The sequence below is a fragment of the Drosophila willistoni genome, chromosome 3R (genome assembly GCF_018902025.1).
Source record: "Drosophila willistoni isolate 14030-0811.24 chromosome 3R, UCI_dwil_1.1, whole genome shotgun sequence".
Classification (NCBI taxonomy): domain Eukaryota; kingdom Metazoa; phylum Arthropoda; class Insecta; order Diptera; family Drosophilidae; genus Drosophila; species Drosophila willistoni.
Window position 1 is genome coordinate 5,767,921 of NC_061086.1, and position 69,393 is coordinate 5,837,313.

Sequence of the window (69,393 nt, forward strand, 5' to 3'; positions counted from 1 at the left end):
CTGATTCTTCTTCTTCCAACTCAATACAATTAACTTCAGTGTCTTCATCATCCTGGGAATCATATTCCTCTTCTTGGCTTTCTGTTGAAACAGCATTCTTTCCAAGTGTCTTAGAAGATTCGTAAGAATGTTCCTCTAAAAGTTCAAGAACTTCTGCGGGTATTTTCTTCTTCCTATTTTAAATTAATTAATTAGCTCGTGCTTTTAAATTAAGGCTTGAAATAAGTGGGTCAGATGAGTCAAGTGCTCTGTTGAATACATCACTTATATTTTCCAACCGGCTGCACTTTCTAGCATGTGATATTCGATCGTTTTTATAAATTTTATTTCGAGCTTCAGAAGCGTTTTCTCCCAAAACTCCAACCGGAAGTATACAGGTGTCCATTATTTGATGACCATGCACCAAAATTTTGTGTATAGTTGGAGGCATTGGATACCAAAAATATTTGCCTAAATACATGTTAAATGTCTTCTCACATAGATCCTTAAACTTTCTGGAGTTCACTTTATACTCGCAAGAGATAGCAATTAATATTATATAAAAGTTTTTAAGAATTTCCTTATCAAAACTTAAAATGCTTGAGAAAGTATTAACATTTTCAAAAGCTCTTCGTGCTGTATTGCCATCATTTGTATTCCCACTTCCATTTTGTTTGGGACTGTCCACATTAAGACCCATTTCATTCCAAAGCCTTTTTGGATGTACTGTTTTCGTTGATTTATTTCTTCCTTTTCAGATCCCTTAACACGCCATTTTTTTATTTCTAGTCTGAATGATATTTTCAATACAAACTCCAGAAATCTAATCCATGCATGTAGAGGGCTAATTCCATATTGCAGACTTTTGGAATTAACAACAAATATTCCTGATTTGAAGTCAAAGGTCTTTAGCACTTGACTTGGCTTTGCTCCACATAATGGGCATACTTGGCATGAATTCGTACCAGTTAACACGTTTAAAACTTTTCCGCCAATTAACGTCATGTGGGGTTTATAATCAACGAGGATCCTTTTTTCTTTGAAAATATACAAATGACTTTGAAGATTTTTTATCTGTTCATCCAAATTAGATTTTTCTTGTAGTATGAGTTCGGTTGTTTCCTTAATAAACTGAAGTTTTAATGGCCGACAAAATCTTACAGATTGTGGAGTAGAATTACGCCAAATGACTTGATTGAACTCATCAACCAATTGTAATGGGATCATCGTTGTAACAAATAGTGAATGGTCTAATCCGATAAGGTCATTTTCCTGAAATTTCTGTTTGTAAATGCCTTGTCCAGTAGAACCATCGAAGCCGTAGCTTAACATCAATGTACAACGTGAAGAATTGGATATTTCAAGAACGTCTTGCTGCATCTCCAGAATACGATCCACTGTGTGGTTTAATAAATTTTGAAACGGGACTTCCACTTTAGTTTCGGAGTACATGATTTCTTCAGGTCTACATTTCAGCTTACTTTCTCTCACTTTTGCGTAAGGTGCATAAATGACACATCCTTGCTGTTTGTTAAGGGCCTTGATGCTCAGGGGTAAAATTCCCAAAATTTTGGCATAAATTAAAAAAAATTTTTTTGGAAAATCTTTTTTTTTTTATTTGTTTCTAATTAAAAACATTCCAATAAGTGTAAAAATTATTTTTAAAAATTTTTAGGGAGTGCCCTTAATGTTTTACGCTTATTCAAAGTCAGCTGTTTTAGGGTTGCATTGGTTATCGAAAAAAACGCGGGAAAGCTTCTTTGACTTTCAAAGTAAACAAAACAAAAGTCGCGAAGAAAACGCTGTTCAAAACTATATTGTGCAGCAAATAGGTCAGGAAAATCTATCGATGGATCAACAAAATGTAATTAAGCTTAAAGTAAAACAATTCGTCAAATTCATCAAATTTAATTTGCCAAAATGCAATCGGGTGGTGGAACGCTTTAAAACAAAGCACAAACGTTGGCTGGAGTCAAGTATCAAAGTTACTTCGAGTGATAGAACACTTGAAAGAGCAGGTCGAAAGCATTTAAACTATAACGATGCAGGTCCTCGTTTAAAACGGAAATTAGCATCTGAACTTGCTTCACAGAACGACAACTCGACTCCTCTTTTAATACATGCCGCATTGCTTTCGTCAAAAAAATTAAAAGAGACAGATACATCCTTTGTTCTGAAAAAAGCCATGAGCAACGAGAACTTAAGTGAGATTAAAAAAAAACTGGAGAAACGTGACGTGGAGGAAAATGACCTTATCGGATTAGACCATTCACTATTTGTTACAACGATGATCCCATTACAATTGGTTGATGAGTTCAATCAAGTCATTTAGCGTAATTCTACTCCACAATCTGTAAGATTTTGTCGACCATTAAAACTTCAGTTTATTAAGGAAACAACCGAACTCATACTACAAGAAAAATCTAATTTGGATGAACAGATAAAAAATCTTCAAAGTCATTTGTATATTTTCAAAGAAAAAAGGATCCTCGTTGATTATAAACCCCACATGACGTTAATTGGCGGAAAAGTTTTAAACGTGTTAACTGGTACGAATTCATGCCAAGTATGCCCATTATGTGGAGCAAAGCCAAGTCAAGTGCTAAAGACCTTTGACTTCAAATCAGGAATATTTGTTGTTAATTCCAAAAGTCTGCAATATGGAATTAGCCCTCTACATGCATGGATTAGATTTCTGGAGTTTGTATTGAAAATATCATTCAGACTAGAAATAAAAAAATGGCGTGTTAAGGGATCTGAAAAGGAAGAAATAAATCAACGAAAACAGTACATCCAAAAAAGGCTTTGGAATGAAATGGGTCTTAATGTGGACAGTCCCAAACAAAATGGAAGTGGGAATACAAATGATGGCAATACAGCACGAAGAGCTTTTGAAAATGTTAATACTTTCTCAAGCATTTTAAGTTTTGATAAGGAAATTCTTAAAAACTTTTATATAATATTAATTGCTATCTCTTGCGAGTATAAAGTGAACTCCAGAAAGTTTAAGGATCTATGTGAGAAGACATTTAACATGTATTTAGGCAAATATTTTTGGTATCCAATGCCTCCAACTATACACAAAATTTTGGTGCATGGTCATCAAATAATGGACACCTGTATACTTCCGGTTGGAGTTTTGTGAGAAAACACTTCTGAAGCTCGAAATAAAATTTATAAAAACGATCGAATATCACATGCTAGAAAGTGCAGCCGGTTGGAAAATATAAGTGATGTATTTAACAGAGCACTTGACTCATCTGACCCACTTATTTCAAGCCTTAATTTAAAAGCACGAGCTAATTAATTAATTTAAAATAGGAAGAAGAAAATACCCGCAGAAGTTCTTGAACTTTTAGAGGAACATTCTTACGAATCTTCTAAGACACTTGGAAAGAATGCTGTTTCAACAGAAAGCCAAGAAGAGGAATATGATTCCCAGGATGATGAAGACACTGAAGTTAATTGTATTGAGTTGGAAGAAGAAGAATCAGAAGAAGAAGATGATGAATAAATTGAAGCATTTGCCCAGGTAAGAAAAGCAAATTGAAAAAATATTTGATTGACCTATGCTAATCTATTTTGTTTTTTCTAGCAATCTAAATGAATCAAAACTAGCCTTAATGTAGACATCTAAGTACATAAATATATTTAATGTTTAATAAAATATATATATAATATATATATAGGTTATAATATAATTAACATAGCATATACACAACGAATATGTAAGCAACAATATTAATTTTAATATTAAAATATATTTTTAAAAAAGGGCGGGGGTGTGGGCGTGGCCAATTTCAAAATCCGAAATTACTAAAAACTCATACTAATATACATAAAAAATTTCAGGCTTCTATCTCTTCAGGGACAATTAATGCCAAAAATTCGGCCTTTTTACCCATAGTGCATTGGAGAAAGTCCTAAAATTAGGTTTAAAAATTACCTATGACTTTTTTCAAAATGAGCAATAACATCATGAATCAGAATTATTTATCATATAAAAGTATATATAAATTCTGGTTCCTCCATATAGCGTGTCATCTTGCTTCCTGATAATTCTTCTCTCATTATATTCCAGTTGGAAAATTGCGAGTCAGTGCCTAGTTAGAGATCAAGTTTTAAACTTCACAGCCGGAATAGTTCGTTTTATTCTATATATATTTAACACCGTTAGACCATTAAAAAAAATATCTCAAATGTTATCAGCCCATGGTAATCCATACAGCATTGACACGTGCCACTTGTTTTCGTTTAAGGACATCTGTCCCTGTGTGCTAATAAATAAGATAGAGTGTTAATGTTACCCAGCATCACGACAGCTCTATTTTGGGCCTTTCCCTTTTAACAATTTTGGTTATCAAATTGTATGTTATGGTAGCACTTGAACATTCAACTTCTTGAAAAATTTAAATAAAAATACAATGCCAACACAAAGTTAGTTTACTATAAAAGAAAGCTGAAGTCATTCTTTGGTCGACTAACGCAATACTGTGATACTGTAAATCGGAAAAGCAATACTCGGTGAAACATTTAATCTAAAAAAACTCGTATAAAGTCTACCTACATGCACACATAAATTGATAAATTTCTTGTATTGTCACATGTTTTGCTTTAAAGGTTTATCAAAGGCAATCAACGATAAGAAATAAAGTAATTGAGGCTATCAGCAAAAATGTATATTTAATGTGTCTTAGCTTTATCAAAGCGGATTGATTAATAAACATTTAATTTCATTTCTGTGCGCTTCCGTATTTGACGTGAAACCGAGAGCGCGTTTCGCGGTAGCTCGGTTAAAAAAAAATAAATCTAATTATAAAAATAAACAATATTAAGTGTAATATAAATCAAATGGTTTAGTTTAATGAATGAAATGAAAAATGCCAATGCCACTGAAGATTCAGGTCAGTAGAGCATTTTATAAGAAAATTTATGTGATTTATTTATTTAAAATTGTTATTGGAAACAAACAAAAAAAGAGAATTTGTGTTTTCGTAAAGAACTTGGTTAAAGTTGTCCTTTAGCTGCTGCATGATGTTGTCTGGATTCTGGCGGTCTTGTGCTTTTTTTTTTAGGATTCTATTAATTTGCCAAGAACTGATTGATCGTTCATCAATGTTCAGCAGCTTTCTACCTACTAAGTAAACCAGAAAAAATAAGACAATATGGTTAAAATTTTTTTTTATTTTTTATATGTATTTAAATTAAATTTTGTTTATGGCCTTTGTACCGTATATTGAATCGTCATTCTGGTCTAATCTTTATTGCAGATTCTTCCAACGAAGTCCCCTACGTGATAGGCGGCGCCGTTTTTGGGATTTTTATAGTCATTATATTGATAGTAGTAGTTGCTCTTGCAGTGATGTAAGTATGATATTTAAAATATGTATGTATGTACATACATACATATATAAACTAATGAGAAAAGTGAATGGCTTCTAAAGATGGCTAGAATTTAGAAGCTTAAACACTTGTGAATGCCGAGAAAGTTGTAAAAATGTCTTTAAGAATATAAAAATAAACTCAAATTCTTTTAAAAAGAATTTGCTGCTCTCCTCCCAATAAAACCTAAAAAGAAAGTAAACATACATATATGTACGACTGATTTTTTGCAATTTTTTATGCAATTAATAACTCAATCGTTTGAATATATGTATGTACGTATTTTGAGTTTAAGTTTTTAACCTCTTTTCGCACCCAATCTTTGATTCAAAATATTTGTTTATTGCCAATACACTTTATCTCAAACAATTTAAGTTGGCATGGAAACAGGTAACAGACTGTCTCGAGATATAATATTAGAATTAAATTTGCAAGTATTTGCGAGTATGCAAAAACAAAATTGCGGGCAAAAGACATCAAGTCTAATAGCGCTGAGGCGTCTGAGTGTATAACAGTTTCATTTCTCAATTGGTCAGTCTACGAATACATCCAAACTGAATTCTCTACACAAACAAGAACACTTGTATATGTATGCACGTATGTTTGCGTGTTTGTTTGTATCTATGATGGCGATGCAGACGTACATGCATAGGTAATAGAGTGAGAGAGGGAGAAGAGCGAATTCGCACCCGAATCACCTTCCTTCTCAAAAATAGAATATCATTTATTTATACACACGTGTAGCATGATGTATGTAGAAATGTATACATATGTGTACATCTATTGTTTTGCAACGAGATACTTACATACATACATACATATTTGACGTCAGCATGTCTGCAATGTAAGGGTGTTAGTGTAGATACATTTATGTACATATGTATAGGTTTCTTTATACTCAACAACAACAGTGCTTATGAGTGAGCTAGAGCTAGCGATTGTGGGAAAGAGAAAGAGTGATCTCTGTTTCTGTTAACCAAGTTTAACATTACGGTTAATATAACAAAATGTTGTTATCGATGCGCCTCCAGCTCGGTATGAGTTCGCATCCTTTCGCTCGATGTTGAATTCGAATTTTGTAAGACCGCGCAAAGGAGTTTGACCGTGGGGTGGTCTGATTTTTTGAAGCATTTAGCACTTATTATTTGTTTTATTTATTATTATTGTTATTAATTAGTATTATCATTTAGTCAAGAATACAAGTGTAGAACTATCAACATAACCATTTTTTACAACATAGGAGACAACTACATCCCATACTAGGATTTTATAGGTTAACAAAGTCGGACTTAGCCGTTACATTTCCATGTTTCCAAAGTTGCGCCAAATCTAGTGATGTGCAATTCATAATATTAACGCTATCGATAGTAAACAAAAACCATCGATAGTGCCATCGACAGTTTTACAGCTCTAATATTTAGCCTTTGTTCAGATACAGATACATTTGTCAGATACAGATACACTCAATCGTTCAACCCGAGGTGATCGCGTTGCGAGAATAGTATTCTCAAACACATATATACTATATATACAGATGTATATATGTATATTTTAAACTGTGAAAGTTATTAACAGTGACATTGAATATATAAAGAAAGAACAGTTTAATTAATTTCAACCAATAAATTGATACGATAGGCAGAATAAAGATACTAAACCAAATGTACTATCTTGTGGCGTACAGTTAACTAATTTTGCAGCCGAAAGGCTGCTATTACGACACCAAAACGGACGGTACATACATAAAAGACGTGCATACATATGTACATACATACATAGTTACATATCAAAAATAGGGCTATATGGAGGCAAGCCAAAAACCAACAACAACAACAAAAACGACAACGACAACGGCCACATTCATTCAACCCACCCAAAATGCCAACCCAAGTACAGAAAATCGATATTCTAGTCAAATTTTAACTGCTTGGTGCTGCTTACCTGAAACGCTAGCGTGTTTTTAGTATATTGAAGACCTTTTCACCACTCGCACTCGGGTCGAAAATTGTTCACATTTTGTATTTGGTGTGCTTTGTGAGATCCAGAAACATACATACCTACTAAATATCATATTAAGAGATGGTCAACGGTAACACTGGAACACTAACCATGCGTCTTGTCCGTAGTAAACTGCGTAAGCGCGAGGAGACGCTAAGTGCTGCCACCACAAATGCAACAACCACCATTGAAATCCATGAGGAGAATGCCAACACGGAGCAGCCAAGTATGGAACATCAGCAGCAGTGTCAATCCAATCCAGAGTCCAATAACAATAGCAAAGCAGCAATAGTTAAGAATAATAAAAATGGCCAACAAGTTACTTTTGTACGAACCCAAGGAACGGGGACCAATGACCATGTAAACGTTATTGATAATTCTGAGTGGACGTTTCCTCCAAAAGCGCCAACACCACACATCTACCATTGCATTAACCCGGTAAGTATATAATAAAACCTATGTAAACACATCCCCTCACATACATACATATGCGTATTTATAGATACAAGAGCCCTTCAGAAAGGAAACAATTTATATATAACGTTCTGTTTTCGCCAACATTGTTCATAAAATTGTAATGTATTTGAGGAAATAGTTTTGTAACACGCAATAGAAAACGGCGACATTTCTTTTGGGATTCGAAATATTGGATTTTGTTGCACAAATGAGTAGAGAGGGCATTAAGAATTTGACATATCGACAACTGAGGCTTTAATACGACTTGCGGATTTAACTTGTCCCCCTATAATGACGAATGAAATTATGATTAGATATTCTTTGAATTATGGGAACACCAGAAAGCTTGTTTTCCCTGTTATAAATTATTTCTGTTGACGCAAGCAAAGTATAAATTTATATACAAAATATTTGTGTATTATAAATATATTTACCTTCATCACGCTTTGGTTATTGAATGTAGCGCGCTGTTAATACAAGATGATCGCAGCGTGGACTGATGGATGACAAATATTGCGGATACATTCGCGAATAATTAAAACGAAACAAATCGGACTAAAGTCCAGCGAGTATATTAAAAGAAAGAAAAAAAACCTGTAGTCGTTACATTTCCGGTGTTGAAACTTCTTTTCTTTCAAAAGCCACGCTTTCTCCATATACATGAGTTCCTCAAAGATACTTCCGTACTTAAATTTGCTCAGTATCTACATGCTTTTGCTCATTGAATAATAATGGGTAGTATATATGTACATCGTTCATACACAATGATGTACACATGTGTCTATTTTTCCTTTTTTAAATTTTCAAAATATTTTGATTTTGTATCTTCACATTTTGAAAAAAACAATTCTGTTTGTATGTACAGTTGCAAAAATATATATTTATATATTTATACATACATGTGTATGTATGAGCGGATATTGTATTAGTAACGAAAAATGTGAGAGAGTTAAGCCACAAACGATACTATACATTTGTGAAAAAATATACATAGATACATACATATACACACACACACATTTGACTGCTCTCAGTTTTATGTACGACACGCGCTCAAATACAATTAGTATTGTATTGTAGTATATGTATGTACATATATATGTGGGTGTTTACATATATACATACGCACAGATACACGTTAAAATATACATATATGTATGTATTTAGGCAGTCGGACGTGGTTAACAACAGCAACGTTTCGTACAGATTTTTACACAAAAACAAAATACAAAAAAAGATCCCCACCACAGTTGACGAATAAATATGACTTTTTAATATACCTACTCGTGTGCATATACTAAATATTTAAATAATTTTGAAAGCGATATTAAGTTAAGTGGGAAATACATTATTTTCTGTTAATCATTAAAATAGAAGGTTGTTGTAATTGACATTTATATATATGTATATATTCCCAATCATTGAATCACCAGCTAAAATTAAAGCGGAATAAAACAAATCTTGTCTGTTTTAAATACTCTTGGGAACTATTATCGTTTGACATCATAGAAACAAACATCTCTGTCTATGTATGCATGTATTTATATGTTTCAAGCGTGTGTGTGTGTGTGTGTGCGTCAAAATAATCATTAACAACCAAGCCGTTTGTTTCTATGCGACCAAATTACCAAGTTTTGTAAGCTATAGTATAGTATAGAATATCAACCGACCGGAAGGAAATGCTCATTTCATGTGTGTGTTATATTTTGAATTTGTAGTAATTTGTTTTTTATGTTTTTCGTTTAATTTCAATATCTTTGCAGGAGTTATTGGTAGACAAAAGTAGCTTTAAAGGATTCCGTAAACAATTCAGTGGACGATTCAAACGATTGGTAGCTCGAAAACCGGAACCTGCGCCAGTGATACCTCCCGAATTAAAGCCACAATTAAAAACAATATACGTTTATTAAACTTAAAGTTGAAGAAAGTTTATTTAATACGTATGCACAAAAGTGGACATAGTTGGATATTATACTACTTTATTAAGCTAACCACTGCTTTGTATTATTATTTGCAAGACTTTTTAGTAATGATAATACACAAAAACATAAAAAACGACAAAAAACAACCTGCATATACAAAATTAAACAAAATACTAGCTTAAATTCTTTTTAAGCTTAATTAACTATGTACATTTAAGCAAATATTGTATTATTAGTTTACGAAAATACAAGAAAAGAAAAAAACCATTAGTATCGAGAAATTTTTTGTTCATGTTTATAAATTTCCTACTTATTAAAAAGGTTAACGGAGGTCAGATCACCATGTGTTAAAATAGAAGCATGTAGAAATACACTTTGTAATACTTCAATTGCATCGTAAGCTACAACACGATAACACAAAAAAATCTAGAAACTCCTCATGGTTGAACTTTCACAAATATACTTATGTATATACTTTGAGCGTCGTCATACTAGTAAAAGGCGCTCAGCAGCTGCAAAATGCCTCTGATTACAAGTACACATCATAATATACACAATCTGTGAAAGTAATTTGGAATGTGATAGTATTGTATACTATTTCTTTTTATTTTTTGTTTCTAACTGCTCAGTTTTCTTAAAGAAACGCTTTACAGTAATCACAAATATTATAAGTATGACCAATCCCACGGTTAATAATGGCGCCAGGTTGGCAGATTTAATATAGCCTTGTAGGCGTTCAAACACCAAATCGTTGCTGAAATGAACAGACGTTAATATATTGTTACAATATAACTAAATCACTTACATGAAGCTCGCCTCTGGTGGCACCTTTTCTGGGTGAGTTTGCTTTTGGAATCCGCTTTGAGCAAATTGGACAAAGGCTTCTGGAGTATAATCCTTCGAGTTATAACGATAGATTTTTCCCTGTCGTAGTCTGCATTAAAAAAATATATTATACGATGGACTTAAATTAAAATTCTTTAAACAAAAATGCTTACAAAATGAATTCAGGTGATGCAAAGACTTTTAGTCTTTTCGCAGTCGAGACTCCAGCCTCTAGCCTGTTGATCCTGGCGACATTCAATCTATGTTTTAGCTTGCCTCCGACAGATTCCCAAACGGCATACAAGCGTTGACAAAATACACAGTCTGCGGAATAACTGTAAATAAAATAGAATTTAATTATGTTTCTAATTGTTCATTACAATTTTCCGGAAACTTACAAGAAAATGAACCAATCCCCAGTAGTTGCTCCAGTTGAAGCTTGTGTTAAATGCTCAAAGTTCTCATCAGATAGCTCTTTGACAACTGGCTCTTGATTCTCATTAAAGAACTCGACGATTTGGTCTTCCTTGACAGGCCCATGGTAAAGGATGGGAATTCCTTGTCGGAAATATATCAATGCTGGCTCTTTAGTAGGATCATAGATGGTAACTAGATTACTATCTTGGGCCAAAACAATTTCAGCTTTTAAAGTTTCCTTGAGTTCATTCTGAATGTTGGAGACAACAATTTCATATTCCACGCAAGTCGGGCAGTTGTTCTTAGCTAAAGAAAAAAGACAAAATACATTAATTAACAAACAATATGCCATATAGGGCTATGTTATCGGCTGGTGACATCACAAAAGTGTATGAAGATGAACTATTCTTCATACTTAAAAATTAAAGTTTTATAACAAATGACATCATCGTGGGAAATCAGCATCATATTTTTGCTGCTTAAAGGCCAATGTGTATATCCATTTCCACTGGATTTTCATATTTATGACCAATAGCAAAGACAAACCGGTTCAACACCCATGCAAAAAGTTTTGTGAATCACTGTGCAACAACAATAGTTTTACTTACTAAATAGAGCGATGACATTTCCTTTGCCGGTTAACAAATGAATCAAATCCGTGTCATCTACACGATCTATGTCGGAGGTGTATATTCCATTTATGAATAAACATAAAGTTATAAAACAAACTCCAATTAATTTACTAACAAACATTTTTTTAACAAACTTTCCGCGAAATAACCACCAAAACAAGTTACGAACAGTGCTGCCAGTTTAGCTATTTTCCCACTATTTGCTGGCGAATTAATAGCCAAATTCATTGGCTATTTTAACAGAAATCGTCTTGATGAGTCTTTTTTGAGTCCCCTTAACTATTAAAAAACGACTAATCTCATAAATGACCCTTCCATATGCTCAAAGTATGATTGGTTTGAAATACAAAAACGAAATGCAAAACAATCGCCAAATGAGCATGCAGATGATTAAAATATGATCATTGCTTGGTTTTGCTTTCTTACTATGCACTCATAATCTGCTTGCTTGGCTGATCCAAAAGCGATTCTTATCTAAGCACATGCCGAAACATGCAGTTGAAGTGGAAGTGCAAAGTGCAAACAATATATACATATATATCTATTTACTCTTTTTTGTTGTTATTTTTTAAGATCACATATGTATAATAAATAAAAATTATATTAAAAAACAAATTATTTTCGTTGCAAATTATTGAAAATTTTATTCGAATATGAGTCAGAAATGATTAAAAGATGACTCGTGGAAGACTCTTTTATGATTAAAAAAAGAGTCGTAATCTTGATGAGTCGCGGCTAGGGTACCATTTTCTCCCGACGAATGGGTCATTTATGATCAGAAAATGAGCGCAAATATGAATATTTTCAATCGTCGCGCGACTCTATGCTCTGTCAACTTCAAAAATGCTTGCTGGGTAGTGGGAAAATAGCTAAATTACCAGCATCACTGGCTACGCAACAGATGAGCCCAACTCCAACTTTACTCGCGAACTCCAACATGTTCAAGCGGTTTACTCAGGCGTTTTTTTAAAACGCGCTCGTTTTACTCACGCGTTTTTAACAGCTCGACCAGATCATTCAACCCAGCAAACATAAAACCTCTGGCATACGCAACACTGTAAAAATGTGGCAATATTTTAACCAACGTTTTTTCAAATTATATCTACAAATTGCGGTTAGACTTAATACCTGCCAAATCAAAGACCACAGTGCGTGTTGGAATACCATATAACCTTTAGATCCGCAAAAGTACATTTTTTGGCCACGCTTGTGATAATAGAAAAACATTTTTATGCCTCTCTAAAAAGCCAGCCCAACAACGAGATTGAGGTGAAGATTTAAATTTCAGATAATTTTGATAGTGATGAATCATTGGCTCTAATTTGCATAAATAATATTACATAATGCATCTGATTTAGAAAGTTGGAATTGTTTGTTTTGTTTATTTTATATTTAGGTATATGTAATTGTGAATAGTGCACATAAATAAATTGAAATAAATAAATGCTTTATGGCTTTGATCTTAGTTCAATATTAATATGTAGTTGTTGTGTGTTTAAATAAAACACAAATTTTAACTTAATTCAATGGAACACCATATGACGTATGCTCATTGAATGATGTTGGTAAAACAGGGGATACGTGGGAGGTTTGGCTACCTGTGGAACCACTTTCACCTGTACCTGACCTAATATCGATCAAGCCACTGCCATCGAAAATCTGGTTATCTGATGCTGTGTTTATTTCATTTAGGTTCGGGGTTTCGATTGGTTGGCCCTTGTTTTCGTCGCGTGCCTTGTATTTAATGAAATACACTTCGGGCTTGCTAGTTTTAAACGTACTCTCTTGGATACTTTGAATTTCCTCCAAAGTAGGCTCATCCGGCTTCTTCACCAAGACATAGATGAGCGTCTTTTCCTCGGATTGTTGAGCCGCCTGAATTTGTTTTTTATAACTTGAAGTTGCAGGAGTTGGGGCTTTGATGAATACAATTTTATAATGTTTCTTTGGCGGTAATTGCGGCCCATATACCAATTGCTGATGCTTGCTGCTGCTCTCTTCGAAATCCTCGGGAGGAACATGAACGTAGATGTGCTTTTCTGCTGATGGATCCAGTGGAGTGCTGGCAAATGTTTGCTGTATAACTTGGCCGAGTTGTTGATTTTGCTGAAGTTTCTGTCCCAACTGAGTTGCAAAATGAGCATTTTGTTGATACTGATGCGAAGGACCAACGTTTGGGGCTGTGTTCGCGTATCTTACGGGATACGCCGGCACCTGAGCAGCTACAGGAATGGGGCCTCCGTTGCCGAATGACTGCCCGTTGTTTGATACTGTGTAATGATGATGTAAATGAGATGATTGGAAATTCTGGTTTTGAGGCACCGGCACAGCTGCTGGACGGAACAATTGTGGACCCGTCTGTGAAGTTGCTGAGCCGCTGGAGTATGAAGAATGTTGGGTTTGAATGGTGCTTTGTGAGTTTTGCTGGAACTGAGGTGCTTGGATTCCATTAGGCACAACTCCAGGTGGTTCGATTCCATTAGGCAAAACTCCTGGCAAAGGAGCTGCATGATTATTTCCATATACATAAGGGCCCCTGTTTGGTGGAGGATTACCACTCACATAAACGGAATTAGGAACAGGATTGCTAGCTGCTGTCTCGAAATTGTGTTCCACATTTTTATGATTTTGATGGTTTACAATTCTACCAATCGATTGTGCTTGTATTAGAGAAGCTGCATGATGCTGATCCGAGCATGGTGATATGGGTATAAATCCACCACGTTGTCCATTGCCATGAACGTGTCCTTGTGGAGCACCGAAAACTATGCCGAAATATCCAATAAATAATGCGTACCTTAACATTGTTAAGGGAGCGAGATTTGACTTTAACGAGATGTGTTCATCAACTGACTTTTTTAGCGAAATGTAATGAATTATATATACATATATTGAGACCCAAAGAAAGAAAAAGAAAAACAAAAAATACAAAAACAACTTTACAAATGCAAAATAATAGCAGCCACAAGAGATGGAGGTGGAGGAGGTAGGTGGCCAAAAAACCAGAAAAGACTGTAAAAGAGAAAGAGAAATTTATTAATTGTTATTAGCATAAAAATCGCTTATGCAATCATTTGTTTTGAAATTAACATAATTTGAAAATAATGCCCCAGTGGACTCATACTTCTGAAGGGGAACTATAAGGTCACGCATACTTACCTAAATCAAATGAAAACACACATTAATGGTCGCTCTGATCATCGTGGACAGGGACAAGTTCCTGACATTGATGTTCTTCTACTTGTATGGTAAGCAGACACAGCGAAGTTTCCAAATTACCCTGAGAAATATTTAAGCATGGAACGCCAGCGGGTTGAAGCATCGAAAGATCACCTGCTTCAAACACATCCATTCCGTTGGCATATATTCTTGAAAAGTCATTGGTATAAGAATGGATCGGACAAGCCAACCGTTCCAATTGATTATTCTAGAAATAAATACTAAATAGTCTAGTTCAAACTTCTGTAAAGTCTTCAATAATACCTCCTCCTCCAATACTACAAAATATTGAGTAAGCGGTTGATAGTTAACAAATTCATAGGTATCGCCAAGCGACCGCAAAAAAAATCCTTGTACACAGTATCGATAGCCTTCGGGAATTTGCTGAAGTCCTCCTTTGGGTGAGTCCATCATTCTATATACGATTTGCGCATTAGTCAAGCCATCAAGAAATTCTTTAGCCTCAGATGAATACTTGTCATTCGTGGATTCACTTGACTTTTCGATGGCTGGCAAAATTGATTTGGATTCGTTTTGACTCTCAATAAGCTAGAAAAATCAAAATGTTAAATATTTTAAACTATAAATAATAAAGGAGCACACCATTTTAGTTAATGATTTCTTGCTTTCCTCTAATACTTTTAAAATATAGTCTGTAGTTTCTTCGTCATCGTCCGTGTCATCTTTATTTAGTCTTGGTTCATGGTGGGTGTCAATAACTTTAAATAAATGATCTGGTATATCATAATTTTGTTCACTTCCAGCAGACATTCGTAATTTTGAAGTCGATCTTCTCTATTTAATAATAGGATACATATAATATTTGAAATGACATTAATTCCGTTGACTACTTACTTTGTTTGATTCAGAGTCGCTGCTGCATTCAGGATTGCAATACCATTCGGTACTAGCGATCATAAGATCCTCTTTTCTGGGTAAAAAACATTTACACCAAAATAGAAAAGGAAAAATAACGAAAAAGAAAATGTTAACGAAAAATTTTCTTGCAGAAGAATCGCAATCATATATCCTTCCAGGCTGAACCGTTTCATAACCACAACGATTAATTGAATCGAAGCAGAGTCCAAGAATAGCCTTTAATAGACCTGTTGATAATGAATAATGTGGCTTATATATTTTTAGTTTTGTATACAAATTCCTTACTTACCTAATAATAACAATATTACTAAGAATATAATAGTAAATCTTATAATCCTACAATAGACATCACATTCTTCATTCTCGTTATCATTTTCGTCCATAAGGCATACGTCATATTTTTCATTACCAGGTGGGCAGTTTAGGAGCAATCCCGCTTCTCGTTCATTTGAATACCCCAATCTATTACATACATTGAAATTTATATGAGTTTCTAGTTTCTCGATACAATGGCATTGACATCGCCATATACAAAAGCATCTTCCCTGAGTTTGAATCTCCATAGATCTTTTTGCTACTATAGATTTGCTGGAAGCATTTGCTTTGACAATCACTGTAAAAATGAAGTACATTAATTATTTGAATGAACTACTTCTTCTCTTATAAGTTATCCCCTTTCAAAACTCACCATCGCATTTAAATTTGGAGTTTCTCTTTGACCTCTTTGTAAAGGGTAACAAGAACGTGATCGTCTCGCCAATATGGGGCAGAAGCATTATCGTAACTTTGCTTTTGCTTGATGAACACTCCGACAGCGGACAATTGCTGAGGTATATAAAGAACTCTTTAGCTTCCAGGCCTTTATTGATAACATCCACTAGAATTTGAAGTGCATCTTTTGTAGTGGCATCCGTAACGATTCTAGAAATTTTTGCCTTGTAAATATTTTTCACTATTACCGCGTTTTCACGGAATGGCATTTTAATTTTAATACTAAATGCTATTAAAAAAAATAACTGGGTAAGATGAAGTAGGTATTGCACTTGTAATTTTAATTTACCTGGCACTTTGTCATCTAAGACATTTAGGCATAACCTTTGATCGTTATTCGGGCATTTCTGTAATGGATTTAAAGAGGTGGGAAAGTATCCCAAGTCAGCAATACTTTTGACTGTCATTTTATTCATATTCGATTTCTTTTTGCGTTTTTGAAGAGTATCTTTAATTACATACTCGTTTATATCATTTTCCGAACAATCAAAGAGAAAAGCATTATCCAGTGTATAACCAAGTTCATTTAAATTACAATTTTTGACGCTCGGCTTTTGCTTTGGTACCACAAGTTTATGATTTTGAAGATATAATGATTTATCCATTTCCAAAATATCGACATGCGATGATAACAAAATTGACAAGTTTCCGTTTGCAAATATTCCCGATAGACTATTTAAACTACCAAAAAGATCAAATATATAGAAATAAAATAAATAAAATATATATTTACTTACGTTATTGAAGGCGTAATACGCCACCAAGTTTTATGACGCTTTCTAAATATTCGCACGTTTGTGGCCAAAAATGGAAGCGGAATACTCATGTTATATATCGAATAACTTGAACTTTTTTTACTATAAAAGATAGAAAAATATATATTTTTATTCAAAAGATGCTAGTTTTAGTAGATTTTATTACCATGATTGGGTTAAGGCGCGAGTTGCCTTTGTCGATTCACATTTGCAAAATTCGGAATTCGTTAAACAGATGCACGAGTGTGGACCAGGTTTTGCATTATAATTCTTGACATTGTCATCGCAACAATTGCAAGGATTGACATTATTGCATTCATGTATTTCTTGCATATCTATTGCACTTCGATGCGGCAAAGACTTTCCTCCGGGTTTTTTGGTCTTTCCCCCGCATGTATCACAAGGAATGGCATCATTTTCTCTACTTTGAAAATTCTCAAAATTATTGTCATTGCTTTTTGCAGGATTTAGGGGACCAAGGACATAACCAGGTTTCCCATCTGTCTTTTTATTTTTTCCGCCACATGTATCACAAGGAATGCCATCACTATCTTTAGTTTGAAAAATCTCCAAGTTATTGTCATTATTTTTTAAATGATTTAAGGGACTTAGATCATAGCTAGGTTTCCCTTCTGTCTTCTTATTTTTTCCTCCACAGGTACCACATGGAACAGCATCGCTATTTTGAAAATTTTCTATAGAACTTAATTGGAAAGCAGGTTTTCCATCAGTTTTTTTATTTTTGCCTCCGCAAGTATCGCAGGGACTTTCGTCATTTTCCTTCATATATGGATTTCCATCTAAATTGGAAATGTCGTAATCAAGTGTATCTAAAATAAGGAATTTGAAACCAATTATGTTTTCTACTACTAGAATTTATATTTACTTCGCTTTCTTCGTTTTGGCGGATTAATATATTGATAGTGATATCGATTTGATGGCATTGCACTGTATTGCCGTTTCAGAAAACTGCTGGAATATGGCCTAGAATATGGATCGTCACTATATTTGGTATTTGAGTATTTATATTCCCCAAAAGGTTGATTTTCTTCTAAAAATTCAGCTTCCTCAGGGTTTTTAATATTATCTGAAATATATATATACATTATCTAAACTCTTGATAAGTTTAGGAAATTATGGAATTGCTTACATTCGTCGCCTTCGTTAATATCAAAAGAATCAAATTGTTTATTTTTAAAATACGGTTGAAATTTGAGACTATTATGGGTGGAATACATATTGTTTTTTGAGGATTCATACAGGGGAACCCTATACTTTGCTGTCCTACTTTCTCCAGATCTGAAGTCATTGACGTTGAGTTGATCTTTGTCTCTAAAAGTTTCAAATCAAATACAGTCATTAGTTAAATAATATTAACTCCTACTTACGCAGATAAAAAAGAATCCATTCCCCTAGATAACCATTTCTGATCTGTTGATGACCCCAACGGATTATTAGATGGGTCATAATATTTGGTCATCCATTCCTTCTCTCTACCAGTTTTTAATTTCTAAACAATCAAATATTGTAATTAATAATTTAATTGAATGAATATTACCTTATTCTTTGCTGTAACAGGTTTCCCAAATACTTTCGGATAATTAAAATCGTTTACTGGCTTCCCATATGAACTCGGTTCATTAAAGTTATCAACTGGTTTCGTATGTGCATTATCATTTAAAGGATCAGTATTATAATAATCTGAATTAGTTTTAAATTTCTATCAAAAAATAATTATAATTATACGCAATTAATAAAATTTCAAATAATTAATACCAAATTTATATCTGCCACTTCTGATGAATCAATATCACCCTTTCTATAATCTTTTCGATTTAGATGTTCTTTTGACTCAAAGGGATTTTGAATTCCTTTTTCCATATTTTTGACTTCTTCAGGTTCATCCACTTGTGTCTTCTGTCCAACATCTCCAAAGTCTCTTAGTTCTGGTATTATAGTTGAGGTAGTAGCTGGATCTGTGTAAAATGTAAGCAGTGAGCGATTTTTATAATTCAAAGATATGTATAAAATGTACCATTTGGAGGCGTTTCGAGAATACGAATGAGTCCCATTTTTGAAAGAACATTCTCTGTTAATTCCTTAGTTAATCTGACATCATCATCTACATTTTTTTTACTTTCATTTATGGTTTCAGATCTTCGGCGATCGAACTCATTTCTTGCTTTTCTTAAGAATTTACCTCTTGGGACTGTCTGACGTTGCTTTCTTTCTTCTTGAATATAAATTGTTTGAACATCAATACTTAAAGGCCAACAAAATGCACTTACTGTTTTCGAAAGCAAATTTTGATTGACTTCTAATAGATTCACTAGATGATACTTCGCTCGTGCATTTTGTAAGATTGACATTGACAGGACATTGCACATTATCATTAATACTAATCGTCTGGTTATACATAGTTAAACCATTCAGTTAATACAAAAACATATATCAAACTAATTACTCACTTTTTCATATTGGAGTGGATACATAATTATTGGTTCACCACGATTAATGACAATCAAATAGGGTGACATTAATTTCACCATTGCTTGTTTAATTGGTTCATAAGCTTCGTCCACAATTAAATACTTTTCCAAATTGTTCATACTGAAACTTGGACTAATATGAATATTAACCATTAACTGAGATTCACAAAATTTTTTCGTATTTTTATTTGTATGGCATTTTAATAAAAATGAATTTAAAATAGCCGACGTTGTATGCTCGGTAACGCATATCGCAAAGATGTAAGAGTTGAAAATATTTAACATGGCAACTAAAACTATATATATTCTAATATTTTGATTCACTTTTATCCCATTATATAGCATCTTCTTTAATTATTCGAAGAAATTCAAATTGTTTGCATTGTAATTAAAATAATTTAACTCCAGGCTGTCTATATACATTCATATATGTAAATTCAATGCAAAGATTTTAGTTTGAGTAACTCCTGTAAAATGACATATAAAATACTTTGATAGCAGTAAATTGATTAGTCATCCACTTCAATTTTAAGATCGTCTGCATTTAGCATTAATGTGGTAAAATAATCTTCATTCAAGTCGGGTTCGTCAGAAGGTGAAAAAGTCTCCTCAACGGCAGCATTAAAAGTAGTTATTACGTCCTCATCATTAATGCTTTTAATATCTAAAGAATCGTCGGACTTTTTCTCTGGTTCTGGTAGTTTCTTGGCAAATTCAATATTTCTTGCTGAATCGCTAGTTGCGGCAATTATATATCTGTCAATTGAATTGCTGTCATAATGACTTCCATGATGATCCAGAATATGTTTTTCTATGTTCGCTGCATTTAATTGCACGAAATTACACAATTTACATTGATAAAGATATATGACGGTTTGCCGATCATTATAAACATATAATGAATAAATTTTGGCGCTGTTGCATGTCTTTGATCTTCCAATATGAGCCAGCATATCCTCTTTATATGGTTTTTTTAATTTGCAGTAACTGCAATAAAACGCATATTCTCCAGTATGTGATGAGAAGTGATTATAAAAATGAACAAACAAATCTCGAACAGTGTCCTTGCAAAATGCACAAACTAACGTATAGTGATTCCCATTTGCTTCTTTTTGTGCTATGGGTGATTTGTCACGCAATTCATTTAGAATCTCCTCAGTTATCCGGGACACATACGACTCAACTTTGTGAACTCGCACAAAATGATTTGTCAGATCGCGTGGTTTTGAATAACAAATTATACATGTTTTTGTATTCTGTTCAGTCATGTCAGCATCATTGTTCAAAATAAATATTTGAGAGCCAGCTCTTTTAGTTTCATCTTTTGACGCTTTAACTGAGTCTCCATGTTTTTCTTTGCGGCCTTCTACAAGTTCAACATTAAGCGTAGCTGAATTACGGTTATCATTGTTGTTTATTTTAATTTTATATTTTTCCAGCGTTTTGGGTGTCATTCTTTTTAAAAGTACATAAGGTCTTTTTCTAAACATTTCTTCGTGATCTCTATTCGCAAGTGTATTTGTTTGAGTATTCTTTGTGCATTCTTCATTTGGCTTTGGCTCTTTAGGTACATTTTCAATGCAAATTTTCTCGATTTGGTTTTGAGAATTGCTGGTAATATCATACGGTAATGTGTTTCCTAAAATGACAACATCCTCCTCGTCGGAGCTATCCAAATCTATGTGGTCAATTTTGTCTTTAAAAAGATCATGTATCCATTCGGGCACCCCCTAAACAAAATAATCACAGTTAATATTGAAAAAAAAAATTATTAACAGTTAAAAAAATTATAGTTTTCTACCTTGTTGGGTAACAGTCTCGAATATTGCACTCTGATAGACTCCTCAATCAAATTGGCAATTTTCTGGTTAAACCTTGAAGGAAAAATCAAATATTCAGCATACAAATATTGACAGTTTACTCCATGTACATACATAGAATGAATTATAATTTAATACCTCTTGTTAGTGGTTATCCAATACAAAATTTCTTGAAATTTTATATTGTGCTCTCCATTTTTTAAGAGATAGCGAATAAAAGGTACGTATTTTTTGAGATATGCAAGCTCCACTGTATCCATATTTGCTGAAATATATATGTATATGTATTTACATTTTTGTTATTATTTTCACAAAGGAATTCGTTTATCGTTATAACTGTTAAATCGGGGCTTTGAACAACGGGCACTCTAAGTCTGACGTATAATTTCCCAGTGATGTGGAAATATTAGATCTCGGATAACTTTTTAAAAAATTGTTAAACGTATCCTAATACATATGTAGATATATACATATGTACATATTTACATACTTAGAAATGTTTGTCGCTACATACAGTGATTGAACATGAACCGATTTATGACAGCTTTGATATACACATACATGCATACATGAAAATGTGCTTATCAGCTTTAAAATTCTTGCCGGCACAAAAAAACTATAAATTGAGACTCGAAATTGCCAACAAATGCATTTATCTGTCCACTGGGCTTAAACAGAAAAAATACGGAACTAATTTTTTTAAATTTAAAATTTTCAACTATAGCAAAACACTACACACAAATTCATTAATTTTGGGGAATTTACGCGGTCAGCCGAAGACTTTTTTAGTGTGACTGTAATAGCAAAAGAAAGCTTCTTAGAGATGGATGCGTGCTCGTCCCAGCTAAGGCTTTCATTCATTAAAAGATATAAATGCGTTATAATTTATTGCTTAATATTCATCGTTTTCGTGCTTCAAATTTTGTCACGTGCCCATCACTGTTTTACAAATGTAGATAGCAAACTTAAATTGATTTTGCAGACGGTCACACTGCTGAGATCTGGTGAAATATTATATTATTATCTTTTAATTATTGAACAAGGATGAGTGTAGATGTGCACGTGCTGTTGTTTGCCAAGTGCCGTGAATTAGCTAAAACCTCGACAGCAACAATCAACGTACCATCGGAAATACTGGCTTCGGAATTGCTCGAAAAACTTGTCGAGAAGTTTGACTTAACTTCTATTAAGGACAACATTATTCTTGCTCTCAACGAAGTATATATCGAAAACCTTAACGATCGCATAGTATTAAAGAAAGGAGACGAAATTGCTATAATTCCGCCAATCAGTGGAGGCTAAGGAGCTTAAACAATATGGATCACATTGAATTAATATCAAGCCCCCTTGACATTACAACTCTTTACACATTATTAGGCGATCCAGGATGCGGAGCATCTTCGGTATTTGTGGGCACAACGCGTGATTCGTTCGAAGGAAAAAAGGTAATGGTGTGCACAGTTCAATTAAAGTTCCATTTAAATTTTAATACTGAAATTTCAGGTATTATCGTTGGAATACGAAGCATATGAGCCAATGGCAATTAAAGAAATGAAAACCATTTGCACGGATTTACGTGCAAAATGGCCTGATCTGAAGCATATTGTCATATATCATCGGCTCGGTTCAGTCCCGGTTGGCGAGGCTAGTGTTGTCATTGCCACCTCGGCCCCTCATCGGTTATCAGCTTTGGAATCGGTGTCGCTTGCGGTGGATCAATTGAAAACTCGGGTTCCCATATGGAAAAAGGAATTGTATGAAGGCGATGACCCTGCCCAGTGGAAGGAAAATAAAGAGTCCCTGCGACCCAGTAAGAAGAGAGCTGCATGAACTTTTACATATCAATTGTTAATACAATGTTTTATACATAAATATATCTACAATTTTCAGAACATTCTCAGGTCACATCGAATCGTTTTAATTTCGCCACATGCAAAATTGAAAAACAGAATGAAAATATATCGGATAAACTAGTACAAATTAGAGTTCATGATGACGAATTAAGCAAGCGTGTCGAATGTTTCGTTAGGAGAAAGCGAATGGAAATAAATATGCTCAATGTAAGGGATTTTACCCAAAATCAAAGCCTTCCTCATGTATTAAACAACGAAGAAGCTGAAGTCTCTTGTGCCCGAACCCAAGGGGCTGTAATTAAGCAAGAACAATCCAATTGCCATCTCAAAGGTATATTCCAATGTCTATGATTTAGGCGGTTACCCCATGGCAGACTATTTCGGGGGAAACTTTGCCACAAAGGGTGCCAGATTGATTATTCTAGACAGTATCAAAAAATTCTTAGAAAGTTTTCTCGAGTGCATTGTAAATAGACACCTTTTTAGATGGATCGTTATCAAGTATGCTTGTATTTATCACAATCTCTATTACAGTACGTCGTGTCAACAATAAAAGTGGACCCCAGCAAATGCATTTGAGACCAAACTATGCCCAAGAGCTAAACAAGCTAATGGGATCGAGTGAAAGCTCCTGTGATCCAAGTGGACAAGTGCAAAACGATTTGGCCAATAATCGTTTGAGAACTATAGAGTCATATATGGGCCTAAGCGCAAATAATCAAAGTTTGTTAAGTCGATTAAAGCAGGTTGAAAATCGCATCTTGTTGTTAGAGTCGACATCTCCTGAATACAATCACTTTGTAAGTATTTTTGATATTCTTTATTAATTTCAGGAAACTTGTATACTTATCTTTATTTTTCATCCAAAGACAAATAATTTAAAGCAGCCAGATTCTGAAGAACCGAGTCCGAAAAGACTTAAAAGAAAAATCTACTGTGCTGAAGAATTAAATAACCTTCTAAAAAGTTTCAAGGATGAAACCGGAAGTTAGCGGGTTTATATTAATGTATAAATTATTTTTGATAAATTAAAGTTATTAATTGAAGTATAATTCCAGTTATAATGAAAATAAACGAGAAATTCATTTAGTTTCTATAAATGATGTATATTTGTTTCATCAACATTCCAAACTATTTTCAATAGTTAATATTTAAATGCATAAATGATGGAAAATTCAAAATGTTTAAGTCTAAGGAATATGAGTTAGCATGGCTGACTATTTTAGTAATTGAATGTCAAGCAACACAGACACCGTGTAGAAAAACCAAAAAGGAGTTTTAGGAACTCCTCCAGAAATATGCAATACCCAAAATATTTATGGGGTATAGCAGACAGGGTATGGTGTCTAGGTTGCTTAGGAAAGAGTGGGGAATTGATCTTCGTCATCAACCTTCAATGGTTTGCCACCTGGACGACGTTTATCTCCGAACTTATTAGCTCCGGCCACTGGTGCTTGTCGCTCAAATCCGGTGTTGTTGTTGTTAGGACCAAAGTCGGAGCGAGGACCTCCGGGTCCGCGCGGGCCAGGCCCACCGGGTCCACGAGGGCCCTTACGGAAACCACCTTTGCGACCGTCATTGAAGTTAAATTGAATATCCACAATACGCTGAAGACGTCCCACACGCTGAGGATACATTGATGGATCATATTCAAATTCGTCCTCACTATTGGATTCCTTCTTTTTGTTCAATACGACCATCTTCTTCCATTCCGAGTTGTCAACACCTTCGCCGGCCTTGCGTAGATTGTAATTGGGCTTAGCACGCTTATCAGTAAGAGCCTTCCATTCGTCAAGAGTCATTTGCTTGGCTTCCTCTTCTTCCAGTGTGTTGTTAGCAGGTTCGCCAGATTGTTCATTTGCCGAGTCATCCTTGTCCACCACTGGGGCTGATTCACCAGTTTTAATATCTTCAATGTCCTGTTTGGCAGAGCCCCAGTTATGTGCACCACCGCCTTCACGTTTATCCACTGCCTTGATGCCTGCAAAACACCAAAAATTCATTCAAATATTAACAAACTATAATTTTATCATAAACAAGATAATACAACTTTATCTCATAAAATTGGGCATAATCAAGGGTAATGTAATTTGTGACCGCCATTTAAAGGTCACAAAATACATATAAAACGTAAAGGCAATGCATATGTAGATATAGCAGAAAAAGCGCGTCAATTTATTTATTTACCTGTTTTATCGGAACCTGACTGACGATCAAATTCGCGCTTTCCGAATTTTTCACCATTGCGGAAACGTGGTGCCGGCCCACCGCGATTTTCGCGATCACGGAATTGACGTTGGGGCAACTCATTGCCGAATTCCCCGCCACCTGATTGGTTATTATCGCGGAAATTACCGCGGTTGTTGCCTCTCATGGTGCGTGGTTCACCGGCTTGTCCGTTTGATACAGCATTTTTGTTGCGTATCACTTGTCCACCAACAGGCGCCGGCAACTTTGCCTTTGGCACATTGGTGCCAGCTTTAACTGGTGCATTCGTCTTATTATTTGGCACAATTGGCTTATTCTCCTTTTCAGGCTTGCTCTTCTTCTGTTGTACAGTGGCCGGGCGTTCAGTTTTCTTTTTCTCGTTGCCAGCGCCGGCACCGGCATTTATGGCCACTGGCACGACTGGAGCTCCAGCGTCATCGTCCATAAACAATAACTCATAACGATTATTTCCTGAACTGTCCATGATTTAAGCAATACTCAAAATTAAACGCTAACCTAAGGATGACAATGCTTTATTAGGATTAGTTTTCGATGTATTTAGAGCAAGAAATTCGAAACGGAATACTTACAGTCATTTCATGGAGAAAGGAATGAGAAAATGGCTTAACGCGTCTTAACTTTTATCCTATATTTGACAAAATACCAAATCCTGAAAAATATCGAAATGCTATCCAGTGTGAACCTCTAAACTAGTTCACTTCAATTGCGTCTTGAAATCTGTTGTAAATATATGACGCACATTTTATTTAAGCTATGCATTTTGTTTTAATCCACAGAAGCTGAATTTTCATAAGCCTTTAATTATTCATTTTATTTTACTTATTTTTATACTTTATATGATCTTTCATCATATCCGCTTTTTTGTCCCCAGGTTAATATTAAGAAAAATTAAGCGAAAAAGTCGTTTTTTAGTATTATATTTAATATGAACTATGAAATAATTCGTATTATAAATGCTTTATTTTTTAACAACCTTTGTGAATGCAATGAACCAGTTGCTGCAAATATTTATAGTGGAAATGCAGTATGTAGATAAAATGCATGATAAGCGATAAAATATCGCCGCCAGTCCGTCTCTAAATTTTCAATTCATAATTGACATTTAACAGCACTGACAAAACTTATTGGAGATTTTGTTCAGTCGAGTGTTGTCGAAATTTTCAGTCCGTCTTCGGCCTAATGCAAGTAATAAATTTAATTTGAAATTGCACGTAGTCTTCTCGTTATTGTGAATTCAACCAACGTGTGCAAGATCCTAGCATAACATAACCATCATCAGGAAAGCAAATCAGTATCGTGAAGTACTTGCTTGGTCTTTGGAGCGGGGTGACATTCTACTCCTACTTCCGCTCGTGGCAATTGATTTTCCAGCAGATAATCAACTTTCTCATTGTGCCGGTAAGTTAAAGCGTAAAACTGCAAACAATTTTGCTTTCTTTAGTGGCAACTCTAATTTAAATCAAAAGGCTTAGAAGCATACATACATAAATAGGAATTCGCACGTGTGTGTGTATGCATGTGTGTGAGATATGCATATATTTACAGTTATAAACATTTAAAAATCGATATGGTAATGCATGACCTCATGCGCTACACGCGTTTCCAACCATATTCAATTCCTGCGTGATACTTTTACTGTATGCACATATATAACGACATATGTATGTGTGTATATATGTAGGCTTGTGTGTCACGCATAATTACATACGTTTCAACAGCAATACATATACATATGTATGTACGTACATCTATGCAAATGTAGTAGGATATGGAACAAACCAATAGAGTTACATACAATCTGTAAATACCAGTGGAGGTACGGTATATATGTACATACTGCTCTACATAACTCTAATTTAATTTACTAATATTAAAACTTTTTTTTTTTGCGAGGTGAAAAAAAACACATCCAACCCCATTTACGATGTCTATATACTTGGATCGGCCTTGATAGCCGACTGAATTTTGTCATGCCCGACTAAGTTTTCTATTTGGAGAGGCAAAATGCTCCAAATTTGTGCAGTTAATGGTTTCCGTATAACATTAAATGCAATTGCCGAAAGCCACACAAATCAAATGACTCAATGATGAGGATTTTTGCCGCAGTTTATGCAAATTGTCCTAGTAGTATAACCCGTTAAATTTTTGTTTGGAAGAACGATAGTTTTATTTTGGTCACACGATGTTTTTGGATATATACATACTTCAAATATCTACTTATAGCAAATGTCAATCATGGACAAACAAAAGGTTAAAAGAAGCCTTAAAGTTCAAAGCAACGAATTAAATTTACCCATTTAATTCTTCCACCCAAATTTGTATTAAACGAACGAATATTTTTTAAAACTCATTGTGAGTAAATAGACAAAATATTCGTTTGGTGTCAAATAATGAGATCTAATCCACCCTTAGTGGTCAAAATATCAATATGATTTTTTCTTTAGAGCCGTCCAAGCGTATCCAGGGACGAACTTGGAAAATATAAACAAATATTTGTGTAATATTATGTTTAAATTTCAGTTCGCCTGGAGTTGCTCTGGATATATCCTTATGTGTTATGTTCAAGCTTCAATAGCTAATACATAGAGAATATTTATGCAAATAAAATATACAGATTGGCACACTTCGATTATATTCAGACAAAAAAAGGATATTTTAAGCATAGTCCCTGTTTAATTTTTGGCTGGTGACGGCATTAAAATCTAGAAGTATACTATCCTTTCCCTGCATTTAAAGTAGCCTTAATCTGCTTCAAATTCATACCGTCTGCGTTTTACTAATGCCTTATAAAAGTAATTTTATAGACCTTCAGAAAGAATTATATTCGCTTTGGAACCGTCTCAATAAAAACCCAATGGTAATTTTTGTAGTATATCTAGTTGTGTGTTTTGGATTTTGCCTTTTTTTAATATACAATGTAAATATAAAAAAGTTTTTTTTTCCTCTAATTTTATAGCGTTCTGAATGTATCGATAGATAAATATAAATAACTACAAAACTATAAATTTGCAAAATCAAAAAAAAAAAAATATTAAAAAATTATTGCGAGCCACATGCAGAGATAATCACTAGGGTCCATCTCATCGTTTATTGTTTGTTGGCATAGCAAATCTAAAATGGCTAACAAAAATATAAACAACAACTCGAAGTCGACGCCGGCATCAATAATAGACGGCAGAAAATTTCTGGATATGTTATCAACAATATCCTTGGAGGAAGTTCTGAATCTCGAGTTTCGTTGCATGCAACACGAGAAATGGCAAAAGATGATCACACTTGGCGACGACAAAAACAAAAAGTTGTATCACTGCAATGTTTGCAATGTAGTTCAGTATGGGGATAAAAACTTATTTAGCCACCTTAGTGGTAAGCGGCATAACGCCAATATGGAGTCAGTTAGACAATTAACATTAAACAAAATGAAAAATCAATTCAATAAAAACATCAATCCAAAGACAACAAGACCGCCCATTGAATCATCTACGAAACCAACTCCCAAGCCATCTCCACAGGCAACTGCTGCTAAACCATCTGTAAAACCATCTCCACAGGCAACAGTTGTAGGAGCCGTGGAAACCAAATCTAATGCGAAAAATGCTGAATCTGCAACATCAGAAAATAATTCGGTAAACACAAAATCGGTTGAAATAAAAAATAAAAATGCTTCGATTACGGCAAAAACTTCATCTACAAGTAATCCCGAAGTGAAGGAAGCGCACAATTCCAATAAAACTGCTTCATCTTCTACTCCAAGTAAACCAAAAGTAAGTGAATCACAACAGAAGACATCGGAGTCAAATTCAAGTGGAAGTAAATCGGGGGGAGCAAACAAATCTCAAATAAAACCAACAAATACCGACACTAAAGCTAAAAACAATAATAACAGCAGCAGCATCAGCAACAACAGCAACAATAAAAAACCAACAAACACAAAAATATCTGATAAACATAACAACAACTCTTCATCCAATCAAAAAAATACGCAAAGCAATGAAATAGTAGCTAACCCTTTAAACTCAAAAACTCAAACTACAACTAATAAGCAAAGTGGCGACAATTCGGCCATTAAATCACAACGTCCGGGAAATTCAGAAGATAAAACTCGTGATTCTAAAGCAAACAGAGGTGAAAAAATTCCAGAGATTGTTAAAAATCCACTCGCAGGAGCAGATGCAAGCAAAACAGGGATTACATGTGTTCCACTCGCAAAACTTCTAAGCATTAACTCAGATAAAACAGAGACAAGTACTGATCAAATAGAAGTAATTTCACTTGATGATACAGATCCAGAGGCGCCAAGTGATACCAGAATATTAGCAGAAGAATCGCCTTCAACTTCGCAAGGACGTTCTGAGAAGACAACTAAATCTCGGTCGGATAGAAATGAACGGAATCGTGTATTAATACCCGCCATAACTTCTGTCAGTGGCGGTGATAGCCGAAAGAACCAAAGTAAATCTACAGGCGAGCGTCAAGTAGCCGTATTTGAATCTAAACCGAATCCTAATGAAATTGTGGGAGTTTTAGGAGTAGAATATGTCATTAAAATAGTCAAAACCTTGAATGAACGCAATCCTAGATATCAATGCAGCCTTTGTGATGTCACCACTGATCAGGCTGCGATGCAATGCCATCTAGTCGGTTACAATCATATGCTGAAATATTGTGAGAAACATTTCCCCACAGCCATGGCTCAATATCGACAGTATATGGTGAATGTGCCAGAACACAAGGTATGCAAAGTGTTGGTGCCGATCTTAAAGAAACTGGCCATTGCCATTGAAAAGCATCATGGCCGAGGATCTGCCTTCTTATGCTATGACTATACATACCAAAAGAATAAGGCAAATATTGTTGCAAAAGCTCTCAATCGAAAACATTCATCCGAAATGATGGGTCCCTCATTTATACATGTTGTTGATGCCCAAGAAGTTGATGCTCTAATAGAAAATGCTAATAAACGAGTCGTTCAAGAACCACCACCTGCAAATTATGTCATAAACACAGATCCACACTTTATGCACACTCATTATCAAGGTCTACCATATTATGATCCAAACAGCAGCATTCCCAATAATAACTATAACAACTTCCCAGAGCAAAATTCTATGGAGATGATGGTCGACGATGAGACACACAAACGTATGGTCGAAAACTTTTTGAGACACAACGAACATGGACAATCTCAGGATCAAAGGAGCCAGAATCGTGGCTCCAAACGTCATCGTTCTAGATCCACATCAATGGAAAGAAAGAGAAGGCGTTCGTTATCCTCACAATGGAATGTTGAACGTCGCTCACTGTCACCCTTAAGAGAGGGAGACATTTGGCAGGCATACCGTCATATGGTTGATCAAAAGGTTCGTGAACTTAACGTGTTTTTTGAGCTATACAAAGGTGATCCTGAAGAGCATCCCCAGTATCAGGAGGAGTGGCAAAAATTCTGGAAAAGACGTAAGGATGAACTTATTTCTGCTGGCATTAACCATCGCACTTATAACTATCAAAATGAATGGGTTCTATTCTTTAATGCGCGCATTGAGGAACTCTACAATCAAGATGTCGAGAATATTAAAATCAAATGTCGCGAGAGATTGTGCTTACCGATGACTAACGATAATTTACCAAATCCAAAGTATCACGTTCACACAACACAAAGTGTCCCGGATAGAGTAAGTCCTATGGAGGACAAACCCGATGAGGAAGAAGATGAACCTCCAAGAGTGAATGTCATTCATGTACTTCGCCTTCTAACTGCAATGGAGGATAATTTGGGTAGTTTGGGACCCCACATTACGGAAATGTTGGCCAAAGCATTGCAAACACAAAAGGTTCATCCAGATAAGCTTAATTCGTTAATACTCACCCACGAGAATTGTGCTCTTCTGGAAACGGCCAAAGAAAAGTTCACTGGTCTTGTAATTTCCAAAATATTAGATGCCAATAAGGAACGTGCCATCAAACGTGCTATCAACGATACTAATTTGTTATTGAAAACTGTTCCACGAATGATTCGAAAGTCGCCAAATAACGACATGAATTTGCATCGTCCATCCGGAGATCCCCATATTAATCTACGCAAGCAATTGCAACCAGATATATCTGATAATCGTGAAAATCCAAGTTCCACCTCCCATGGGAGGCCAATTCAAATTGAAAGCTCGATGGATAAAACCGAATTGGCTGCCAAATTGGCTTCCACAATAACATCCCAGGGAAAAACATCAATTAATCGAGAACAACTTCAACAAATAATACAAGTTTATTCGATGATTGAAAAGAAGAAACGTCTGGAAGGTAATGCAACAAATGATTTGGAAACGTTCAACAATTCAGTAAATAACCAGCGATCGGATGTGACTGAGAAACCAAACAACAACAATCCTACACCTGTTGTTAATTATCAAGAGCATATTTCCTACGACAATACCCGGAATATTCAGAATACTGCTCCGATGCCGTACCAGGGATTATTGCTTGCTCCAAATTACTATGGCAATAGTAATAATAGTAATGTAGACGGTTCCGGAGGATCTTTCTATGGAGGCGGCTCTAATGTGATGAGTAATTTCCCAGCAAGTGGAAATTATTTATCTGCAAATGTGGCTCGCATGAATAACACAAACTATAATAACTCTAATCTAATGGGCAATTACGGCAACAACAACAACAATCAGCAAGACGTTGGATCCAATATGTACAACCCTTATCAGAAGACTGACGGTGGTGGCCAATTTTCGATGAACACACCCAACTCCATGAGAAGTAACGCGGATATGCTGCCCTATTACAACTCCTCCAATTCCTATAACAGTAATTTTGGATCAAAAAGGATTCCATAGACAATATGGACTCTGGACTGGACGAGATGTTGAACGTTTAAAAGGAACGTCCCTTTTCGGATTTGCAAATTCATTATGTCTAGTACATATTGAATTGGTAATTAAATATTAGTATGTTTTACAACGAGAGAATATACTTTTCCAAAAAAATACTATTTACCTAAAAGCACTGTCACTTTTGGTACATGCGAAACAGGAGTTTAATACATTTGTAATTAATTATAAGCCATATAAACATTAACCGTACAAAAAACTCAGAAATCACAATCTGTCTTATATATATATACATATATACATATATTTAGAATATAAACATGTGTAGAATAAAGATTCTACGGGAATGTCAAACTAATTTGTTTTTTGTTTTCTTTGATATTATTCGTATCTAGTTAAGTGTAGAATTGATCGGATCAACTTGTGAATTTCTAAAGATCCGACAGAAATGTAGATATATGCTTTTTAATTTTTTGTACTCTAGTATTTAGAAATATTGAAACGCAAATAAACTGCTTTGATGTAAGCATATATGTAAACATATATAGATATAATGAATAAATGCACAACAAATTAATAGATTTATGGAATGAAGATGAAAATAAATGTATATATATTACATTAAAAACAATAGCTAAAGAAAGTTTAAACGCATTGTTAAATTCATATTTCAAGCTCTTGGATGTGATTAGATAGTTATTGTAACAATTAAAATAAAACTGACGAACAAGGAAAGGAAATACACTAAATGCATCAAGGACGAAAAACAAACTTTCTGCTAAACGGCTGAATCTGATTTGTCAAATCCATCTCAAGTCTGCTATACCCATGTATTAGGTTCTAATGGCATTAATAGACAGAAAAAAAATGTTTATATCCTGTTCATGATGTCTGTTTCTATGCAAACCAATGTTTTGACTTCCCTTTAAGCTGCTATTGTGATAAATTAAAATAAAAAAATTATACATTTTATTAATGCAAAATATTAATAGGCTTTCTGTTATATTTTAAGTATCAATGAGAAGTCAATTCTCTAAATTCTAGTCATTCTAGTACTCAAGTTAAGAATAATTTTATAGTCTAACGACAATTTTGTTGAGCTTTGCCTGGATAGAATATGATTAATAGGTGTAAATCTTTTCTAAAAAAAAAACATTGGCTACCATAGAAACAACCACCACCAATTAAGAGGCAATTTCAGAGCAGGTGTCATAAACAAATTATTTCCCAATATAGAAATATATACGAAAAGTTTTTGACACTGTTACTTGGTAATGGAGACAAGATAAGAAATATACATACATGGGTATAATGTTCGGTATGTTCAAATTTAACTTTTTGGATATTTTACCAGTAGTTTCACTGCTTCAAAGAAGGAAGGTCACTTAAAACTTGACTACATGGAGGACACGTGCCGATACCTCATTGCATTGGATGGACTGTGAATGAAACTTTAAAATATACATACGTATCTGTCAATACCATAGACTAACATTTAAGTTGTGTCTACTGATTAGGAAAGGATTACATGGAAGTCTATCTGGAGAACTCCTACTACTACACCCCGTACGATGTTGATTTGCAAGGAATGAAATTTTAGAGTGCATTGTACCTGCACGCTTAGATACACATTTAGAATCATACGGATATAAAGAAAAAATCCATCGTGAAATCGCTAGGATCTACAATCTACTGTAAAAGAGATGCTCAAATCAAACCAAGTATCAGCCTTTTCTATCCTTTACTGTGCTAAAGGACTAAAGCGAACTGGTGGGACCTGTTGGGTGCTATACTAATATAAATATAAAAATAATTGTTATTGTTTGTTTTATTTTCAGACTACGTCATGCTTTCTTCGTTATGTGAAGCACACACAACTACAGCGTAAGTTGCCAACCCAGTTATAAAGGGGGCCATTAGCAACTGTCGGGACATATCCCAAATATCTTGTAATTGAATATAAAATAAAATTTCCCAATTATTTTCAGACCTAAAATTTATGAGTATAAAAATCAAAATGAATGGATTACAAGTGGTAAATTGGGCTCTCGCGATGCAGTATTAGTTTTTCGAACCAATATTCTAAATCCAAAGACTCGCAAGACTTTATCAGAAACACAATCAGTAAAAACTACTGATTCCGAAAGCCATAAAACATCAGATCCAGCGGCAACAGTAGTCAATTGCCAAGACGAGACGCCACTAGCTATTGCACCCCAATCGTCTGGTAGTAATGCAACACTAAAAGGTTCAGCACCCAGAAAGATTTATGTTTCTGTAAGAAATCCATTGAATTGCAAACTAATTGAAGAGCCAGTTAAACAAAATGCAAATAAAAAGATACATCATCACGACCTCTCGTCGAGCGATACATCTATCTCAAGTGATGGAGATGAATCATCGCAAAACAATGAAAACAATCCTCGGTTACGGCAGAAAAAAATGGAGCTAGACTTGAATAAGGAAAGTGGTTATAGTTCCTCAATGGGCGATGAAGGCAATTCGATTCTAAATAGAAGTGAGGAGGACCCGGAAATATCCAGTGAGGAGGACAACGAGTGTGGAACACATATGCCTGCCCATAAGCTAAAAATCACATATAAATTTATACAAACTGAAACGAAACTATTAAGAAAGATATTTAACGTGCATGGCCTTACAGAAGTTCAGGGAGAAACAAACTTCAATTTACTATGGACTGGAGTACACATGAAACTAGATACTTTAAGACATTTGTCGCCTTACCAAAGAGTTAACCATTTTCCGAGGTGAGTTAAAAAATATTCAACTATTACCTATAATATTAAATACAACAGATTACTTTAAACTAACCCGTTGCTTTCTATTTAGATCATACGAGTTGACCCGAAAGGATAGACTCTACAAAAATATTGAAAGAATGCAGCATTTGCGGGGAATGAGGCATTTTGATATTGTACCTCAATCGTTTATTCTACCTCTGGAATACCGGGATTTATTAATAGCGCATAACAAGTATCGAGGTCCGTGGATAGTGAAGCCAGCAGCCTCAAGCAGAGGTCGAGGAATATTTATTGTCAATTCGGTAAGAATTGATAAATAACAAGCATCAAATGAAATGCTAAATTATAAAATATTTACAGCCCGATCAAATTCCCCAGGATGAGCAAGTGTTGGTATCAAAATATATTGTAGATCCGCTTTGCATCGATGGTCATAAATGTGATTTGCGAGTCTATGTATTGGTTACATCTTTTGATCCATTGATTGTATACCTTTATGAAGAGGGAATCGTTAGATTGGCCACTGTTCGATACGATAGAGATGCGGATAACCTATGGAATCCATGTATGCATCTATGCAACTATAGTATCAATAAATACCATTCCGATTATATACGATCTTCGGATGCTCAGGATGAGGATGTTGGCCACAAATGGACACTGTCAGCATTGTTAAGGCACCTCAAACTTCAGGGTTGTGATACTCATCTGCTGATGCTAAATATTGAAGATTTAATAATAAAGGCTATTCTCGCCTGTGCACAAACAATTATTTCCGCATGCCGAATGTTTGTACCCAGCAGTAACAACTGTTTTGAGCTTTATGGCTTTGACATATTAATCGATAATGCGCTAAAACCTTGGCTATTAGAAGTGAATCTTTCACCATCAATGGGTGTGGATAGTCCATTGGATACGAAAGTAAAAGCCTGTCTAATTGCAGATCTCCTCACTTGCGTTGGCATTCCGGCGTATAGTCCAGAAATGAGATCGCATTTAGATAGCAAATGGACACGATTTCGTAGTACAAGTTGTCAGAGGAGAACTGATTCCACGGACTCGACTGCTTCAAAGAAATCGAAAAAGAAAGGAGCCAACAGTTTTGCTAATTTAACTATGGAAGAGCAGCGTATTTTACGTAATGCTCGCTTACAGTATTCACGTCGCGGCGGATTTGTTCGCATATTTCCGACGGATGACACAATGCAACGATATGGCAATTTTCTAGATTCCTCGAATGGCATTCCAATTTCCACACCAAATGTGCAAGGACAAACATTCCAAACTCTTGTTATGCAGCACAATTATAACCAAATGCTGCACTCAAATTTATACTGTCAGGATCCAAGGTGCACCAAAGAGGATAATTTTCAAGAAAATCGTGTCCAACAATATGAACGTGCCCTAGAAACCGATGCTGAAATACCCTTTGTGAAGAAAGTAATTGTACCCAAATGCGAAGAAGAAGGCCGAAAGTTACGAAAGCAATTACTTATAAAGATTTCCAATGGCTCTGAGTTGACACAATTTCAGGCTCGACAAACATTTAGTTTGTATTTAGAGTCAGTCTTAAGGCGGTTAACACAAGAACCAAAGGATAGTCACGAAAAAATAATACTCAAATTTTTAAACAAATTTGGAGGAGCTGTCAAGCCACCAGTTTTGTTTCGAAATGCACAAACCATAAAAGTAATTAGCAAAGCACGATCTGCAATGGTTGCCAAACTGCTTGGAGACTTTCTTGAATTATATAAGAGAGACACTGAAGCATATGTGGATTCCTTCGATCATTTTGGAATGATACCAAGTAGTTCCTACAATGAGTTTTTAATTCATGCACAGGAATCAGATTTAGAGGCGGTGCTAACTTTGCACACAAATGTCACTGGGATAATGCCATTTTTATATAATCGATGTGGCTTGTCGGTGCCACCGACGCCACCAATTCCATGCGGTTTGCACGGATTTTTGCGTGCACTTCCTGCCATGGTATCATCATCTGGAATGCCAAGGGAAATCAGCAAGTATGATGGCTATTTTAAGAATTACGATAAAGATTGTGAAAATGTACAAGATAATTCGATAAGGTCCAAGAGCACAAGAAGATTCTAAATCAGTAACTTAATTAATTAATCGAACATTGTTTTCGAGTCAGATTTTAATATAATATATTTAGCTAATTTATTTATTTATTGTAATCTAAATTAATTTTAAATCAAAATTCCACGCAATTAGGCCGGATGACATTAATACAGCAACAAAATCTAAGTCATACAACGATCAATAACTACTTCATATACACAAAACATACATACTCAAAACATCTACAAAATATTTATATATACAAGCTTCTAAATAACTGCCTTAAATACAGTATGAAATAATTTGTAAGAAATACTTAATTATTCTATTTTCCTAAAATGCATTAACCAAAGCTTTTAATATTTACAAATAAAAAAAAACCATATTTACGCCAAAGACATGCGAAATGGAAAGCCTCAAATGAAAAATTAGATATGCACAAATTATTTTTTCAAATATTTATATTATACAAATTTTAAATGATTAAATAAAAGTCTTAACATACTTTTGTTTACATAATGTGAACTGCTTTTTGTTTTTAGATTTATAGTAATATTTTGATGTTTCTTCTAATAGATAATCCATGAGTTTTACCGTACTTGGAGACGTATTGGGGAAATCTGTCGACATATGTTAGCATACTTATATGTTGTACATAACAAAGGACACTCTTTAATTTGGTTACATAGTGGTTAAATTTAATATTTAGTTACTGTCTATATAATTCCCTGCGTTGAATATCATTCAACCAACAAAAGTGGATAATAATACCGAGGCTTATGGTAAACAGAGAGGATTAAAAAAGGGAAAAGCTTAGGTAGGATTAAATGGCTCCTTGAAGGCGCCACAATGTGTACACACACACTCGCAGCGCAGGTAAAAAGCATCATTTGAGAGTAGCTTTTACGTGGGCTGCTATTCACATTTGGCTAATAGGCAATAGTATCAATTTTCGGGTAATCTCAAGAGAAATAGAAAAGTTGTGGCTATAACCAATGGTCTGAACGAATGCAAAAATATTATAAAACAATAAAGTCATTTTCATTTACAAATTTTGTACTTTGTTTTGTTATTCCCGAAACATTGATAACAGCCCTCGTAGCCTGCGAAGCTTTCACAAGCTTTTCAAATACGCTGAGGTGCTGTTAGTGTATATTTTATATCACAAGGAAATGAAAACTCAATTGCTAAATATATATTTTTTTACAATTACTTCAGTTATCGAAATGGGAATTAACATTTGATTAAAAGGTGAAATTATGTAAGTGACTTAAAACATTAAAAAAACCTCATAAATCTATACATAGATTCACATCTAAAACAAATCTTCAGGCCTGCCGAAATTATTGATTATTATGGCTTACTAATAAAAAAAACGAGAACCTAATATTCCATAGCCCCACTCACACAACTATACATATACATATATATAGGTACATGTAATGGAATGTGTTTCAAAATACAATTCATGTATACATACATACTTTTAGCTGCAAATGAAAATAATGACAGCTGATTCCAGTACCCGCAATACATTTCGAAAGAACGGCGTGGGGGTGGGCATCAATGGACATGGCCGTAGTATTATTACAACGGCGAATCCATCGGGTGGAAGTAGTGCATCGCTACTTCAAAAGCAATTATCCTTTAAGACCCCCATCGGATCGAATCAATTTGGCAAATCGGATGAAATCGATGTGATTGAGAGTTCAAACACAGAAAACTTGGCTGGACGATATAATAAGGTAAGGGTCAAAGCCATTCCTCATGGATTTCTGTTGGCACAAAAAAAAAAAAAAAAAACGAATTTGCGATTTCAGAACAGCATTATCGGATGGATATGTTGTGCTCCATGCATATGGCTGAGGACATCGGCCGCTGTGCACAAAATGGCCATAACATCGGCAACTCTGCTGGTTACTACATTACTCGTTGCATCGCCAATATTGTTTCTGATCAGTACGGCACCGTCCCCATTACCGCGAGATTGTTATATGGAGGGCGATGGCTGTTCGCCTACTGTCTCTTCACCACCGGAGTGCTCGGAGCCAATCTGCGAGACAGTGGCTAACAATATACAAGCCAAGCTAAATTGGAATAAGGATCCATGTTCAGAGTTTAAGAAATTTAGCTGTTGGCGTAGCAGCCAAAATAGAAGCCTAACAAATCTTTTAGAAATGGGAAACTCTCAAAGAAGTGTTGATAGTCAATTGCAGTGTAAGGATCTTGATTTTGTTTCTTACTTTATATCCATAATATCAATTCTAATTGCCTCTTTATAGTCCTTTTTCAGAATAAGGTTATGAACGAAAGTTTTAAAATACTACATAATTTATTTGAGAGTTGTTTAAAACAGACAGCTAACTCAACCATAATGCATCGCATATTTGATAGTTTAGGTGGTTATTTACCGATCGGCACTTTAGGGCCTTCTTCAATTGCACCTTTAATAGCAAAAATTTATGACCTTGGTCCAAGTCCCATTGTTGATTTATATTATGATCTGAGTTATGGAAGAAGACCTCATGTGCTTCTTATAATTAGTGGACCTAGTACCTCTTCAACTATTTTAGAGGTAAGTATCTGTTTAAAACATATAATTGTCCCAAAGTATTTATTTGCAAAACTTTATAAAATTTAGTTATTAAGGCTTTAATTTATGTTCATTTCAGAACAAAATACGCTGGATGAGTCCAAAAGCGCCGCCCAATAGAATGCGACAAGGTGTTCCAAAATTATTGGGAGACCTAATTGACAATATTCTACCGTCAACTTTGTCATATGCTCAAAGAATATCAGAAAAGGATACTATATTCGGATTTATAAAAGATTTAAATAAGGTAAGCTTATTTTTTAATAAGTTTTTAATCAAGTTTATTTATTAATAATAGCAATATTTTAGCTTCAAGTGGAGCACTCCCGTCGCGGATTCTGGGACAGTTCAGTTTTATACAATACATCGAGCTTGCAAGATATGTACCCAGTTGTAAGTATCCTACATTGAGATTAAAGAAAAGATTGTAGAAAATAAGTTTTAATTAATTAAATTTAAAGCTGAATTGGACTCTGTTAATTCCACGAAATTGGAGTGGTCCCATTGTTGTTAGAAACACCGATTATCTTAAAGCCTTAGAAGGATTTCTAACAAAATATCCATCTCGAGTGGCTCACAACTCAATGCTTTTACTATGTGCACTTGAAATATTGCCAAAGGACTATCCAAATCCTGAGGTTTGCACCCGTTCCACCATGTGGGCTTTACCTGAATTAGCATCTGCTCTCTACATTGCTCAACACACATCCGATGACTTGAAGGACATTATAAAACGGGTATGTGCATATTGATAATTGCCGTTATTATTTTATATTTTATTTCATAAACATTAAACATAGGCGGAAATCGTTTTTAAGTCGTTAAAGGCTCATTTAAAAAGAGCCCCGTCCCTAAAAGGTGCAGCTCTCGTGAAGTTATCAGCTTTAAAAATACAATCGCAAACTTGGGAAGGATTTTCAAATGTGACACAACTGTTAAAGACATTGGAATCGTTGAACATTAACTCAGATTGCTGGTTCGAAAATATACTTGAGATTTATAAAAAAAATAAACTGATTCCGAATGTAATCAATATGGGATCAAGTACACATGACGCGTAAGTCCTGTTTATATGAAATCTGTAAATTTTAATTGCATCATTGTTACTTCACTATTAAGGTGGGCATATCCAATTGTCTCGACGATATTCTATGATACATTGAGCCATTCAATAGGTAATTGGAATATAGTTAGTCTATAGTCAACATGAAATAACAATACGTTTAACAATTTCAGTTGTTCCATTATCTGTCATATTAATACCATACTTTGATGCCCGATTGCCTCCGTATTTGCATTATGCTTCTGTTGGAGTTTCAATAGCCAAGGAGATACTACGCTCGATAACGAAATCTTTTGATGATAAGGCAATGCGTTGTGTACCACATTCCGTGAATATATTTTCGAATTTCAGCAGGATGGACATTTTAATACATTCTGGAGGAATGCAGATTTCATACCACTCTATGCTTTCTTTAACTGGCCCAATTAAGGGAATGGCTCGCCTACCTGGTCTTAACCTGACACCGACACAAATATTCTTTTTAGTTTCTGCTCAAGAGCTTTGTGCTGAATCGAACTACCTGGGAATTGATACAAATGCACCTGAATTTGATAACATGTAAGTTCATTTCCTTTATCAGTATAGCCAAGAAATAAAACTCCAATCTTTCCTTATTTTTTAGATTGGGATGGCTTGTGGCGCAAGGAGGAAGTGCGACTGAAGTTTTCAAATGTGCGTCTGGTTCGATGATTAATACACAAAAAACCTGTAATGTGCTTTAAATATAGTTTACATAGATCATGAAATGTTAGAGTTGTTTACAATAATTATTTTACTATTCTGTCAACAGTAGCACACAACATGTGATTTGTCAAATTTAAATAAACTTAAAAAGACTATATTTTAATTCTATATATTTCATATAGTAAACCTAAATAATAATGTCACTTATGTAGAAATTGAATCTTTTAAAAGAGAGTAGCATTTCTCGAGTTATATATTGAGATTGTCTTAAGTCTTGCGCAGTTATTTACTGAATTTTAGATAGCAAAATTTATTATTTTAATCTGATTAATTAAAAAGTTGGTGTATTAGATAAAAACTACACCGAATTTAGTTATTGTTTCAAATACTTTCGTCTACATAGCTAATGCCACATTTTTAAATTTTGCCGCCAATGTTGCAACGTCGAAGTCCAACCGATGAGTCGAACATATGTTGAAACGGTTACACTGTCCGATACTAATCGATGAATTTGTGAAATTCGCCTCTCCAGCAGTGTTGTCATTTTAGCTTATTTTAAGTAGATTTGGCGTATTTCAAATTTCATGAAGCTTATATTGGGCATTACAAAATTTTCTACATAACATTTTTTTAAGAGATCGTGAAGTATTTGTATGATCATTTTAAGGTGCATAAATTTATGGTAATATTTCGTATTTGAGATTTGTGAAAAAGGCCGATTTTTCGCGAATAGTGAACTAGTTTTAATAAATGCAAGGAAATACGCAAACAATCAAAGTTAATTTTGTTCCAAAGGTGCTTAAAACAGAGGAAGAAGAGGATGCGATTTATTTACATCTAAGCTTTTTGATTTGTTTCATTTTTAGCTTGTTCTAGCTTATGGTGACTCTGAAAATCTGGCCACACTGATCTCCTGTGTACCGAATTCCTGCACATATTGTTTTGTTTTTGTTATTTATCAGGTAAATTCCCACTCCATTTGCGACCTGTGCCTGAAATTGTTATCTGTAACATATGAGTAATTAATAACTTTATTACTTTAATAGCGCACACTTATCACGAAGTCAGACAAAATGAAAACACGTTTCAGTACTTATGATATCATTTGCGGAGTAGCCGAACTACAAAGGTAATTCTAGTATTTCAATTTATATGCAGCCATTATGTGAATGATTGTTTTAACCAATTTTGTAACACTTTTCTAGGTTGGTCGGCTTGAGAGTGAATCAGATTTATGATATCGACAACAAAACGTATTTGATTCGCCTTCAAGGAACCGGTGGGGAAACGGAAAAGGTTACGTTGCTTATCGAGTCGGGCACTCGATTCCATACAACAGCATTTGAGTGGCCGAAAAATGTAGCTCCATCGGGGTTTAGCATGAAGCTAAGGAAACATTTGAAGAATAAGCGCCTGGAGCACATTCATCAATTGGGTGCGGATCGAATTGTCGACCTTCAATTCGGAACCGGTGATGCTGCTTACCACGTCATACTTGAGCTCTACGATAGGGGCAATGTGATTCTAACTGATTATGAGCAGACCATACTTTACATTCTGCGTCCACATACCGAGGGCGAAGCTCTTCGCTTTGCAGTTCGGGAGAAGTATCCCATTGATAGGCCCAAACAGGCCAATGAGGAAATATCAGAAGATAAATTACGGGAGCTTATAGAGAAAGCACCGCCCGGCGAATATATAAGGCGCTCATTAATGACAATTTTAGATTGTGGTCCAGCGGTAATTGAACATGTTCTGCACCTGCATGGTTTAGAAAATCGTGCTACTCCCATGAGCGAAGTTCCTTTGGAAGAGACTGCAGCTGAAGATGACAAGTCGCAGAATCCTAAAAATGCAAAAAACAAGCGGAAACAGAAGAACAAGCATGCATCGAAATCTGACGCTGTTCCTTTTGATTTCGACAAGGATCTTCCTAAATTGATGCAAGCCATAAAGGTGAGTTTATTTTGTTTCAAAATAACACAGAATTGAAAATTATTATATGATATAAAAATTCAACTTTTCGTTTCAGAATGCCTATGAAATTCTATCTGATGGTCGTAAAGGTCCATCCAAAGGCTACATAATGCAAGTGAAAGAAGAAAAACCCACAGATGGTGGGGATGTGGATTATTTCTTCAGAAATGTGGAATTCCATCCATTTCTGTTTTCTCAGCTTAAACATCTAGAAGTTGAAGAGCACGAAACATTCATGACTGCTGTGGACGAGTTCTTCTCAAAGCAAGAGTCGCAAAGGATTGATATGAAAACGCTGGGTCAAGAACGTGATGCTCTCAAAAAACTTTCCAATATTAAAAATGATCATGCCCAGCGACTGGAAGATCTTAATAAGGTTCAAAGTGTTGACAAAAGGAAAGCCGAGTTAATAACATGCAATCAAAGTTTGGTTGATAAAGCAATTCTTGCCGTACAGTCAGCAATCGCTAGTCAGCTTCCTTGGCCCGACATTCGCCAGCTTGTGAAAGAGGCCCAAGCCAATGGAGATATTGTCGCTAATTCCATTAAACAGTTGAAGCTGGAAACCAACCATATATCGTTAATACTTTCCGATCCTTATAGTGCAAATGACAGCGATGAAGATGACGATGAGGAATCCGAAGAACCAATGATTGTGGATGTGGATTTGGCTTTATCAGCATGGGCTAATGCACGGCGCTATTACGATTTGAAACGCTCAGCTGCTAAAAAAGAACAAAAGACAGTCGATGCTTCGGAGAAAGCTCTTAAGTCTGCAGAACGTAAAACTCAGCAAACTCTTAAAGAAGTCCGAACTATATCAAATATAGCCAAAGCACGCAAAGTCTTTTGGTTTGAGAAGTTTTATTGGTTTATAAGTTCCGAGAACTATCTGGTGATTGGTGGAAGAGATGCTCAACAAAATGAACTTATTGTCAAAAGGTAATTAAAAGTATTTTTACTAAATTAATGTTTAATAAATTTAAAATATTTCCTTTTTTCTATTTCCCCAGGTACATGCGGCCAAAGGATATATATGTGCACGCTGAGATTCAAGGTAAAATTCCGCTTAATGGAAAATACATATAGAATAGATTTAATTTAACAACTTATTATGTATTTAAGGTGCTTCGAGTGTTATAATTCGTAATCCAAATGCGGATGAAATCCCCCCGAAAACGCTATTGGAAGCTGGAACCATGGCAATATCCTACAGTGTTGCATGGGATGCAAAGGTTATAACAAATGCCTATTGGGTTACAAGTGATCAAGTTAGTAAAACAGCACCGACAGGAGAATATTTGGGAACTGGTAGTTTCATGATCCGTGGAAAGAAGAATTTCCTACCATCTTGCCATCTCATCATGGGCTTAAGTTTTCTATTTAAATTGGAAGATAGCTTTGTTCAGCGGCACGCCGGTGAACGAAAAATTCGGAGTACAGATGAAGATCCCAATGACATTGACTTGAAACAGTGTGACATCGCTAACGATGGCCTTCCAGAAATAAGTGAAGACGGTGAATCATTGCCGTCACAGAATGTAAATAATATTGAAAACGCTGACAATGCTTTTCCGGATACTGAAGTAAAAATTGAACATGATACAGGTCGAGTGACAATAAGAACCGATTCTTATCCTCAAGGCAGTGAACCTGCTACTGAACCTGAAAATGACCTAACTAAAAATGCGACGGAAGACGAAGAAACGACGATTATAGCTGCCGCCCCTGCACGTCAAAAGCAACAAAAGAGCAATAATAAACGTAAAGACGATAAAGGGCGTAAAAATAAACCACAAAATCAAGTAACTGAAGTCGAAGTAGAGCCCAAACCAAATACAGGCGTGCTAAAGCGAGGACAAAAGTCCAAATTGAAAAAGATGAAACTAAAATACAAAGATCAAGATGAGGAAGAGAGAAAATTAAGGATGATGATACTTAATTCGTCTGGCAAAGAGACTGCCAAAGCACCCAACAGTAGTGTTGATGAAAAGACGGAAGTAACCAAAGCAGCAGAAGTCAAACGAGATAGGAATCCCATGCCAAAGCCCCAAGTTGAGATTGATGACAATGAAGATATGCCAACTGGAGCTGATGTTGAGATGCTTAATACGCTCACGGGTCAACCGCTTGAAGACGATGAGCTACTATTTGCCATACCAGTAGTGGCTCCATATCAAGCTTTGCAGCAATATAAGTATGTGGAATATATGTAGATTTTTAAGGCTATCTATTTTCTAATACTATTTTCGTTAATATTTCAGATTCAAAGCTAAGCTAACACCAGGAACTGGTAAACGTGGAAAGGCCGCTAAACTGGCACTTAATATGTTCTCAAAGGATAGAACTTGCACCAATCGTGAAAGAGACTTACTTAAAAGCATAAAGGATGAGATTTTGGCCAGGAATATACCAGGAAAAGTAAAGATATCAGCACCTCAGCTCCAAAAAATTAAGAACCGAAGTTAAAGTTGCAACAAAAATGCTTATTGATAAATGATAAACTATAATACTGTCTTTAAATATTATTCCGTTTAGTAATACATAATGAGTTCTTAAAGAATAAAAGTTATATTCGGCGCTGCAATATTTTATCTTTCAGTCCATTTTAATTATTTGCTTGTGACGAACGTGTGCTAAATTTTTTAAAGTGGAATATTTTTAGTTCCTATATAGAGTTATCGATATAAACATTTAACGAAGAATCGATGCTGAATTGTCTGCGCATGCGATGTATGTGGAACGCGTGTTGGTATGTGTTTGTTTACTTCGTTTGGTCGTGTATGATGTTGTATAAGTAGATATTTTGGTGTTAACTATCCTGTTTTGACATATATATACTAAAACGTTGAATAGATCCTAGTCAATTTGTCGTGTAAAATCCTTTAATTAAAATGGACTTGCGTTGCAGTTAAGTGAAAACAATGAAGGTACTAGGGAAACTCAAAAAACTGAAATCGGGTCGTTAAAAATTGGTCGTCGAAAAGCCTTGTTAACCCAAGACATGACTCTAAAGTCATTTCTTCCCGTTGTGGAAGTTGTGTTACACATTTCTTGATATATACACATACATACATATATGTATGCACATGTGCAGATTTAACAAATAAAGTGTTCAAAATTGTTAAATAAACAAAAAGAAAAAGTAGAACGGCTCCCTTTTCTTAAAGAGGAATGAAAAAAACGATGGCCTTCAATGTCCCACCCAGGATTTGTATGTATGCATGATGCATGTAAGTGTTGAAGTTCTCTTCATGTGTATACATAACTACATACACACATACAGCAATGAACAATGTAGATACAAACGTACATACCTATGTATTGATTGATGTCCGTGCACTATATATATTTGTGTATGCTTAATGAGTGAATTATTTTTTGCTTCTAGCAAAGGACAGCATAGAAATTCGTTTATAATAGCATACTTATTTGCGCAAATTGTGCATTCTACACACAAATGGCTGTATTTCCGCGTGTACGTTTGTGTGTGTGTTTGTGTGTATGGGGTGCAGTCCTGTATGGAAACCCCACTTTCACTTTGATGTATATGGTGTATGTATGTATGTATATATACATTCGTACATACTTATTTTTGTACACAATTGTTATGTTTATATATAAACTTCAAAAAACTTTAAGCAAAGTCCGAATTAAAGTGAAAATATGTGTTTTGTCGACAAATGTTGCTGGGCTAACACAGTTAAACGAAATTTGGATGACTTGTTCTTGTTGCCATGCAAAGTTTTTTATGAAAATTGATGAACGATGGTTTCAACAAATCTGCTTTAATATGATAAGGCAAAATTTTATGACTAATTTGCATCAAATATCAACATCAACATTGTGATAATTGCAAGAAGATAATTAAATATTTAAATGTATTATCAATTGGATAATGATAGAAGATGTATATATGTACGTTGAAGCGCAAACGATCTTATGCATTTAGGAAAGCTCCATATCTACATTAAAGATTTCCATTTAAACTCAACAGTAAACAGACATTTAATATTTAAACTAAAAGTATATAGAAACATATTCTTCGTATTTTAAACATTCTGAAGAATAGTCCACTTCATAATTAAATTAACCAACAAGCCTTTTTTTATTTTGTTACAGAAACTGCAATGAAACACTGATTTCATTTTCGAGCCACATTGTTCCTATTGTTGGTTAGAAATATGGAGTCAAATCATTATTACTGCCGGAATGTTATGCAGCAGTCATCGTCAACATCAAATGGTCAACCATCAACAAGTAAACCCAATTATGGAGTTATTGCTGGACAGGAATATGCATCGAACCAAACGCATTCGATGCGAAATGGAAACCCAAAATTACAACATGGGAAACATGGGCAAAGCATGGGCACACAATACGGTGGAGGAGCTGGATGTCATAGCAGTGGGCAATGTAGCAGTAATGCCAGCAATGCCAGCAATGCGAGCAATGCCGGCAATCCTGCAAATTATATTAATATAATGACAGTGCCCCTGAGCACACTGCAATATAATCGGAAAAAGCTTTCATCTCAGGATTATCAGTAAGTTTTAATTGCTTAATAGATTAGTTTTAAATTATCTAAATCGATAATTGTCATATTTTTAACAGATCACATTTATATTACAATACCACGGATGTTAAATGTCGAGAGGACTATTATGCCGGCAACAGTAATGCGCGCTTCAATCCAGAGGCGCCATTATCATCTCAACATCAATCACAATCACAACATCAACAACAACTACAACAACAACAAACGAATGCTCACCACCTACAACAACAGCCTCTTACGCACAACCCTCATTTAAGTCATATCCAGCATAGTCATCAATTGCAACATAATCAACAGCATCAGCATCAGCATCAGCAACAGCAACAACAACAGAACATGTGCTGCTCCAGTTCGGCACTAGATCCAGTTAACGATGGTCCCAGCTGTTCAATGTATTCAAATTCCAATGGAAACGGACGGGTGGTGGCCACGCAAACGCATCAGAATAACGCGAATGTCGTTGCCTGTGAGCCAGCGATGACGCAAACGCCGGTATCCATGGGTCCTGTCGGTGTGCCTGTTCCACCTATGATGTATACGGTGCATCGTGTAGTGACCACGGCACAAATTCAGACTGCAGCGGGTAGTACATTTGCTTCGTCGGCAAGTGTGTCTAGTGTTGTCAGTACTGGGCGAAATGAGAACGAATGCGGCTTGGCCTCTGCTCAAGTACCGTCAGGAATGGCTGTGACATCTAATGGTCCTTGCCACAATGGGCTTAATCTATCAGATATGAGCGGCAATATAATTAACAATGCGAATGCCATTGGTCAGATGTCAAACCTGCGAAGCCCTTCCGGTAAGTAAACTATTTAGATCCTAGGATGAAATCAGTCGTGGAATCAATGTGCAAACAATATTCTATTTTCAGGTGTTCTTACCAATACACAATTCATGCCAGTTCAACAAAAATGCAACAATGCCAATGACGCTCAACATGTTCCCGCAAATTCAAAACGAATGCCTAATACAAGCGCCACTTCCAATTTCACAAGTGCCGGAAAATCCCCCTCAGTAGTAGCTCGTGCTCTACAAAATGTAAGTAGCTTCAAAAATCATAGAAATCCTTGTCTAATTGCCATGTATTTTAGGTGATTCCAACATGTGTATATCTTATGTCGCGAGTTGCCGTTCACATGGAGATCGAGGGCACAGCGCAGTGTCCCTCGCAAGTCATGCTGGCAGCTGCTTTAGGATGTGAAGAGCTAGGGATTTCTAACAAATTGCTGGCGCAAAGCATATTCGGATTATGGATGACAAGTGCCCTATTGGAAATGCAGCTGAAAGCTCATCACTGCCCTTATATTGTACGCGTGGCGTGGCCAAATCTATTGGAAAAGTTCAGCAATAGCAGCCCAATCGATCGAAAATATGATGAACCCATGATAATGCTGAAACGAAATGTATTTTTTTCAAAACGTGATGAAGAGAAGATAAAGTAAATTATTTGATTACATTTTGAGACCATGCCCTTTTAAATCCACTTTTGATTGCAGAGATCATCGAATTTTGGAGCTTCTGTATGAGGAAGCAAAGAACAACGTGTTAATAGGTAGATACATAATGGAGCCCGTGCATTCTCTTATGTTGGGTGGAATTCAAGCTCGAATCGAGCTTGGCCCATATAATTCTCACACACACACAATAGGATTCTTTCGGTAAGTTATTGAAAGTAATGTAAGCATAGCTGAATTGCTAAATTACATCTACAACTTTTTGTTACAGTGAAAATCAGTCGAGGTTCTTACCATCACATGTTGCCAAGAGTTCGAGTTGGCTGTGGCTGCCAATAAGTCAAAAGAACTCTGCAGAAGTTAAGCTCTTAGAGCAGTTCAAGCGAGTCCCCCAGACAGCTACAACTCGCAAACTAATGCGAAAATATTTAGAGTTTTGCTGGGCACTGCCATTTTATGGGTATTTATCATATTTTATATATTTTATAAAAAGAGAAAGTGAGAGAGAAATATTTAATATTTCTTCATCATAGGGCTGCATTTTTCCATGGACAAATGGAGCAACCTGTTAGAGGAATCATGTCCTTGATGAATCATAGAGATATGGAAGTTTTGGTTGCTGTTAATGAGCGAGGTGTATATATAATAGATACATTAGAAAGCGTAAGTATTTTGTATCAATAGTCTAAATTTGTTTACTTATATTCACAAATATTTCTTATAGACGTTGCTCTTGGGACTACGGTACGAGGATTTGTCTTGGGATTATGCAAAACCAAGTGCCACTGACGATCCGGAATGTCTAACATGCATTTTCTTGCAGGTATGTAAATGGAAAAGAAATATTTCTTAACTTGTATAAATGTTGGAGAAACTCTTTTTTTTTAGTTTGATGCTGTTGAGAATGGGATTCAAGTATCAAAACTTGTTCAGGTATTTTCAAAGCAAGCCGCTATGATTGACGCACTTATATCACACTTTACGGATCAAATAAAGAATCGAAAGCAAGAGGGAAATACAACAGAAACATTTCATGATGGTAAATATTTTAACTTATTTTTATCTATCACTTTAATTCGTCCAGGAAGTTGGATTGGAGAATTATATAGAACGAGTTCTATATACATTTTGAGATTGGTGCAATGTGGGGAAAAAGAATTATCTTTTTCGATTATTTTCCACTATTATTTTGTAATGTTCCCATGTAACAATATCTGTAATATTGAAAGAAGAGACTGTATTACTTAAAGGGAAAATAATATGTGGAGTAAAAAATAGTTTAAGCTCACCTGTTTGATGTCAAGGTCACTCAGCAGGTTGAATCCGTTCGACCGATCCCAGCAACGTCAGAGCACCGACTCTTGCTCTACTCGGCCCCCGCAAGCTCTTTTATATGCTCTTGTGACTCAGTCAGTTAGTGGGTGAGAGTGAACTATAGCTTTGGTCCGATAGTATCCAGATTTTAGATTCTTAATATTGTATTTATTATATTCTGTTCTATTATATTTATGTATGTATATATATTAGCATAACATTTTTTAGATCAATTAAAAGTTTCAATTAAAAGTATGATTTATGTGTATTTTCAGAACCAAATCTAATACAAAATAATGGGAACGGAGTATTATGCAATAAGCTCTCAAGATTGACTTTGGCAACGTTCGATGAGGAGGGCGGCCGATGCATAGGGCAAATGGGATCACTATCTATAAGCTATTAACATTTGTTGCTAAACTTGTAAATGAATTTGTTTATTTAAGGAGTCCATAAAATGTAGGAGGTAGTAGGATGACTGTTAATATTATATATATACATATATATGTTCATACATATTTACATGTATACAATTCTGTATGTACATACATCGATGTATGAATATAAACATAAAATATCAGGTCATCATCGGTTCACTATCATTTAATGAAGTGTATAATACTAAAGAAAATTGCAAAAAGCCGCATTTACACATAATATTGTTTTGTTTATGATAAAAATAATACCAACTTATGTATACTATAACAAATTTATATACTTTTAATTTGAGTTGTAAACAAATTTTTACTCCAAAAATCAAAAACATAAAAAAGAGGAAGTTAATTAACAGAAAGGGTTTCATTCAAGTAATGATAAATGATTTTTGATTCGACGTTTTCCAAAAATAATGTTCAATAGGCTAAATTCATTCAATAGTAAATACCTGGCCAATATGAATCATTCCACTTTCTTTTTATATTTTAAGCAGAGTATGGAAACTAATTTCAAAACTTATGTTTGGGACAAATAAAAAATGTATATATTTTTGTTTAAGAATTTTTAAAATCTGTTTGGTGTGCGCAAAACTACTAAACACATCAATGTTCAATGTTCATGCACCTCAACTCCTTAAGGACCCTATGTTAAGTTCTATTAGTTCTAGGATGTTATTCTTATCTGCCTGACTGCAGCTCTGCCATGTCTGCCATAATTGTATATACAATGTATTCGAATATTAACAAAATTTAAAGTTATTACAATTTCCAAAAATAATACATTTGTTTGTTTTCTATCATCATCAAAAAGAAGCACTGAGTAGAAAGATTTGACATTCTTTTCTACAATAGGAAACTCCATCTTTTATTTAAATAGATTTAATATTACTCACATTTAATGTAAATAACAATTTTTAAGTTTGACTTTTGTAAATGTAAACAAAAAGGGCTAACACTTTGATCTTTTCTTATTGGGCGAAGCGTTCAACGCGATATTACAATGTATTTCTGAAATAATCCCAATGCATTTTATGGTAATTGGCACTGTAAACTGTATGAATAGGTTATCCATTCAATATTTTTATTTGGCCAGAAGTGTTAGATCTTAGCCATATCCGTCTGTCTGATTCAGTCTAAAGTGTTTTTTGATGGGTTACAAAATTCTATAAACTGCGCAAAAATGAGATTATAAGTATTGCAAGAAAAAGTCATATGTACTATACTCTAGCTTATTCGTGTTGAAATCTTACAATTAAAAATGTAGGATTAGAAAAGTGCACGTTAAAAAATAAAATACAAGACATTTCATCCAATTGCATGAACATAGTTACATACCATACATTAATTCAAATGTTTTCCCCATTTATACATACATATATATAAAAAAAAATATTATTTTCTATTACGGAGCATTATGCACAATTTTGATTTGAAAGTAATCGACACTTCAAAATTACTTATCGAATACAATAATTAAATACTTAACACCCATCTACATGTAGGTATAATCTAATAAATTAAAAAAACAAAAATAAAACTCACACATATTTATAATATTATATAGTTATAAGAATGTGTAAAACTGATATAAAGAATATGTAATTTTAAGTCCTCCAAGCTGAAGCTAATTATTATTTAAGTGATCCAAGTCAGTAATTTTAAAAAAATACATACATAAATCCAAAAATAAACCAAAAAAGAATTGATCTTTCTATTAAGGTGGGTATTAACGTAGATACAGATGATTTGAACCGGAAAAAAGTAAATGGTATAGTAAGTATTTATTTTTCAGATATAAAAAGGGAAATTATATAATCTAATTTTTGCGAAAAAACGGCTTAGGAAATAACGAAGATATTGACCAAAGTCACTGTTTACCACCCATTGTTCCTATGGGAGCTATATGATATAGTCGCCCGATCTTAATAAAATTTGGCACAGTCATTAACAGTTATGCTAAACTGAGAAATATAAATTTTTATGACAATTGCTTCAAAAGTAACGAAGTTATTGATAAAAGTCACTGTTTTCGACCGATCGGTCCTATGGGAGATATATGATATAGTCACCCGAACTTGATCAAATTTGGCACAGTTGGTTGTTGGTGTAATAAATTTATAAATATTTAATTTCACAACAATAGCTCAGAAAACAACGAAGTTATTAAGAAAAGTCACTGTTCGTGACTTTGACGTTTGGAGCTATCTGATACAGTGATCCGATCCGGCTGAATCCGAGATATACAAACTGTGCAGTATATACAAGCATACATGCAAAATTTTAGCTCTTTAGCTCTTACGGTCTAGTAGGAGATCGCGTTGATCCAGACGGACGGACATGGCTATTTGAACTCGTTTCGTCGGGGTGATCAACAATATATATACTTTATATGGTCGGAGATGCTTCCTTCTATGCGTTGCACACTTCTGACCAAAATTAATATACCCTTTTTGCAAGGGTATAAAAATGGTTAATACGAAACTAAAGAAAATGTCGCCTAATAATACGCCTAATTAAATTCTAGGGGAAAGTGACCCCTTAACCGGATTTTAGGAGCTTCTGTTGTTGTAAGCTACTTTCGTGCCATCTGTCACAATAAAAATGTATTTATTATTCTTCATGTTGCAAATCTACACAATTTCTTCGTGTTTTGTGTAACAAGTATTGTATTTTTCGGCTACAATAGCCCCCGAGGTTTTCGACTATTTTTTATTTTACGAAAACTTTAATATTTTTTTTATTCGCGACTGGTATGAAAAAAAAATCACCTAAAGCCAGACAAAATTTTATGAAAATTAATACAAATTTAAAAAAATTTAGAAGTAAAAACGAAAAACAAAAAGGCAGAAAAGTTTTTTCATTATATATTCTTACTTTCGGTCGCTGGTGACCGGATATTTTATATGTAATGTCAGTGGCAGCTCCTAAAATAAAGAAACTTCAATAATTTAGTGGCTTTTGCAGATTATCATTTCAACTAAGTAAGTTTTCTTATAAGTTTCACAGTAATTCATTCATTTATCTTTTGTAAAATTAAGCCAAGACCATCAATGACTAGAAACTCTGCCGCAATTAAAAACCAGAGGGCCGGGGCTAACTTCGACCGCGTCAAAGTTTGTATACCCTTACAACTTTTTTGGTAACTCTTTCCTTACATATGGCCATCAAAGTGGAAAAACGTTTTATCTAAAAAGGCTAATGTTTGCGAAAGAACGGCCTACAATCTTAGCATAAGAAATAACGAAGATATTGATCAAAGTCACTGTTTTCCACCGATCGCTCCTATGGGAGCTATATGATATAGTAACCCGATATTTATCAAACTCGGCACAGTCATTAACAGATATATTAAACTAACAAATATTTAATTTGAAAGCAATCGCGTCAAAAGTAACGAAGTTATTGAAGAAAGTCACTGTTTTCGACCGATCGTTTCCATGGAAGCTATATGATATAGTAACCCGATCTTGATCAAATTTGGCATAGTCGTTTATATGTGTAATTACCTCAACAATATTAAATTTCATGATCATAGCTCAGAAAATAACGAAGTTATTAAGAAAAGTCACTGTTCGTGACTTTGCCATTTGTATGGGAGCTATATGATATAGTGATCCGATCCGGCTGAATCCGAGATATACAACGCCTGCAGTATATTCAAGCCTACATGCAAAATTTTAGCTCTGTAGCTCTTACGGTCTAGGAGGAGTTTGCGTTGATCCAGACGGACGAACAGACGGACGGACGTGGCTATATGAACTCGTCTTGTCATGCTGATCAAGAATATATATACTTTATATGGTCGGAAATGCTTCCTTCTACGCGTTGCACACTTCTGACCAAAATTAATATACCCTTTTTGCAAGGGTATAAAAAATTAAATATAAATTGTTTAGAGAAATTTGTTAAATTAGCAACATCCAACATACTAATCGGAGCACAAAGGGATAAATGTGTAATTTTCCAGACATGCAGCTTATTCGACGATCATTTATGATTGTTGTTATTGGTGAAGTATTTTCATCGTTGTTGTATTTTCCAGGAACGACCGTTTCGTCCTTTTAAAATCAATGTAAAGCATGTAGCTTTGACATTGTGGTTTGATGCTATTGCAAATTTTATTACAACTAGTCACTATTTTATAAAAAGGTTTTTCAAATTAAACATTAATCCGCTGATGAATTGTATATTACATTGGAAAATAATAATTAAATAAGGTTTTTTAATGTGTCTTATTACAAAGTACATATTACAAATTTTAAATCTTGTATGGTTTTAACATGCCCACAAATAAAAACTTATAATATTCTGTGAACTTCTCCCGAAATTGAATATTACCTAAACCAGAGGGACGGGGCTAACTTTGACCGCGTCAATGTTTGTATACCCTTGCAACTTTTTTGGTAACTTTTTCCTTACATATAGCCATAAAAGTGGAAATAACGAAGATATTGATCAAAATCACTGTTTTCCACTGATCGTTCCTATGGGAGCTATATGATATAGTTACCCGATCTTTATCAAATTCGGCACGGTCATTAACAGATATATTAAACTAACAAATGTTTAATTTGAAATCAATCGCGTCAAAAGTAACGAAGTTCTTGACAAAAGTCACTGTTTTCGAAAGATCGTTCCTATGGGAGCTATATGATATAGTCACCCGATCTTGATTAAATTTGGCACAGTAGTTTATATGTGTAATTAACTCACCAATATTAAATTTCAAGACAATAGCTCAGAAAATAACGAAGTTATTGAGAAAAGTCACTGTTCGTGACTTTGCCATTTGTATGGGAGCTATATGATATAGTGATCCGATCCGGCTGAATCCGAGATATACAACGCCTGCAGTATATACAAGCCTACGTGCTCTAAATTTCAGCTCTGTAGCTCCAACGGTCTAGGAGGAGTTTGCGTTGATCCAGACGGACGGACGGACGGACATGGCTATTTGAACTCGTCTCGTCGTGCTGATCAAGAATAGATATAATTTATATGGTCGGAGATTCTTTCTTCTATGCGTTGCACACTTCTGACCAAAATTAATATACCCTTTTTGGAAGGGTATAAAAATCACTGAAGAGGAAAAAGATGTACATGATACGATTACCAGAATTTAGTCAAATTTGATTAGATTGTTGCTGTTCACTTAAACTTAATCAAAAATATTTACACGATAAACGAAACGCTCAGATCTTTTCTATGAAAACCGTCTTAATACGAGGTACGAAATGTCTGCAGTAAATATGACTTTTATGGAAGTATCCACGGGGAGAGTCCGGGAGGTCTGGCCAACTAGTTGTTCCTTTAGCCGTGTAATTCTCATAAATCCCCAAAACTGATCAAATAACTTCATCGAAAATTATATAATTTTCTAAGCCGATTATTTTAACATTTCTTGAAATTAAAAGGCGGTTATAAATTCGTTTGAATAAAATGAATTGCCCTTTTCGCAAGGGCATTTAAAATTACAATGTAAAGAAACTGCCTCTTTCTGGATCCAAATGCAATAAATGAAATACAGATATATCATCTGCTTATTAATTTGGAAAACTGAGAAACCTATTAGGACTCTAACAGGGAGAACTGAATTTTCAGGGAAATTGCTTGAAATTCAGGCGACTGAAATGTGAAAATACGAAAGCAAGATAGGTATATATGTACATATAAAGAGGAATGAAATGTAATAGACACATTATCTTGAGGAAATTTATTGAAAATGAATACTAAGGACCTTGTTTGGTTATTATTTGCGGCGTTATCAGCAATTTGTTCACTAATAAACATTCAAATTGTATTTTGCCCAAAATGAAATAGGCTGTGAATTGTGTTATATGCACAGCCTAGGCAAATGCATACATGCATACATACAAACAGAAAACTACATACATACATTCATATATGTGTATGTGGACACACGCATAATTTTACATAGGTATGCATGGGAAAAGACTCGCGGCCTAACCTTACCATGGATCTTAGGCGTATCAGATTCGCTCACGCATAGGCGAAGCACGAATATACCTAATCTTATGTATGTATAGAAGTATGTACATTTAACGCACACACACATAAATATATACATATATACGCCTGGCCATGCACCACCTCTAGGCGAATGCAAAAAGTGCACTTAGGCTCCCAAAATTTTAGATGAGATGGTAGGCAAAAACAAAAGAAAGGCAAACCAAGCACCTCAACCTTAATTCGTATTCGTCTTCTTTTAAGAGAGAGGCTGGGACGACGACATGCTGCTGAGAAGGGGCCAGTTGTGTGCGTGTGTGTCTTGGCAGAGAGCTTCGCTTCTTTCTTATTTACCCTCGCCGTCTTGCCAAAGAGTTTGCGCTAAGCGCAGCGGGTTCTACGGCAGGACAAGAGTAACAAGTTGTTGATGATGATGATGGTGGTGGAGCATTGTGTCTCTCAGTTCGTCTCTGGCAGAGAGAGAGAGTAAGAGCGAGCGAGAGATAGAGAGGGTGCACGAAGTTCTCTGTGGGCTGTGTTCACATGTGTGTGTGAGATTCCTGGCCAAGGTATATGAGAGTGTATGTGTATGTGTGTTCTTATGTTTATCGTTCTCTTCGCCGCAGTTGGCATCGGACACACAGAGCCACGAACCGCTACGAAGCGGCAAGGCTCGCGAAATTGAAATCACATCCTTCTGTTAATCCGAGGAGTGAACAACTACTGCAGACGCAGCGCTCGCATTAACCAAAAACAGATTCTCTAACCAGTTTTGTGAATCGAGTCAACCGAATCGTATCAGAGGGCTTGCCCGCGTGACAAGTTATTAAGAAACAGTTATCGCCGGTTTTGATTGTCGTTGGCCGTTTGCAGTTCCGGTGTTTTTTTTCATACTAAAAATGGACATTTCCGCCTACCAGCATATGAATATTCGCATGAGCACTCGTGGTAAGAGACCACTAAGGAATCTAACACCTAATGACAAGGTTCGGGCCATTCAACGGATTCACAATGGCGAAACTAAGGCAAGTGTCTCCAGGGATATTGGTGTTCCAGAATCCACATTGCGTGGTTGGTGCAAGAATGAGCAAAAACTAAGATTTATGTGCCGACAATTGGGTCCAGATCATATGGGTCTCGATACACCGCCAGAAAAACGAGCCAAATTCGAATTGCAGCTGTTGCCGCCCAAATTTCCTCCACTCCCCAATTACAATGAAATCGGTTTCGGTAGTCTGCCATTTCCCGCCATTGATTACACGGCCCATAATGATAGTTTGCTGGAAAAATTGGCATTGCTTGAGTTTATGAAAAAGAATGGATTGCATCCTGAAGCCATGCAACAATTGGGAGATGCAACTCCAGCAGGCGGAGCATCGGATGTTGTGGATTACTCCGGTAATGGTATGCTCAATCAGCTCAATCTTTTGACACTGCTCAATTCGAAATTGTCTCCGGAATCTGGTGATGCCTCCAATACCACCACCGCCAGCGGCAGCAGCAGCATCACTACCACCACTAGCACTTTCATGCCAAAGTCGGAGAGTACAATATCTATGCAGCAGCTAGATGAGTCAAAGAAGTACAATAGTCCCTTACTTAGTGTTAAAAATTGGGCGAAAGATCCAGCCAAACAAGTGCCATCTTCTCATGAGACGCCACCACAAATTAACGATAAGAATAACAATGATATGGAATCAGCTGATATAGCCATAACGACGACTTCATCACCGAATTTATTAATGGAGAGTGGCAAACTAAAAGCATTTAACGATGAACACATTATTTCGACAACGTTTCCAAATCACACATTTCCGGATCAAGCTCCATTGGTGTCTACAAATGCCACCGAAGATGTCAACGGACAAGGACAAGGACCATCCGCCTTGTTGGATTGGTGCAAAATATTTAATGCTAGTCTAAATTTCTTGGCGTTTGCTGCAGCGGCCGCTTCTATGCAACCCGGAGGTGGTGGCTCTGGGAGCAACTTTGCTGCACCACCAACGCTTGGAGATGAGTCTTTCAGTCTGAACGATGCCCTACTGAAACGGCTGAGTCCGTTGGCACATAGTGATGCCTCGAATGAAAGCTATTGCGACAGTGAGCCGGAGGATCTATCTGTTCGATCGTGTGCATCCAAAGCCTCTAGTCCAAGTCCGGCCAATAGCAGATCGCAGAGCCCTGACAAGAGCAGCGCTTCGAGTGTCCTACACAGTGATGGCGAACAATAGTCAATTCCAGTGGTTATAATCAATTAACTTAACATTGTAAATAAACCAAATTAGTTTACATATTAGTGGATGGTTTTCTTGATTTATTCACACACACACACACACACATAGAGACACCAAAACACATCCCTTGCACTCACAATTACATACAAAATGTAACATCCCCATACTCTCAATATACCAATATAAAATCAAATGTACAGAGTACATGTATGCATTTTCATTAGCACATTTATTTTACAAGATTTTTCGCTAATTCAAACAATAACAATTAAAAGCAATAGGTGTTCGAATAACTAAATACTTACTAGCTAGTATTAATAGCGATCAACTAGTATCATCGACCAGGAGAAACTTATTTCAAAAGCCAAATTGAATTCATCAATGTAATTAGATTTAATAGTTGTGTTAAGTTAAGTATGTATGTATGATGGTAGCTTAATTTATTAAACATATCGTGTAAAACATTTCAATTTGTTTTTCCTGTTGTAATCACCGTGACTTTGATAAATATCAATATTTATTAATACCAATAATTAATTAAATAAAATGTTCTCAAAATATGAATTTATGAAATGTGTTTTTAATTTATACAGGTAATATTTGATTTATAGGAATTGGAATCAAATCTAAAATGGTGATAAGGATTGATAAGTAAATTCAAGTGTTGCGACTGACCGACTTAAAAAAGATTCAAAACTTTTTAAAAGATGTCATCATAACCAACTCATCAATAAAAGTCGTAACTTGGGAAACATTTTCTTTCGATAAAGAGCTTATTTATGATCAGAAAATGAGCTAGTTTATGACAATGATCAGAATTTAAAAAAAGAAGGGTGGTTATATGTTTAATGAACCTTCAGATTATATGAAGAATAGAATTTTACGCTGGTCTCTTTACAATGGAATTTCAACCATACTATGTATACAAATCCAAATAAATAAATGTTTTAGTTGGATATAGTGCAACATCCGCCGTAGCAAGATTTTATAATTTCAGAATGGGCTTAATCTTAGTAGCAAAATATGAGGGATTATTTTTTTTTTTAATAATAATTATTTCACTAGTTTATAAGTTATTGATAATCTTAACCACTGAAATAGAACTGGATGAAATTCTAGGAAGGAACCTGCCGAAAGCAAAGTTGAAGACCAAGATCATTGAATTCATCCTGCGGTTGTTTTGGTGGACAACATAAAATCCCTATATCCATATATAAACAATCAGAAAAAAACTAAAGTATGTAATAAATAAATATGTAAATGCGAATTTTGCAAGACAACTACAAAAGTTTTCAGAAAAACTATTAAAATTTTTTTTAATAAAAAACCAACATTTTAGAATTAATTTTTGTTAACGACAAAAATTCTCAGATTTTGTCTAAATTGGAGTTAAGCTTGCAACTTGAAAGTATAGATACTGAAAAAAAGGATATCATTACACTTTTTGATCTTCAGAAAGAGCGTCAAAAAGCGGTTCACTTGATTTCTAACCACAATATACTAAGCCAATGTAATATAAAACCCGCAACTACCAACTTGTAGTCTTAAAACCGCCCTTGCCGGTTTTTAACTCACCATTTAAAACACTATGGCCAACAACTTTAGAGAAGGCATCGATCTACGTAACGAGAATACTTTTTTCAATAAAATATTTATAGGATGACCGCCTCAGTTCCTGGAGAATGAGTTCATCTGAGGCAATCTGCTGCCAGATGGAATTCAAGGAGGCCACAGAAGCATTGTTAGAGGCCAAAAATGAACAGAATAAGAAACAAGAGCGAAAATAAAAAATAAAATGCTAAAAGAAAAGAGTAGGAGAAAAAAGAAAAAATGGCACCATCAGCAAAATATAAAGACGAATTATTGGTTTGCCTTTTTACTAAAATTAAATATCGCGTGTAGGTAATTTCCGCTTGGCTTCTCGTCGTTGCCGCTGCCAACGGGTTGAAGTTGATTCGAATTATTACGATGATTACGCGGCTGACAGTGCTTCCAGACAGTGCATCCATGTCGACCATCCGGCCTGAATGCCGGCCTGCCTGCCTGCCAACAAGCCGAGCCGCTGCATCTGTATACATTGCATTCACATTGCATGCGTTCTACGTGTTTTTGTATGTTTGTGGACATATCCGTGGCATTCTGGTTCTGGGCGAGGATTAAATTACTTATAAACCGAAACCTCTGGGCATATCGACGGCAACCAACCGCTGTCAATATTGTGACGCCTCGTAGCCCGCATGACCGAAAGTGATCTCAAAGCTGAGCCGAACAGCTATACATTCCAACAGTTAGAGGAATACAAAGTACATACGAAGAGTGTTCAAAATTTTATGGTAGCTTTTGAAATTGCATACTTACTTACAAATGAGAAATATGTATAAAACATGCTCCATTTTGGATAGATGTAGGTGTTGATAGATAGTTAATTTCACAAAAACAAAGGGTTTCTGCCGCATGAAAGTCGGCAAGCGAAATTTCCATGGACTGACATCCTCCAAAACATCTGATTGACAATGAAACAACAGCAGCAGCAGCATGATCGATCACATTGACATGGAGATAGGTATATACAAAATATATGTCTGTATGTATTTGCTTGCCACATCCTCACCGCTGGTGGATGGCTTTAGTAATTATTGTCGTTATGTGCATGGAAGCCGATCAATTTGCGTGATACATGATACATAAAGTTGAAGCGATCGAAACGCAAAGGCAACGCAACGCAAGAAGCAAACGAAAATGGTCTCTTAAAATTGCAAGAAATAAAATTCATATGATTAAATTGAACTCAACTAAGTAATTTAAGTTAATGCAACATCTAAAGAAAGATGTAATAGTTGTAAGAAAACATTAAAAATGACGACAATGATGGTGATGAACGATTTCTAGAGTTTAAAAGTTCATTTTCACTATCATTCATTCATCATTCATATGGAGTATTTATGTGTTTTAATAGCAGCCCATAGATTGCATGTGGTGGTGGCCATAAACTTTGTGTAGTTTGAAACCAATTTATTCGCGATCTAATCACATCGCGTTTGAATAATTGGCTGCAAAAGTTACCTTGACCAGATCCAAAACAAAGTCCTACATATTTTGCGTGTTAAGTGCTGCTTCTTTTGATTCCACAGTCTCCCTCCGATTCTCTAGCATGCATCAATTACAATCAGATTAGTTGCATGGATCCTGTAGAGCACCACAAAAAAGTCGCGCAAAGATTGCGTATAAGAGTCGCCATTATTTCCAGCGCGATTCGTTATATGTATTCGTTATACATATCGCGTCTTCGTTTCATCCAACCGTCCGCGAACCTGAAGAAAACCTGAAGCCACTGAAAGCCACTGATGGGTGTGAGGGATTAAAGAGAAATCTCTGTGTCGCGTGATACTCTCAAGACAATGACGGGAACACACGTCACACATCGCCTGTCTTTTCACGCAATGCCTTCGCTTCTCAGCCAACAGCAGCAGCACCAGCAGCTTCGCTAGTACCAACAGTTTTTGTGGCTACAATCTTGGCATTGAACTGGCCTTAAGCTTAGCAATTATTGCTTTCGAAAAATCCCCAAATAGGATCCACTGTCCACGATAATGTCGATCGATTTATGTAAAAAGTTGTTCAATTTTTTAATCATTGTGTCACATATGGAATGTAAAGATGTTAATAGAACCAAACGTTTGATAAGAGCCAATTTTAAATTAGTAGATTTCAAATTTATGTAGAATTGGAAATGAGAATATGATATTTAAAAACATTTATACTTAAAAAGTTAGTTTTTTATACTCAGTATGGATTTTCAAAAATTACAAATGGAAAGAGTTTTCCGCCAACGATGTAAATAAAATCCATAATCAAATTGATAAGCATTTTTAGTTAAGCGATTAACTAAAAGGGCTTTTTCTGCTGTCCTTGGCAGTTGTATAAAGAAGTTTAGGAACTAACTTTCAAGGCTTAGTTCCTATAGTCCTAGACTAAGTCATAGGTGCAGTTTTCTTTTTTTTTTCTATCAACATTGTTTATATACATTAATGTTTTTTTTTTTAATTTTTTCACAATTTAAATTGTGTGGCTTAAACAAATTTACATATTTTCAATTACTGTTTCTCCGAAAATGTCTTTTTTAAGAATCACAATCAAACAATTTTTAATCTAAGCAATAATCTATCACCTGTTTTCATTGTTTAATTATTTTATTTGTATGAATAGTTATTATCTTAAGCTTCCACATGTTCTTAATGAAAGAGTTTGGAGAAATAATTTAAACTGTATGAGATAAAACATGTACATACAGTGTTGAAAGATATAATAAAAACACTTATTAGCTTAACCTTAAAAACCATATTATTTAATTATAACTCTTTGACATTAAATTAAATTAGTACAAGAATAGTTGATATCTAAATTTTTTTTGTATTTTATTTTATTACAATTTTTAATCAATAAGTAGCAGTGAATCAAATTTATATAAAGATTTTAATGTGATAATAAGAAAAGAAAAGAATATTCATGACTTTTTTCTTTCCCTATTTTCGAAATAAAAATTGTGCATCAAAACTATTTTCCAAAATGTTTGATTTAAGAACATTTGTTGTGAAATCCGTTAAGTAATTAATTCAAAACTCTATCAAAATAGTAAATTTATCCGCTTGGTTTCCAGGTAATGTAAAAAAAGAAGTCTGAATAGTAAGATTATTTTCTGGAAACAGATTCTGATGCTGATCGAGAATGTACATTATGTGTACCCATATATATGTAAACTCTTCCTTATGGGCAAACGACGTTTGTATGTAAGCAACTTCATAATGGTAATAGGTTGTCTTGTTTAAAACTAGGCTATGTTGCTATCATTACAATTCGTTTGTTCAAATAGTTATAAATATATGTATATATATATATATATATCTATTCTCTAAATAAAAATGAACTTGTATATGTATATGCAAGTTTGTTTGTAAATATACATATATTTATATTTGCTACAGAGAACATCTTTTGCAGAAATAATTTTTCTTTTTTTTTTGCCTCTTGGTGAAATTGTGTTTTTGCTTTAATATATATTTTCTTTTTTTTTGGTATTCTTTCTACTTTGCATTGTTTCTCTTTTGTCCTTGCAAACATCAAAGCAAGCCCAGGACCTTTGTTATCACTCCTTTCTTTTGTGTTTCTATTTTAGTGAGTCCAATTCGCGTTTAAGAAACATTTTTTAAATATCCAAGCATCAAATATAAAATATCTTGTCGAAGTTACAGCAGTGTGAAACATTTAACATAAGATAAGATGAAAATGAATGCGATGTATTTATTCGTGGTGAGAACCAATTTGTATTGCATTGAATTCCGTTGAAGTTATACAAGCTAATCAAAATATTAGGATTTTTACCTAAGGGAAACTATAATCAGAATTCGCGTCACTTTCATCCCGACAAGAACATCAAGAGAAACTTTTACTGTCCGAAGGGCATTCATCCCCTCATGATTAGCGCGCGAAAATCAAGATCCAGTCCTGTGGTCTGATGTCATTCTGACAAAGGACATCCTAATGAATATGTCATTGTGCGAGATAAAATGTTCATTTTATTGTCAGAAATGTCTCGTTATCATCGCGAGCCTAGTTGATCAAACGTGGAATATGTTGTGGCAAAGGGCTTAGCCAACGGAAGGGAATGTCCTTTCACTGTGAACTGTTTTCTTCATTATATTGTAAAATGTTGATACAGATACCGGTTGTATAAAAAGTTTGACAGGCCGACTTGTGCTCTTGACAAGGGCTACTTAAATCTCTGTTTTGTTATTATCTCGAGTGTTAACTGAAATACAGACAATTGACAACAAACTTGCTACAATAAAGCTGAGACATACAGAATACATCTTAAAGCAAAATATTATTACACATTGGGAGCAAGGCGATGTTGATAAATCGATTTTATTAAATTTTTAATATCCAATTTTAATAAGTATTATCTACAAGGAATTGTTCCAATTGCTCCAAATATTATTTCGAGTGTCCTGATAAGAAAACATGGGATTTTTAATAAATAGTTGTGCCCATTTGTTGTTCTTCAACTTTATATAAGTATAAAATCGGATACTTATTATTTTAATACCGCATGAGTATACATATGAGATATTTGTAAGACCAAGGGTGCGAGAAGTTGCAGCAAATCAGATGTAGAAGAAGCAACTAGTTAAAGCCAAAATATTAATGTAAAGACCCATGAAATATCTGTCTGTAGATATCCCATAGATGTTTACATACTTGCAGTTCTTTAGACTACTTATTTTATATAAAAGCACTATATTTAAATAAGTTAGAATACAAGATGCCTTTATTTATAAAAATAATAGTTTTTGGATTTCTGCATCAATATTTGTTATGATAGTGAAAGAAGGTATTCAAAAATGCGAAAAAGTAGCTGTGTATATACATATATGAAGTCATCTTTGATGTTATGCTTGTATGTAAATACATGCATACCCATATGTATACATACATATACATATATGTATGTATGGATATGTGCATGTGCAGTATGTTTGATAAAAGTGCTCCGCAGGCGAAAGCAAAAACAAAAGGTATCTTGTATTGCTTGAGCCGAATATGTTCATATGTACATATATGTATGTAGATGTTTCTGCGTGCAACTATCTGCATATAGAAACATACGTACTTACATACACACACACACACACATGTGTAAATGTATATACTGCACATGAGCTTCTACGCCCAAGATGTAGCATTTCTTCTCCTTTATGTACCACTCCTGGTAAGTTTCATCTATACAAACAAGCACATGCCAAATTCTTGTTAAAGACATTGAACGTGTGCAGTACTTTTATAATTGCTGCCAGTATAAAACACTATAAATATGTAACTATCCATGAGAACGCACATACATATGTACATATAGACATACATATGAATGCACAGATGTAGCTACTTTTATATACATATATATACATACGTACATACGCATTTTGTATATGTAAATGTCTTCGCTTCGCTGAAAAACAATTTATCCTATTGCATAGATATAAATATATACATATGTATATATGTACCTCCATATGTGTATTTATGTAGGTATATATCTTAATAAATGACTATAAATTTTCTTGAGAACGTTCTTCGCCTAAGAACAGATGCAACACATAGTATTTATCCACAAATTAAACCTTTGGTTTTAGCTGATCAGGAAATAACACCAATTATAGCAAGATTACGCAATTGTTAGATTCAAAACAAAAGACTAAAATTATAATTTTAAAAAATTAGAAAAGTTTTGAAACTTGGTTTAGTACAAGCTCTGATTTCATCAATTACCTTAGTGGTAATAGTAAAATGGTTGATTATAATATTAGAATTCGGTTTCCCGCCGTATTTATTGAACTTTTTTTTTCTAATTTTTGTTTTAAATAGAAAATTTTTAAGAGTTCCTTTTTAATGATCAATAAGTATGTCTACTAAATTTGCAATAAATATATCCTTGAAAATTAGAAATAAAACATTGGAAAAGCTGGACAAAATATTATTTGTGAAATTGTATTAAGATTTTCAGAGACTTATTCGGTTGATCGAACATTTAATCTGATTACTTGATTGAAATTTTAAAATAAAAGTTAGCTGAATCTTTTTATTCCTATATAACTTGCAACACATTTTTTTTCATTTTGTTGATTAATATTCAAAGTATGTTATAAGTTTGAGCCCAACACTATTTTTACCATCTTTTATTAAGTTTTGCCTTTAAATAATGGCAACAAAAGGAAAAGAATAAAAAGTAATCTAAGCTTATCCTCTTAATTACAATTATGAATCATATTGTAATTTGATGAGTATGTGTATACATCTAAGCTGGAAATGTACAAATCGTTTCCATAATTCGGAATACAAAAGCAAAACAAACCGTAAAACCAATACAAAAACATTGCGTTAACATTAAAAAACTTCAGTTCAAACAGATATTTGCATTAGAATGAGTTTCGGCTTGGCATGATAATGGGCAATGTTGTCGTGGTTAAGTAACCCTTATTCTTTTTCGGTGCCGAGAGTCGAACTTATCACTGCTCTAAAATGGTAAACAAGATTTGAGGTCATGGTCATCCCTATATTGCAAACGGCTGGAGATGGCATGGCGCCAATAAATTACCCGTCCAAACGGCGATTCGGTTCCATTCCGTTACGGGATAGAACGAAAAATGTCAGTGGAAAGGAGTTTCGTGAGAAAACTGCTTATTATACCCCAATCCGTTGATGTTTTTAGTGGTAATTTCTGTCCGGTTTGATTACAGCAAGACGAATACATGACGAATGAGATATTAAATCTAAATACCGGTTGTGCTTTATTTTCCTTACACTTACCCACACACACATACAAGAAGATCGTCCTGCCAAAGTAGTAGGATATGAATATTAAACAGCCCCGTGAGCGGACAACTAATCCAAACAAATTACTTGATGTTGTCATCGACGACGTCAAATCGACGGGATATGTAAATATATAAATGCTTTATAACTACAAATCCGTCTGATTGCTGCTAACTATGCAGGGTATGCTTATCTCTTCAAATTTTTTAACGGTCATTTTCAGTCCTAATGATGCAAGGACATGGTCCAGTTGTATTTTTTACTACTTTAAGCGTGAGGCGTCTGTCGCAATTTTGGTAATTTATCAAAGATTTGGACTCGCCAACCCATTTTTATACCCTTGCAAAAAGGGTATATTAATTTTGGTCAGAAGTGTGCAACGCATAGAAGGAAGCATTTCCGACCATATAAAGTATATATATTCTTGATCAGCACGACGAGACGAGTTCAAATAGCCATGTCCGCCCGTCCGTCCGTCTGGATCAACGCAAACTCCTCCTAGACCGTAAGAGCTACAGAGCTAAAATTTTGCATGTAGGCTTGAATATACTGCAGGCGTTGTATATCTCGGATTCAGCCGGATCGGATCACTATATCATATAGCTCCCATACAAATGGCAAAGTCACGAACAGTGACTTTTCTTAATAACTTCGTTATTTTCTGAGCTATGATCATGAAATTTAATATTGTTGAGGTAATTACACATTATTTTCCTCAATTACTTTCCTCAATAACTTCGTTACTTTTGACGCGATTGCTTTCAAATTAAACATTTGTTAGTTTAATATATCTGTCAATGACTGTGCAAAATTTGATAAAGATCGGGTAACTATATCATATAGCTCCCATAGGAACGATCGGTGGAAAACAGTGACTTTGATCAATATCTTTGGTATTTCCTATGCTAAGATTGTATGCCGTTCTTTCGGAAACATTAGCCCTTTTAGCTTAAACGTTTTTCCACTTTGATGGCTATAGGTAAGGAAAAAGTTACCAAAAAAATTGCAAGGGTATACAAACTTTGACGCGGTCGAAGTTAGCCCCGACCCTCTGGTTTTTTTATCGTGTTAAACATTTAAATTTGCATAATTTAATTTTTGTTTTAATATTTTTCCAATTGTTTTATGTAATTACATTTTTATTGATCAAGTAAATAAATTTCATCTATTTAAGGAATAAAAAAAATGTCTTTCGAATAAGGGTAATGGAGGATTGCTACTTATAAGAAACCAACCGATTATCCTTTTATCTTTTATCGGTTGCACAGGCTTATATACCAGAGATATATTTATGGAGAGAGAGATATAATTTTAAAAAAATTTTAAAAATATAAATAAAATCTATTCTCAAATCGAACATCGACATTGTCTTTCCAATCGCGTTTTATTCATGGCTATTCAACATATTTATATATAGAAATCAGCAATAATTTAAGATATAT

The 69,393-nt window shown here is 34.8% G+C and overlaps 12 protein-coding genes across 18 annotated transcripts; 9 read left to right on the top strand and 3 right to left on the bottom strand.

The window, feature by feature from the left end:
- The first annotated feature begins 6,809 nt into the window (after positions 1–6,809).
- Positions 6,810–10,004, top strand: LOC6650910. The gene is made up of 2 exons (XM_002072936.4): positions 6,810–7,797; positions 9,579–10,004. Exons 1-2 carry the CDS (start codon positions 7,441–7,443, stop codon positions 9,723–9,725), a joined length of 504 nt encoding a protein of 167 aa, XP_002072972.2. The 5' UTR covers positions 6,810–7,440; the 3' UTR covers positions 9,726–10,004.
- Positions 10,005–10,304: 300 nt separating this feature from the next.
- Positions 10,305–11,806, bottom strand: LOC6650911 (thioredoxin domain-containing protein). The gene is made up of 5 exons (XM_002072937.3): positions 11,588–11,806; positions 10,961–11,285; positions 10,736–10,897; positions 10,543–10,671; positions 10,305–10,491 (listed from the first exon to the last, which is right to left on the bottom strand). The coding sequence occupies exons 1-5, from the start codon at positions 11,730–11,732 to the stop codon at positions 10,332–10,334; spliced, it is 921 nt and encodes a 306-aa protein (XP_002072973.1). The 5' UTR covers positions 11,733–11,806; the 3' UTR covers positions 10,305–10,331.
- Positions 11,807–13,269: 1,463 nt separating this feature from the next.
- LOC6651375 lies at positions 13,270–22,353 on the bottom strand. 7 transcript variants are annotated; one of them, XM_047010097.1, is made up of 21 exons: positions 22,059–22,343; positions 21,683–21,809; positions 21,526–21,598; positions 19,704–21,454; positions 19,524–19,641; positions 19,271–19,465; positions 19,012–19,211; positions 18,794–18,955; positions 18,624–18,745; positions 18,386–18,567; positions 18,122–18,322; positions 17,402–18,065; positions 17,218–17,337; positions 16,770–17,161; positions 16,398–16,709; positions 15,999–16,322; positions 15,686–15,936; positions 15,434–15,625; positions 15,095–15,379; positions 14,771–15,038; positions 13,270–14,623 (listed from the first exon to the last, which is right to left on the bottom strand). In XM_047010097.1, exons 4-20 carry the CDS (start codon positions 20,067–20,069, stop codon positions 14,793–14,795), a joined length of 4,332 nt encoding a protein of 1,443 aa, XP_046866053.1. In that variant the 5' UTR covers positions 20,070–21,454; positions 21,526–21,598; positions 21,683–21,809; positions 22,059–22,343; the 3' UTR covers positions 13,270–14,623; positions 14,771–14,792. The 7 variants fall into 7 exon arrangements, with proteins under 7 accessions (XP_046866053.1, XP_015032333.3, XP_046866051.1 ...); XM_015176847.3 differs by having other exon boundaries at positions 19,271–19,468; XM_047010095.1 differs by having other exon boundaries at positions 19,271–19,468; positions 21,659–21,809.
- Positions 22,354–22,548: 195 nt separating this feature from the next.
- Positions 22,549–22,846, top strand: LOC26530258 (molybdopterin synthase sulfur carrier subunit). The gene has a single exon (XM_015177015.3). The coding sequence runs from the start codon at positions 22,589–22,591 to the stop codon at positions 22,844–22,846; it is 258 nt and encodes an 85-aa protein (XP_015032501.1). The 5' UTR covers positions 22,549–22,588.
- A 14-nt stretch (positions 22,847–22,860) lies between these two features.
- LOC6651376 (molybdopterin synthase catalytic subunit) lies at positions 22,861–24,496 on the top strand. The gene is made up of 5 exons (XM_002072940.4): positions 22,861–22,989; positions 23,048–23,354; positions 23,435–23,728; positions 23,932–24,197; positions 24,267–24,496. Exons 1-5 carry the CDS (start codon positions 22,861–22,863, stop codon positions 24,387–24,389), a joined length of 1,119 nt encoding a protein of 372 aa, XP_002072976.1. The 3' UTR covers positions 24,390–24,496.
- LOC6651377 (plasminogen activator inhibitor 1 RNA-binding protein) lies at positions 24,483–26,223 on the bottom strand. Its single transcript, XM_002072941.4, has 3 exons — positions 26,196–26,223; positions 25,585–26,121; positions 24,483–25,378 (listed from the first exon to the last, which is right to left on the bottom strand). The coding sequence occupies exons 2-3, from the start codon at positions 26,087–26,089 to the stop codon at positions 24,753–24,755; spliced, it is 1,131 nt and encodes a 376-aa protein (XP_002072977.1). The 5' UTR covers positions 26,090–26,121; positions 26,196–26,223; the 3' UTR covers positions 24,483–24,752.
- A 506-nt stretch (positions 26,224–26,729) lies between these two features.
- Positions 26,730–37,825, top strand: LOC6651379 (tubulin polyglutamylase TTLL13). The gene is made up of 5 exons (XM_002072943.4): positions 26,730–27,024; positions 34,301–34,346; positions 34,451–35,230; positions 35,313–35,526; positions 35,585–37,825. Exons 2-5 carry the CDS (start codon positions 34,309–34,311, stop codon positions 37,334–37,336), a joined length of 2,784 nt encoding a protein of 927 aa, XP_002072979.2. The 5' UTR covers positions 26,730–27,024; positions 34,301–34,308; the 3' UTR covers positions 37,337–37,825.
- LOC6651378 (uncharacterized protein CG7065) lies at positions 28,743–32,820 on the top strand. The gene is made up of 2 exons (XM_023180648.2): positions 28,743–29,017; positions 29,540–32,820. The coding sequence occupies exons 1-2, from the start codon at positions 28,743–28,745 to the stop codon at positions 32,466–32,468; spliced, it is 3,204 nt and encodes a 1,067-aa protein (XP_023036416.2). The 3' UTR covers positions 32,469–32,820.
- Positions 37,826–38,484: 659 nt separating the features above from the next.
- Positions 38,485–41,754, top strand: LOC6651380. The gene is made up of 11 exons (XM_002072944.4): positions 38,485–38,567; positions 38,797–39,051; positions 39,127–39,523; positions 39,589–39,881; positions 39,979–40,146; positions 40,209–40,292; positions 40,361–40,636; positions 40,700–40,956; positions 41,019–41,074; positions 41,136–41,520; positions 41,585–41,754. Exons 2-11 carry the CDS (start codon positions 38,803–38,805, stop codon positions 41,682–41,684), a joined length of 2,265 nt encoding a protein of 754 aa, XP_002072980.2. The 5' UTR covers positions 38,485–38,567; positions 38,797–38,802; the 3' UTR covers positions 41,685–41,754.
- A 786-nt stretch (positions 41,755–42,540) lies between these two features.
- On the top strand, positions 42,541–46,217 carry LOC6651381 (nuclear export mediator factor NEMF homolog). The gene is made up of 7 exons (XM_002072945.4): positions 42,541–42,608; positions 42,693–42,775; positions 42,852–43,602; positions 43,679–44,565; positions 44,637–44,680; positions 44,749–45,820; positions 45,888–46,217. Exons 2-7 carry the CDS (start codon positions 42,720–42,722, stop codon positions 46,090–46,092), a joined length of 3,015 nt encoding a protein of 1,004 aa, XP_002072981.1. The 5' UTR covers positions 42,541–42,608; positions 42,693–42,719; the 3' UTR covers positions 46,093–46,217.
- A 539-nt stretch (positions 46,218–46,756) lies between these two features.
- LOC6651305 lies at positions 46,757–51,442 on the top strand. The gene is made up of 11 exons (XM_023180369.2): positions 46,757–46,856; positions 47,746–48,169; positions 48,238–48,980; positions 49,053–49,219; positions 49,273–49,619; positions 49,678–49,839; positions 49,907–50,095; positions 50,169–50,298; positions 50,360–50,458; positions 50,524–50,674; positions 51,225–51,442. Exons 2-11 carry the CDS (start codon positions 47,808–47,810, stop codon positions 51,353–51,355), a joined length of 2,481 nt encoding a protein of 826 aa, XP_023036137.1. The 5' UTR covers positions 46,757–46,856; positions 47,746–47,807; the 3' UTR covers positions 51,356–51,442.
- A 6,586-nt stretch (positions 51,443–58,028) lies between these two features.
- On the top strand, positions 58,029–59,788 carry LOC6651306 (protein distal antenna-related). The gene has a single exon (XM_023180458.2). It carries the CDS (start codon positions 58,250–58,252, stop codon positions 59,579–59,581), a length of 1,332 nt encoding a protein of 443 aa, XP_023036226.1. The 5' UTR covers positions 58,029–58,249; the 3' UTR covers positions 59,582–59,788.
- The last annotated feature ends 9,605 nt before the right edge of the window (positions 59,789–69,393 follow it).

Excerpts from the sequence above, each read along its gene's own strand:
- LOC6650910 (XM_002072936.4), top strand. The coding sequence starts at position 7,441 with ATGGTCAACGGTAACACTGGAACACTAACCATGCGTCTTGTCCGTAGT. Across the intron at positions 7,798-9,578 it reads TCTACCATTGCATTAACCCG|GAGTTATTGGTAGACAAAAG; the intron begins GTAAGTATATAA and ends ATATCTTTGCAG.
- LOC6650911 (XM_002072937.3), bottom strand. The coding sequence starts at position 11,732 with ATGTTTGTTAGTAAATTAATTGGAGTTTGTTTTATAACTTTATGTTTA. Across the intron at positions 10,898-10,960 it reads GGGGATTGGTTCATTTTCTT|TTATTCCGCAGACTGTGTAT; the intron begins GTAAGTTTCCGG and ends TTTTATTTACAG. Across the intron at positions 10,672-10,735 it reads GCATCACCTGAATTCATTTT|ACTACGACAGGGAAAAATCT; the intron begins GTAAGCATTTTT and ends TTTTTAATGCAG.
- LOC6651375 (XM_015176847.3), bottom strand. The coding sequence starts at position 20,069 with ATGCTATATAATGGGATAAAAGTGAATCAAAATATTAGAATATATATA. Across the intron at positions 19,469-19,523 it reads AAAATTTGCTTTCGAAAACA|AAGAAAGAAAGCAACGTCAG; the intron begins GTAAGTGCATTT and ends TTTATATTCAAG. Across the intron at positions 18,956-19,011 it reads AAGTGGCAGATATAAATTTG|AAATTTAAAACTAATTCAGA; the intron begins GTATTAATTATT and ends ATTTTTTGATAG.
- LOC26530258 (XM_015177015.3), top strand. The coding sequence starts at position 22,589 with ATGAGTGTAGATGTGCACGTGCTGTTGTTTGCCAAGTGCCGTGAATTA.
- LOC6651376 (XM_002072940.4), top strand. The coding sequence starts at position 22,861 with ATGGATCACATTGAATTAATATCAAGCCCCCTTGACATTACAACTCTT. Across the intron at positions 23,355-23,434 it reads TAAAGAGTCCCTGCGACCCA|AACATTCTCAGGTCACATCG; the intron begins GTAAGAAGAGAG and ends TACAATTTTCAG. Across the intron at positions 23,729-23,931 it reads ATCCAATTGCCATCTCAAAG|TACGTCGTGTCAACAATAAA; the intron begins GTATATTCCAAT and ends TCTCTATTACAG.
- LOC6651377 (XM_002072941.4), bottom strand. The coding sequence starts at position 26,089 with ATGGACAGTTCAGGAAATAATCGTTATGAGTTATTGTTTATGGACGAT. Across the intron at positions 25,379-25,584 it reads GTCAGGTTCCGATAAAACAG|GCATCAAGGCAGTGGATAAA; the intron begins GTAAATAAATAA and ends GGTGTTTTGCAG.
- LOC6651378 (XM_023180648.2), top strand. The coding sequence starts at position 28,743 with ATGGCTAACAAAAATATAAACAACAACTCGAAGTCGACGCCGGCATCA. Across the intron at positions 29,018-29,539 it reads CGGCATAACGCCAATATGGA|TAAAAAACCAACAAACACAA; the intron begins GTCAGTTAGACA and ends CAACAGCAACAA.
- LOC6651379 (XM_002072943.4), top strand. The coding sequence starts at position 34,309 with ATGCTTTCTTCGTTATGTGAAGCACACACAACTACAGC. Across the intron at positions 34,347-34,450 it reads GAAGCACACACAACTACAGC|ACCTAAAATTTATGAGTATA; the intron begins GTAAGTTGCCAA and ends AATTATTTTCAG. Across the intron at positions 35,231-35,312 it reads AGAGTTAACCATTTTCCGAG|ATCATACGAGTTGACCCGAA; the intron begins GTGAGTTAAAAA and ends CTTTCTATTTAG.
- LOC6651380 (XM_002072944.4), top strand. The coding sequence starts at position 38,803 with ATGAAAATAATGACAGCTGATTCCAGTACCCGCAATACATTTCGAAAG. Across the intron at positions 39,882-39,978 it reads CCTCTTCAACTATTTTAGAG|AACAAAATACGCTGGATGAG; the intron begins GTAAGTATCTGT and ends TGTTCATTTCAG. Across the intron at positions 40,147-40,208 it reads TTATAAAAGATTTAAATAAG|CTTCAAGTGGAGCACTCCCG; the intron begins GTAAGCTTATTT and ends GCAATATTTTAG.
- LOC6651381 (XM_002072945.4), top strand. The coding sequence starts at position 42,720 with ATGAAAACACGTTTCAGTACTTATGATATCATTTGCGGAGTAGCCGAA. Across the intron at positions 43,603-43,678 it reads AATTGATGCAAGCCATAAAG|AATGCCTATGAAATTCTATC; the intron begins GTGAGTTTATTT and ends TTTTCGTTTCAG. Across the intron at positions 44,681-44,748 it reads TGTGCACGCTGAGATTCAAG|GTGCTTCGAGTGTTATAATT; the intron begins GTAAAATTCCGC and ends TATGTATTTAAG.
- LOC6651305 (XM_023180369.2), top strand. The coding sequence starts at position 47,808 with ATGGAGTCAAATCATTATTACTGCCGGAATGTTATGCAGCAGTCATCG. Across the intron at positions 50,096-50,168 it reads TGGGCACTGCCATTTTATGG|GGCTGCATTTTTCCATGGAC; the intron begins GTATTTATCATA and ends TCTTCATCATAG. Across the intron at positions 50,675-51,224 it reads AACAGAAACATTTCATGATG|AACCAAATCTAATACAAAAT; the intron begins GTAAATATTTTA and ends GTGTATTTTCAG.
- LOC6651306 (XM_023180458.2), top strand. The coding sequence starts at position 58,250 with ATGGACATTTCCGCCTACCAGCATATGAATATTCGCATGAGCACTCGT.